This window comes from Ascaphus truei, chromosome 2, assembly GCF_040206685.1.
Source record: "Ascaphus truei isolate aAscTru1 chromosome 2, aAscTru1.hap1, whole genome shotgun sequence".
Classification (NCBI taxonomy): Eukaryota; Metazoa; Chordata; class Amphibia; order Anura; family Ascaphidae; genus Ascaphus; species Ascaphus truei.
This window is the reverse complement of record NC_134484.1, coordinates 478,941,664-479,013,752: the sequence shown is the minus strand read 5'-3', so window position 1 is coordinate 479,013,752 and position 72,089 is coordinate 478,941,664. Positions and strand designations below refer to the sequence as shown.

Genomic DNA, 72,089 nt, shown 5'->3' with positions numbered 1-72,089 from the left:
CAGTACATATACCGAGCATACAAAAGGGGGTGGGAGTACAGTAGTGTATATCAACCTCCGTATTGTGACACAGTTAGAGAGGGGACCCCAGCTGGGTCTGTGTATAGAGTGTAGGTAGATCACTCTCTGCAAGCTGAGACGGGGCTTTCAGTGGAAGCTGAGACTGAAAAATCCCGTTAGTCAAATGCCTGCTTGTTGTTTGCTTTCTCCCTTTTTTTGGGGTATATGCGGCATGTGTAGTGAGTGTCCACATAAATAGTATACTGCCGCATTCACATCCTCCTTTGTGATTTGACTGCTATAAAGATAGGTTGTGGCTAAATCAGCCTCCGTTAAGCTAGATAATCACAATTCCATAGGTCTATATGTCTCAATACAAGCCTGTCTTCAGTTACAGCTAGCCGCCGAGTATCGCCACCTCTGATGATGTCAGCACGTGACGTCAGTTCCCGACGGCTGTTTCGCGTAATCTTACGCTTCTTCAGGGGAGGAGAAGTCAACTTCTGGACCTCTCGGTGAGTATTTATAAATTGTTGATTATAATTGATATTGCCGCCCCTTTCCCTTATCAGGTAGTGGGACGTGCTCTCTACTCCTGTCAGATGGACATGATTGCAGACTAAGGGGTAGAGGATAGCTATACAGATATAGCTGATTCGTCATCCCTAAGTGTGGAATTGAACATGTACCGAGAGATCGAGAGGGGGAGAGTGGGACAAAAAACTCCTTCAAAAGGAATGTCGATGGATATACCAATTGAAAACACTCTCTCCCCTAGGCCTCAACGAGGGCTTTATCTACTCCTCCTACTTATAAAAGGTGTCTAGCAACAAGATACACATCCTTCAAGACCATACTAACATTTCAGCACAACCTTAACAATCACCATCAACAACGATACAACTGACCATTATAGATTCCATCTATACATTATTCCATCAACATATTTTACCTTCTATGTATATACGTCTTTATGCCACTACTCCCTAGATATAACTATCAGGAACATCCACCCCCACTATTATACATGGGATCCAGGTATACAGTTAATAAACCGATCTATATTGACCTTTTTTTGGGTAGATCAACTAGGAACAACTCACTCCTACACCTCCACACACCCAATTTCCTCATATATCCTACAACCAGTAGAATGTATCTATCTAGTACTATGTATAATTTTATCACCACAAATGGGATCTAGGTATATAGTTAAAGTACTGATCTATATTGACCACGTTTTGGGTAGATCAACTAGGAACAACTCACTTCTACACCACTGCAAACACTAAACTATTCTACATGTATAACACTTAATATAGGAAATATATATTTGATAATACTTTGATAATATTTTATAATATCACAATCTATCCCTGAGATCTGTATTGACCTTAGACGGGCAGATCCATATAGTTTTAGTTCACTCCTACACGGTCACACTGTTTATTTTTATTCATTGTCACACAGTATTACACTCAGGATTACTCACCCCCACAATTTAATATACTGTTTTGGTCACACTAGCACAATATACAATATCCTAAATCACTTCCACAACACTATCCAACCAGAGATATACACTGAGTCACCATACATTTAACCACCTTATTAACACCCCTCACTTACGTGGACTTGATATGTCATTATTTATAATAAGACCCACCACTTTTTGATATTCACATTACCACACTCACATTTATACAATACTTACCCATATATCTCGAATCACCAATAACGACATAAACAATAACTGCACACAACACATAACGTCTGTCTTTATTGTAAAATAAAACAAGGACTCAAATAAGTACTGTCCACACCAATCAGAAATTACATTCATTACACTTTTAATCATTTATTTAAATAGACTCACAACCCCAACAGATATGACAGCAGAGATCAGTCTGGAATAGACATATCTAGGGAAAGAAAGAGAAGTGGTTATTTCCCTTTAAATTTCCACAATCCACAGACAAGATATACCGCTAAAAAGACCAAACCACCACTAAAATAATTCAATATACAACCCCTAACCATGGGTCACCACATGGAATCTATATAGATGCAATGTATAGATATATATGCATCTTGATTTTTCCAAACGAGGAGACATATCCTACTGTAGCGGGAGTATATATATAGGGTCCACTAAATATCGCAAAAGAATCACTTACCTCTCTCTACCACTGCAGAACATCCATAAACGCTATATACTACATAGGGATGACGAATCAGCTATATCTGTATAGCTATCCTCTACCCCCTAGTCTGCAATCATGTGCATCTGACAGGAATAGAGAGCACGTCCCACTACCTGATAAGGGAAAGGGGCGGCAATATCAATTATAATCAACAATTTATAAATACTCACCGAGAGGTCCAGAAGTTGACTTCTCCTCCCCTGAAGAAGCGTAAGATTACGCGAAACAGCCGTCGGGAACTGACGTCACGTGCTGACATCATCAGAGGTGGCGATACTCGGCGGCTAGCTGTAACTGAAGACAGGCTTGTATTGAGACATATAGACCTATGGAATTGTGATTATCTAGCTTAACGGAGGCTGATTTAGCCACAACCTATCTTTATAGCAGTCAAATCACAAAGGAGGATGTGAATGCCGCAGTATACTATTTATGTGGACACTCACTACACATGCCGCATATACCCCAAAAAAAGGGAGAAAGCAAACAACAAGCAGGCATTTGACCAACAGGATTTTTCAGTCTCAGCTTCCACTGAAAGCCCCGTCTCAGCTTGCAGAGAGTGATCTACCTACACTCTATACACAGACCCAGCTGGGGTCCCCTCTCTAACTGTGTCACAATACGGAGGTTGATATACACTACTGTACTCCCACCCCCTTTTGTATGCTCGGTATATGTACTGGTGAATGTGCACAAAAACTACCTAAAGATCAAGAAAATAAGTTCGCAAGAGCATTGAATGCACAGAATATTTAGAGCAACATAAGGAAACATAGTAGATATATGATAGCAAAATTATTACCTCTATCCTTACTGTATGAAGCCTGACGCTAGCCACCGACAAAGCCTGTAATTTTGGTGAGAAGGTTGCGTGAAAGTTCCTATCCATGTTAGATAGTTGACAGAACTATCACCAACCCAACAAGCCACCTCTGATACGGGTTTTTTTTAAAGAAGTGTTTGAATGGTGTATTTATATGTGTTTTTTAAATCAGTAATTAACAATAAAACTTTTTTTCTTTTGGACTTCTCGGCATAAGGGCTATTAGTCCCCTATATATTTGTTTAAAATGGGTAATTATGCCTGCTAGACCACTGATGTCTGGAGCAACCAATTAATACATAGCATAGAGTGCCGGGAGCTACGGGGTTATCTTTTTGATCTCTTGATCAACACTGTCAATATACAGACATTCTCTACCCCTCTGAGCACCTGCTTATATGATAGAAATACAAGACACCACTTAATGGATGAGCGGTCTTTTTCTCTCTTTATTTAATCTAAATAATATGCAAGAAAATAAATAATTAAATATATACATAGGGTGACCAGATTTTGAAAATGAAAACCCGAAAAAATGAAAATACAATTATTTATTGTATTACACTTATACTTTACTGCCATTAGTCCTTGTTACATAGGTGTGTGTGTGGGGGGGGGGGGGGGAGAGGGCTGTATGCTGGATTATTAGTTCAAAGAAATATTTTCAACAGGTCATCATGATGTTTTGAACCCCACATCCCCAAATAAAAATCGCAGTATGCCACCCACCTCATAAAGTACAGTATAGTGTACATGACTAGTGTAGAATTAAAAAGCTAGTGATTGATTCTAGGAATAGCAAAAATTGTTATGCAACCCCACGTCGAGAAACAAAATAGAAAAAGGGTTTTTTTGTTGTTGTTTTTTTCAGACTCACATTGAATAAGAAGTCATGCACAGAATAAAATCCCCATCTGGGGACAGGATGCCAGGCACTGCTGAGTGGAAATATCAAGTAAAAGGCTGATGCTGCTGGGTCACTAAAAATGATTATTTATTGTTGCAAGACATAACAAAAAATAGCAAACACATCGTAGAGGCGCACTTTGACGTGTTTCGTACCTCTAGGGCACTTTGTCAAAGAGTAGTGTCCTCCATAGAGATGCCGGTATAAATGGCCGCCGTGGATTGATGTCCCTCCCCCATACGTCATACAGCCGTGTTCTCGCGATATTAGGTAGCGAGGCACTGCTAATGTTAGCATGGAATAGGGAATCAAGGCCCCCGGCTGTCCCAGATAATGCCGGAGTCAATAAAAATAACTATGCATACAAGAATACAGACAATATTCACATACATCATACAAATACACAGTGCAACTTCTAAACATAATTAATTAAACACACCACGACGAAACCACCATAGATGTTAAGAAATCATTGGTAGAAGTAAAACACTTAAAGACATACCAGATAAAGGGGGAATAGGAGACACATTGTCCAAGGGTCCACCAGGGGGCACAGTAACTTGTGATCTATTAAAGAATTTTTTCAAAACAAGTTTACGTACACATTTTTCAAGATCTATCATAGTATCAAACAGTTTAAATTCTTCTGAGGGGCCAAAATTGAGCCCTTAATAATGAGAAGTAGTTCATTCTCTGTCAATTCTACCCTTGAAAGGTTGATGACATTCAAATTGTCTATTGAAATTTCGGCCTTTTGTTCACTTGATTTTCTTTTCTTTTTTGACCGCCTAGTCTTTTTCCGTTTTTTGACTCATTTGGAAAAAGGGAGGGTGGTTGTGTACTCTTATCCTTATTGGAATTACGTCCTGTACATTCTCTTGAACCCCGTGGGGATGAACACTGAGTGGTAACTCAACCATTTTTTATCTGGTTGATGTGTTCACTATTATCTTTGTCTCAGTTAATATTATATTATATGCATTATATTTTTTCTTTTGTTCTTTCTTTTCTTTATTCTCCTTCATACAGCCCCTCCTATTTTCTTGTATGGAAAATATAGTCATATATAGATATACTGTATATAGTAATTACTATCATCCATTTCATAATGATTATTTGAAGATTATGATATACCTAAAATACTAAACTTGACATAGAATCTGAGCCTCAGAGTACAATATATTGTTATTTTATGATTACATTCATGTGACTGGAGAATAGAGTATTGTATTTTAATATATCATATTACAAATTAAAAATTAAATATATAACACATATTCATTCTTTAAAAATCTTAAAAAATAGACTGTCACATATGGATTTATTGAATATATATATCAGATATATATATTTATTAACACACAAAAAGACTAACAGAATCCCTGAGTAAAGCACTCAAAATAAGCCTTGAAAATAGAACAGATATATAGAACAAAAACCGGGGACAATGGAAAAAGATTTTAATTAAACACTGTAGATCACACTCACATTTAAAAACATACAAACACTGATGGCAGCTAATCTAAATAATATGCAAGAAAATAAATAATTAAATATATACATAGGGTGACCAGATTTTGAAAATGAAAAACCGAAAAAATGAAAATACAAATATATATTGTATTACACTTATACTTTACTGCCATTAGTCCTTGTTACATAGTTGTGTGTGTGCGTGTGTTTGTGTTTGTGTGTGTTTGTGTTTGTGTGTCTCGGACGACCTCACTAATCGAACAAAAAAAAAAAAGCCAGATGTGAATGATTCTGAACCCCTTAACCAGTGTCAGGATGCCCCCTCTTCACAATTTCTAAAGCAGCAATCCCGTCTGGGATCTTACCTGGTCCGCAGTTCCTCAAGGTACTATAATGGAGGGGAGGTGTTCCCTACCTGTCTTCCGATGTCTCCCGCATGAAGCTTGAGTCAGATGTGGAAGAAAGCAGTATAGGTTATTTCGGTGTAGGTATACATCAGTTAAGATAAGACAGAGAGAGTGGGTGACAGACTGAGTGAGTGAGACAGAGAGAGAGACACACACAGAGACACACACAGAGACACACACAGAGAGACACACAGAGAGAGAGAGAGAGAGAGTGACAGAGAGAGAGTGACAGAGAGAGACAGTGATAGAGAGAGACAGTGACAGAGAGAGAGAGAGACAGTGTCAGAGAGAGACTGCCTGACATGTGGGTGGGTGGGTGACTGATTGGCTGCCTGACACATGAGTAGGTGGGTGGGTGACTGACTGCCTGACATGTGGGTGGGTGACTGACTGCCTGACACGTGGGTGGGTGACTGACTGCCTGACACGTGGGTGGGTGACTGACTGCCTGACACGTGGGTGGGTGACTGACTGTCTGACACGTGGGTGGGTGACTGACTGTCTGACATGTGGGTGGGTGACTGACTGACACGTTGACTGACTGACACGTGGGTGGGTGACTGACACGCGGGTGAGTGGGTTGGTGTCTGTATACACACTGTCACTGATACACACAGACACAGAGAGAGACAGTGATAGAGAGAGACAGTGACAGAGAGAGAGAGAGACAGTGTCAGAGAGAGACTGCCTGACATGTGGGTGGGTGGGTGACTGATTGGCTGCCTGACACATGAGTAGGTGGGTGGGTGACTGACTGCCTGACATGTGGGTGGGTGACTGACTGCCTGACACGTGGGTGGGTGACTGACTGCCTGACACGTGGGTGGGTGACTGACTGCCTGACACGTGGGTGGGTGACTGACTGTCTGACACGTGGGTGGGTGACTGACTGTCTGACATGTGGGTGGGTGACTGACTGACACGTTGACTGACTGACACGTGGGTGGGTGACTGACACGCGGGTGAGTGGGTTGGTGTCTGTATACACACTGTCACTGATACACACAGACACTGGGAGGGGGCAGTCACGCACACTGGGGGGCAGTAACGCACACAGAATGGCAGGGGGCAGACACACACACAGACACAGAATGGGAGGGGGGCAGTCACACACACACACTGGGAGAGGGGCATCACACAGTGGGAGGGGGCAGACAGACACAGACTGGGAAGGGACGGTCACACACACAGACTGGCAGTGGGCAGTGACACATACACACAGACTAGTAGGGGGGCAGTCACACACACACTCGGAGGGGGGGAAGTCACACACACACTGGGAGGGGGGCAGCCACACACACACTGGGAGGCGGGCATCCACACACACACTGGGAGGCAGGTCAGTCACACACACACTCGGAGGGGGTGCAGTCACACACACACTGGGAGGGGGGGCAGCCACACACACACTGGGAGGGGGGTCAGTCACACACACACTGGGAGGGGGGGCAGTCACACACACTGGGAGGGACACACACAGGCGTCATGGGGCTTACCGGTGAGTATGTAGTGAGGCTTTTTTCCTGTCTGCCGGTAGTTTCAGTTGCCAGCTGTTTGCAGGAAGCCTTCCTTCTGGTACACACACACACACACACACACACACACTCCATCCGCCCCCGATACTAAGCCCCACCCCCGGCATACCCTGACCTCCAACCAATCCCCAACTTCTACCCTAAAGCCCCGCCCCCCGGCATCCTGCTATTCGGGGGGGAAAAAAATACTCGCGGCCGCCGCATCCTCCTCACGCTGCCCCCGCGCACTGCCGCCGACTCGCGCACGGGACCAGTCACCAGGGTCAAAACCCGGAACGGACTGTCACCCGGGACAGCCCAGAAAAAAACGGGACGAAATGGTCACCCTATATATACACATAACATGAATAAACACATGGCAGAAATACTCACCTGTTAAACCAAAATACTGAACCAACTCATTATCACCAAATAAACAAGAAGGTACAAAGTAAGGGTCCAAAAACAGAGAAAAACCCCAAGGTGCTACTAACTACTAAATGCTAGATAAAAAATAATCTATTCTCAACAGAAAAAATACTGTGACAAGCAAAAAGGAGAGAAAGTATAATTGAATAAACTTATATGTGCTAAAAATAAAGCACACACAAAAATAGATATAACCAAGGGAGACAAAAAAGGGGAGAAACGGAAGCAGACAAAATTCTCATACCCTATACAAAACAGTCACATGTAAAAAACAATAATGAAAAATGTATACAAAGGTGCCTGCAAACACCCATAAGTGAGGCACTGAGGGATGCAGAAAAAAGTAATCCTGCTCCCATATGAAGGCTAGACCAATGCTAGCAGATGCCTGGAAACACAGGGATGAACCAGTCCTGATGGTAAAAAAAAGCCCCTGTTCAAGGGCAAAAGAATACTCAGCTCAAGATAATGAGGGTGAATCCATATGGTGAAAAACAAAAAATGATACTGTGCGCTACTATCTAACTTATGAATAGAAAAATTGTTTATGGATACAGTGCAGTGACTAAACCATATAAATAGTGGAAAGATTAAACCACAATAACCACAGTGAAAATATGTGAATAAATAAATAATTGGTGTCACATAACCGTGTAATTGATAAGGGCGTCTGCTGCTATAAACACAGGGGGTGGCTCAGCACCCCACACACTCTAAGAAATGGAAACAAAAGAAACAGCGCACAACGCCAAATAGTGAAGCAAGTATTAAATTATATTATTAATTAAAGGGTAATAAATCTGCGTACATCATATTAGTGAAATAAATGCATTTAGTGTATACCACACGGGTTACCACTCAGCAGCTGTTGTCAGGAAGGTCTGGTGCTTGTATCTCTCAGCGGGAGCTGCTACGTTGGTTCTGGGGCTGGATTGTTTCTGAACTCCTCATCCGGCAGTACGTTGCTCCCAAGGGGGTTCCCTTTAAGCAGCCAAGCTCCGCTGCTGGTATTGGAGCTCAGTGAGACCGCTTCTCATCCGGCAGTACAGTATATCGCTTCCAGGGGGATTTCCCTTTAAACAACCTGTCTCCACTGCAGGTATTTGCTGCTCAGGGAGACCGCTCAAGTTTCCAAGCCGTTCAAGTGGCTCTACAGGCAAATCCACTGTGCGGACGGCTAACCGCAACTTGCAGGGGCACACTCAGCGTGCCACGATGCCGCTCCGTCACGTGGTGCTGCGTGATGACGTCACAGTCTCCGCAGCATTGATGGAATCGGCAGGGAGGAGGAATATAGTCTTACAATGTCTCTCAAGCCCAAAATAGCACCAAATAGCATAAATTGCATAAAAAAGTGATAGTAGCAGGGCGAAGCCAGTAAATAGACAATGGCAAATATAAGGCAATAGACAAATTTCATTCAACGCGTTTCGTAGAATTAACTACTTCTTCAGGAAATAATTTGGCCATTACCCAGAGGTCTCATATACCTCTCAAAGATGTCTCATTGGCCAACTAATTAGAGTTAGACCAATCATCTAAACTAAGTAATGGTCAATGTGATAGGGAAGATGTGATATTTACTTTTAAAACAACAACTTTATTAACAAATTCAGAAAAAACTACATAAAAAATAGAATAAAAAACTCACATATAAATTAAGCCTAGCATAAATAGTTAAAAACATGCTGGAATAAAAGAAACACAATATAAGTTACTTAAAATAGACACCATCATGTGATTCATATAAAAGGTGCAACTAGAAGTAAAAAATGTAGCAGAGCAAGGAAGACAGGGATACATAGATCAGTAACATACCCCTTGGGTCTAGAGGGAAAGTGGGCTAGAAATTTAGTATAGTGCCCAGATGTCAACATCCTCATTTAACCCCTTAGGGGACATGGTATCTAACTTATGTATTCAATAAGTCTCTTTAGAAGATAATACTTTAACTCTATCCCCACCTCTTCTATTTACAGGAATGAACTGAATCCCCTTGAAAGTGAGACTGGACAGATCTCTATTATGGTGTAATAAAAAGTGTCTAGAAACACTGTGTTTGTCAAAACCGTTTTTAATATTTCTAACATGTTCCTGGATATGGATTTTAAGGCTGCGTTTGGTTCTGCCTACATATTGATACCCACACGCACATTCCAATAAGTAAACAATGTGTGTAGATGTACATAAAATAAAGTCATCAATATTAAAAACTTCTCATGTACTTCTAGAATAAAACGTATGTTTGTCAGGATGTTGATATTTGCAAATACTGCACTTACCACAAATGTAATTGCCTTTTGGTTTAGGCCCAAGCCAGTTCTTATGTGATGTGGTATTATTACACACAAAAACATCACTCGGTGCTAGCATGTTCTTGATATTTTTGGCTCTCCTATAAATAAACCGTGGTTTAGTGTCTAAGTGAGATCCCAATATGGGATCATTGCACAGTATGCCCCAGTGTTTACTAAAAACCTTTTTCGATGTCCCTATATACAGAGTTGTAATTAGTAATGAATGCCACATCTAAAATGCCATTTTTCATTATTTGGCCTTCTTTATTTCTACTGCTGCGGCCGAGTTTATTCGAGCATTTGCCCGTTCTCGGCCGCAGCAGTAACCTGGCGCGCACCGGAGGGTGTCGGGCGCGCTCCGAAGCAGCGGAGGAGCGCCCTCCGATCGGGGCTTTCTTCCTCCTGCTGCCGGGTCCGCCGGGTCCGCCGGGTCCCCCGGAACCCCCTGCCGCCGTCCCCCACATCGCGGGACACCAGGGCTCCCTCGGGGACGCGCGTGCAGGGGGCGCAGGCACCCGATGACGCGTGACCGGTCATCGGTGACGCGCGGCACGCCGAGGGGATGCCACTAGCAAGCCGGGAAATCTCCCGTCTTGTGGAACCGGCCGCACTTCAATAAAACGTGTCGCCAGTGTAGTTTTGGATCTATTTTGAATTAGCATTTCCTTACAATCCATGTTGCGTACTCTTATGATGTCTATTTATAGAAGTTCCTTGGGATATCCCCGCTCTCTAAATCTCAAGAATAGTTTATTAGCCTGTTTGTTGAAAACCTCTAAACTTCTGCAGTTGCGTCTGAGTCTGACAAATTGCCCTCCTGGTATATTTTTTATCCATGTACTCTTGTGACTACTATTCGCCATCAGCAAATTGCTAGTATCCCACTCCTTAAAGAAGGTCTTAGTCTCCACAGTGCCATCCACTTGGGAAGTAAGTCTTAAATCAAAAAAATCTATCTGGGTGGCATCCACCTTATGTGTAAACTCGAGGTTGTAATCGTTCAAATTAGCTACATATGCACTGGCCGATGCGTAATCACCATCCCACACACACAGGATGTCGTCTATGTAGCGCCTCCACACAACGACATTCCTGTGGTATGGTTTCTCGGGCACAATGAACTGAGACTCCCACCTACCCACATACAGGTTTGCGAAATTGGGGGCAAACCTTGTGCCCATTGCAGTTCCGCAAACCTGCAGGTAGAAGGTGGAAAGAAACAGGAAATAATTATGTTTCAATATAAAACTAATAGACTCAAGGATAAATTCCCTATTTAATGGGTGCAGTGTGTGATCTTCTTCCAAAAAGGAGTTAACTGCTTCTAACCCTTTCTGGTGGGGTATATTTGTATATAGGGCTTTTATGTCACATGTAATCCATACATATGAACTCTTCCATTTGAAATCTTTAAATAAGTTTAAAACTGCAGTAGAGTCCTTCAGATAAGAGGTTAATTTCTCAACATATGGCTGGAGAAAAAAATCCACGTATTGACTAAGGTTGGCTGTCATCGATTGTATACCTGACACAATTGGGCGTCCAGGAGGATCAACCAAAGCCTTATGTATTTTTGGCAGGTGGTAGAATATGGGGATCCTCGGGAATTCAGAAAATAAGAAGGCAAACTCTGCTGTGGTGATGACGGAGAGGGCGACTGCATTGTCTAATAAAGCTTTTAGTTCCCTTAAAAATTCGGCTGTGGGATCCTTAAATAATTTAACATAAGACAATGTGTCGTTAAGGAGCCTTAAAGCTGAATCCATATGGAGCTGTGAGGATGCAGTAATCCTTTGCATATCTTAGTATCATGTATAATTCACAGGGGATGCACCATAAGAATCAATTCTTGTGGGGGTAAAAGCTGCCATCAGGAACACCGCGTTTCACCCTTGAGGTGGGCTTCATCCCGGAGTGGTAAAAGGTAAGTTGAGGCGCGCAAAAATATATACCAAAGCTAATTAGTGCTGGTGTTGCTACTCTGGGCTATCAACGAATAGCAGAGGCACACATGATCAGCAACATCATACCAACAGCTGATTAGAGTTGTAGAAGAATTGAGGATAAGTGATGTGTTTTCAGCATAATGACATCATCTGTGTCATGACTGTCTTGCTCCTTACTGCATATAGGAGTTGGCATTCTTAAGCATAATATCCGATCAGGAACACTATATGGAGGAGACTAGAGACGGAGCATAATCCCGTTAGTACCGACAAAATGATAAGATACAAAACACACAATGTCATAATATTATGTCACGTTTGTAATGAGCCTGTTTTTCTTTTGCAATTCCGGCCTAAATCATCCTTCTGCCTTTCAACCTGTCCTCAAATAGAGGGTTTTGCATCTCTTGTGACACAGGATATTCAATCATCTGTTCCTTAGCACAGGGATTCCCAACTCCAGTCCCCAAGGACCACTAACAGTGCAGGTTTTATGGATACCACTGCTAGATTTAGTGGTGGCTCCCTACAACATGGCGGAGACTCGGCCTCCTGAGAACCAACAGGTGAGCACCACAGCACCACCAACAGAAATAATACTGGTATGACTGAGATTTGATTTTCATCTATCAATTGAAAGAACTTTAATCAAATTAACATATTACTGGTATGAGCTAAATAGGCAGATCCCTCCCTTAATTGTTAGTCAACAATCTAGATTTAGTTGTTTAGTGGTTTAGTCAAAATGATTGGGCCACCTGTGCTAATGAGAGGATATCCTTAAACCCTGCACTGTTAGCGGTCCCTGAGGACTGAAGTTGGGGACCTCTGCCTTAGCAGGTCTAAAAATTAGGTAAAATTAAACCTCAGATGAACAACAACACATAACATATTACACCGTGTCATGATTTATTTAACAAAAATAAACCCAAAATGGAGAAGCTGTGTGTGAATAACTAAGTACACCCTTACTGCTTCCATAGGAATTAAGATGCTAAGTAGCAGACAGGTGCTGCTAATCAAATGTCCTTGATTAATTGATCATCAGCAAGTGTGACCACCTCTATAAAAGCCGACGTTTTAGCAGTTTGCTGGTCTGGAGCATTCCGGTGTGTGTTAACACAATGCCAAGGAGGAAAGACATCAGCAATGGTCTTATAGAAGCAATTGTTGCTGCCCATCAATCTGGGAAAGGTTATAAGGCCATTTGCAAACAATATAAAGTCCATCATTGTACAGTGAGAAATATTTCCACTTTTGAATAAACATTCAAGACAGTTGCCAATCTTCACAGGAGTGGACGTCCCAGCAAATTCACCCCATGGTCAGACCGTGCAATGCTCAGATAAATTGCAAACAACCCAAGAGTTACATCTCAGACTCTACAGGCCTCAGTTAGCATGTTAAATGTTAAAGTTCATGACAGTACAATTAGAAAAAAAGACTGAACAAGCATGGTTTGTTTGGAAGGGTTGCCTGGAGAAAGCCTCTTCTCTCTAAAAAGAACATGGCAGCATGGCATATTTTTAACCATATATTCCCATATATTTTACTATACTGTATATTCTACCATATATTTTATATCTTCCAGTACTGAGGTAACTATAATAAGGCTCTGGAGGATAATATACAGATAAAAAGTATCTTGTACTTACCCAACCGTTGACGCCTTTATCCCCGCTCTCTGACACCAAATGTAAATTTATTCTCTACTTCATATACGTAGGAATCGTCTCTCGTACTCGTATAGATTTATCACCCCCCGGGAGGCCTTTTTCCCACTGTTAGGGCGCGAGAAAAGACGCGAGCAGCTCGGAGGAGAAGTAATTGAGTCGGACACCAGTGAGCGTTATCAATAACCTCTCCTGTTTATTAAATGGTTACAGTCAGGTTTTATAGGCGAGCGAGCTAAAGTGTATACGTGCAAAGCTTATTTCCCTTATTCTATGCTTATCTTCAAAGTGACAGATAGAAAGTTACAGTTTGGGCAAAGGAATGGAAGCAGGCACACGGTCTTACTAAAGGTGCAGTTTATTGTGCCACCAAAGGTCCAACGTTTCGGCAAATAGATTGCCTTTATCAAGGAGAGGGCTGATAAAGGCAATCTATTTGCCGAAACGTTGGACCTTTGGTGGCACAATAAACTGCACCTTTAGTAAGACCGTGTGCCTGCTTCCATTCCTTTGTTCAAGTACCTCTGGGATGTCTGGACCTCCCTGGATACAGCGCACCGGCAGATAAGTACCCCCATCCAGCACCTACCAGCGGTGTGCATGTGCTTCTACATATGACAAGTTACAGTTTGGGAACTCATGGTTTGGCCAGTCTAAGGGCACGGGGGTGCATCATAATTCTTGCTTGAAATGCTGAGACCGTTCATAAATTTTAGCTATGCCTTCTTGGCTAAAACTTCCTGTTACTTGTTCCGGAACTATGTCTGAACATAGATAGTTCAGAAGTTCAGCCAACATTAAGTGGGTAAAAGGTTAGTTAACAGCAGACTAAACGAAATGGCAGTGTTAGTATCAAATGGTTATATAGCAGGCAAAATGGAGTCCCCCCGGATATACACATTATCAATGACATATTACACCGTGTCATGATTTATTTAACAAAAATAAACCCAAAATTGAGAAGCTGTGTGTGAATAACTAAGTACACCCTTACTGCTTCCATGGGAATTAAGATGCTAAGTAGCAGACAGGTGCTGCTAATCAAATGCCCTTGATTAATTGATCATCAGCAAGTGTGACCACCTCTATAAAAGCCAAAGTTTTAGCAGTTTGCTGGTCTGGAGCATTCTGGTGTGTGTTAACACAATGCCAAGGAGGGGAAAGACATCAGCAATGATCTTAGTGAAGCAATTGTTGCTGCCCATCAATCTGGGAAGGGTTATAAGGCCATTTGCAAACAATATAAAGTCCATCATTGTACAGTGAGAAAGATTTCCACTTTTAAATAAACATTCAAGACAGTTGCCAATCTTCCCAGGAGTGGACGTCCCAGCAAATTCACCCCATGGTCAGACCGTGCAATACTCAGATAAATTGCAAACAACCCAAGAGTTACATCTCAGACTCTACAGGCCTCAGTTAGCATGTTAAATGTTAAAGTTCATGACAGTTCAATTAGAAAAAAAGACTGAACAAGTATGGTTTGTTTGGAAGGGTTGCCAGGAGAAAGCCTCCTCTCTAAAAAGAACATGGCAGCACGGCTTAGGTTTGCAAAGTTGCATCTGAACAAACCACAAGATTTCTGGAACAAAGTCCTTTGGACAGACAAGACCAAAGTGGAGATGTTTGGCCATAATGCACAGCGCCACGTTTTCGAAAAAAAAACACAGCATATCAGCATAAACACCTCATACACACTGTCAAGCACGGTGGTGGAGGGGTGATGATTTGGGCTTGTTTTGCAGCCACAGGACCTTGGAATCTTGCAGTCATTGAGTCGACCATGAACTCTTCTGTATACCAAAGTATTCTAGAGTCAAATGTGAGGCCATCTGTCTGACAGCTAAAGCTTGGCCGAAATTGGGTCATGCAACAGGGCAATGATCCCAAGCACACCAGCAAATCTACAACAGAATGGCTGAAAATAAAAGAATTAAGGTGTTGCAATGGCCCAGTCAAAGTCCAGACCTCAACCCGATTGAAATGCTGTGGCTGGACCTTAAGAGAGCTGTGCATAAACAAATGCCCGCAAACCTCAATGAACTGAAGCAACGTTGTAAAGAAGAGTGGGCAAAACTTCCTCCACAACGATGTGAGAGACTGATAAAGTCCTACAGAAAATGATTACTTCAAGTTATTGCTGCTAAAGGTGGTTCCACAAGCTATTGAATCATAAGGTGTACTTACTTTGTCACACATGGCTTCTCCATTTTGGCTTTATTTTTTTTGTTAAATAAATCATGACACAGTATAATATGTCATGTGTTGTTGGTCATCTGAGGTTGTATTTACCTAATTTTTAGACCTGCTAAGGAACATATGATTGTTATTATGTCCTGATATGTAAAACCATGGAATTCAACTGTATAACAAATGCAGACAGACAATTAATGTTCCCCTTTACCTCATGGACTTTTTTATTAGAAAAAGAGCGAAAGCTGTCACTGGCAACCAGATGTTTACATGTGAGACAACACGTGCGCCCACATGTATGGTTGCCACAGCGTTGATCACATGAAGTAGACTGATCTACGGCGATATATCACAAACGGCTTGGAGATAAAATATTTTTCATGTTTTTCGCATGTTTGTAAGTGCAGGTATCGTAGGAGGCAGAATGGGTCCAAGAATAGGATCACTTTTCAAGATGTTCCAATGCTTACCCAGGATGGAGGAGCTGCACCATCGCTAAAGACTATCCTGTGCCCCTCTCCCTACCATAGGGGTGAGCAAACTTTTTATGCCGAGCCCCCCCCCCCCCGCCTGATGTAATAAAAATCACATGAAAAAAAAAACCTTTATTAAACGGTATACAATTGTAGCGTTCATGTAAAATGCCTACAGTCATCTCTCCTGTTGGCAGTAAGGCCTGGTAAGTGTGGGCATGCCAGCAGTAATTATGGAGGTTTGCCCTCACACCCTGGTGGGGTGCCCTGTGTATGGATGGGACTGGTCACATGCTCTGACTCCATGGTTAGTGATGTCAGAGGTGTGTCAGCCTCAGAAGTTACATAAGGCACAGCACTGTGTCTAAAAGTTAGTTCTAATGCTAGTACAGTTGAGGAAGGAGTTCAAGTTCTGCCAGAGTGTTAGTTATGTTATAGTGACTCCAGAGGAGACTGTGTCCAGGGACCTGGCACAGGGTAGTGATCCCTGCGGGGATAGGGAATCCCTATTAAGGAGAGAATCACCTTTGAAGGGAAGCAGAGTGAATAATCATGAGAGGCTAGATCTCAACTGCGAGGGGCAGCTAGCCCACATCACTCAATAAAGATGTGTTCATTCAGAAACCCTCTTGTGTACATGTGTGGAGTGAATGTACAGAGAGGAGCACCACGGAGGAGTTCCTCAACAGGATCATCCCCTTGCGGACGCAGGGACCCTGATGAGGTGGAGGCGCTGCACTGGAACTAGGTGAGACTCAGCACACTACCTCAGCTGCCTGTCTGGACGGGTCCTCCCCACACACCATCATGCGGGAGACTCAGGAGTCCTGTTGCCAACAGGTGCACCACCAGACACTATCACACTGTAATGGGGACCGGTTAGACCACAGGGGCCAATGTGAGATTGGGTGGGTCAGGCCGGGCCAGAAATACCGTTACACAATGTAAATACAAATATGTTTAAATACTTACATATTTCAACAGCTCGCGCTTGCAAAATTAGGCCTCGGGCATGGTGCCTCGGGCCGCACTGAGCCGCGCTCCTGCTCTGCCTCGCCTGCTCAAGATGGTGCTTTTTTGCGTCCTGGCAGGCGAGGCAGTGAGCGCGGAGGCGGGGAGAAGGCGTGGTGGAGGCGGGGCGGAGGCGTGGCTAGTCCCTCGTTCCCATTGGATGTTTGCGGTCACATGACCGTTCAACCGCTCCCCTCAGCGCGGAAATTTTAAACCTGGCTGTTTCTTGCAATTTTCTGAGCCTCTGCACGCATGCGGAAGCGGCTCCTAAAGCCGCGCTGATTACAGATGCAGGGGGTAAGTGCATCTGCTCAGCGTGGTCTGCTGTACCATGTTCCAGGCCTTAGGCTGCATCCATAGAGATGGGAGCAGTGCTGAACGGGCGGGGCAGTGACGTCGCTTGGCAAATCGCCCGCGACGCACTGGCGTCAACGTCACGGCGCCGTGACGTTGACGCTGCTTTGCGCTGATTGGATGTTTTCAGCCGACAGTGCGCTGAAAAACAGCTTGGCTGTCGGCTGAAAAATCCAACTCGTCAGCACGCCTGCAGACGCTCGCGTAAGCCCCCTCTAAAGACATCCTCATTGAGGATGCCGGGGCTCAGCGCGGAGCGTCCGCACGGCTCAGCGCGGCTTCCCCTGCTATGGACGTGGCCTTAGGCTGCATCCACGCTACTGCTGAGAGCAGTGACATCACCAACTCTCCAAGCATGAGCCTTCCCCTGCATGCTTTTTGTCTTGCTATCCCCAGTGTCATCCAAACTCCTTCCTACAGTATTATTTATTTGTTTCCATTTTCAATGTTGTGTTTTCACACTTTTTGAATTACTATTTCTGTACATTCATAATATGATTGATATAGGTGCAGCCTACCCTTTCTCTCGCAGAGGATCACAGCGAAGCAGGTTGCCAGCAGAGGAGAGCAGGTACACAGCGCTATTGCAGGGCAGACACCGGAAGGAGGGCCGTTTGACTTCACCGCGCTCGGGCGTGCTCCCCCCCGTACCTCCGAAGCCCGCGCGCACACAACATCACGTGGCTGCCACCTGCACTATCCTGTTCAGCCACCCGCACGTCTTCTTGTTCGCCCGCGCACAGCTTTTTCGCCCTCCCACGCACAGCGTCTGCCGGCCCGGGCACCCAGTTTTTGCCGCACGCCGCCTGCGCCCCCCTAAATAATCTTGCGCCTCCTTGCCCCCCTCCAGTTTGCGCACCACTGCATTCAATCACAACACACATAATCAATCACAACACTCTCTCTCTTAATCACCACACACCACGTACACAATCACCACACACACACACACACACACTCACTCAATCACCACACACACACACACAATCATAAGTCACACAATTTCACCTGGGGAATGGGGGCGACATGCTCCGATCCCCCAATCCCCTATGCTGCTGAAAACTGGTGCGGGAAGCAGACAGGAAGAGAAGGAGGGCGTGTCTGTGTGCAGAGAGAAGCCCCCGCTGCAAGACAGAGCAGAGAAGCAGCCTCAGCACGGAGCTGCTTGTCCACCCGTGCACAGCTCTGCCCGCCCCCAGGTTTCCCCGCACGCAGCCCGCGCCCCCCCCTCCTAAATAATCTTGCGCCCCACTGCCCTACAACATCGCAGAAACTCGGCCTCCTGAGAAACAACAAGTGAGCACCACAGCACCAACAGAAATAATACTGGTATGACTGAGATCTGATTTTCATCTATCAATTGAAAGAACTTTAATCAAATTAACATCTTACTGGTATGAGCTGAATAGGCAGACCCCTCCCTTAATTGTTAGTCAAGTGAATGTGTTTAACTACAGTATATAAGGCAGTCTCTCCTGGCTGTGAAAAATTTAAAGTGTAACATTGAAAGTGTCTGGAGTTAATTGTGGAGATGAAATTGGAGGCGAAGATTAGAGGAAGATCTGGACTCTACACAACAATAACAACTCTGCAGCTGTGAAAACGTGACTTTCTAAATGCCGTGATTCTTTCTACTCTTGCTATCCTCCAATGCCTGGACTGTCTCCTCCTGCATCTCACTATGCCCACCCTATTGCTTTTTCTGTTTACTGTTTCCTCACTACTTTGTGAACGTCTCTGTTCTCTCCAACTTCCCCATTGCACCATTATTTATACACCTCTCTCCCAAAAACTTCTTTACCCCTCAATAAAAAGCACCAACACAAATCCTCTATTCACACCCTTTATCTACTCCTTCCTGCTGCTGGGGATCTCCCCTAAGCCTGGACCAAGATATACACTCCTGATCTCACCACGCCTCCCTGCCATCTCATCCCCTGAAAATGGTGTTAACCTTCTGATTTAATATTGACTAATCTTAAAACTCACCCCACAAGTTAAGCATCGCAACAGCCTGACCTCATGTTTACTGTCCCACACTCAGCCACTCCAATCACCCATTGTGGCCAAGCAATGCCATATTCAGCACTTATTCCCTCACCTGCTGTCTCTGTAAGGCCGTGCCTATAGTGCCGTTGATGGCGACACGGCGGGTGACGTCACCCGTCGCCACCGGCGAAAGTTATGTTTCCGCGGGGCGGCGGGGTTGCGGGATTCCGGCAATTTGATTAGTTCACGGGCCGTCACGTGACAGCCCTTGAAAAATTAAATTTTGCCGGCTTCCAGTTTTCGCTCCGTCGCTCCGTCGCTTTGTCGCCGTCGCACGCACTATAAGTGCACGCGGCGGTGGCAATGTATTTGTTTTCGGGCGACGTCGCCGGCACTAAGCGCGACCTAAGTCTCTCATCATACGTCTTAGATTGTAAGCTCTTCGGGGCAGGGATTTCCTTTCCTATTGTCTGATTTTGCTGCGCTTAATGTATTATTTTAATTCCCTGTACTGTATTCTTTGTGAAGCGCTGAGTACACTTTTGGCGCTCTATAAATAAAGACATACAATACAATAGGAGGAGGGGGATTACAGATGTTTCTGTGCCACACTCTATCTTTGTATTCAATGTCTTTATTTATATAGCGACATTAATGTACATAGCGCTTATCTTTCATTAATGTTTGCTTGTCCCCTAAATAATCTATATGTGTGTAACTACTTGATAGGAAGCAGCAGCATCAGCATGGAGGGGGGGGGGGATAACTTATTGTATCACACAGACCCACAAAGTGTTAAACACATGATATGTGTGAGGATACAGCGCTCTATACGTGCTGCCCCCTGGCTGTGATCCTCTCTGCTGTGTGCTGCTGCTGGGGAAGGAGCTAATGACAGAGCAGCAGCAGATGGACTACAACTCCCAGAAGCCCCTGCTGCTGACACAGGAAGACATGACAGGACAGCCAATGAGGGGACAGGAGAGCAAAGCTTGAGGTGAGTGAGACAGGGAGGGGAAGAGAGAGAGGAGCATGAGGAGAGAGCAGCCCTGTGTGTGAGAGCTGCTGCTGCTGCTGCTCCCTGATCCCCAGGCCCTGCTGCTGAGGGGTATAACTCAGGGGGTGTGACTGGGTAACAGGCTCCCCCCCGAGTGGCAGCACTGGGAGCGGAGCAGCAGTCTGCCAGACTAAAGGAGATGTGAGTAACCAGAGAGGGATCTTCATTACAGGCCCGGGGGGGACCCAAGTGTGTGTGCCACAGATACAGGCTGCTGCAGTATAACGCTGAGTATAAGGGCTGCAGCGTGTGTGCCACAGAGACAGGCTGCTGCAGTATAACGCTGAGTATAAGAGCTGCAGCGTGTGTGCCACAGAGACAGGCTGCTGCAGTATAACGCTGAGTATAAGGGCTGCAGCGTGTGTGCCACAGAGACAGGCTGCTGCAGTATAACGCTGAGTATAAGGGCTGCAGCGTGTGTGCCACAGAGACAGGCTGCTGCAGTATAACGCTGAGTATAAGGGCTGCAGCGTGTGTGCCACAGAGACGGGCTGCTGCAGTATAACGCTGAGTATAAGGGCTGCAGCGTGTGTGCCACAGAGACAGGCTGCTGCAGTATAACGCTGAGTATAAGAGCTGCAGCGTGTGTGCCACAGAGACAGGCTGCTGCAGTATAACGCTGAGTATAAGGGCTGCAGCGTGTGCCACAGAGACAGGCTGCTGCAGTATAACGCTGAGTATAAGGACTGCAGCGTGTGTGCCACAGAGACAGGCTGCTGCAGTATAACGCTGAGTATAAGAACTGCAGCGTGTGTGCCACAGAGACAGGCTGCTGCAGTATAACGCTGAGTATAAGGGCTGCAGCGTGTGTGCCACAGAGACAGGCTGCTGCAGTATAACGCTGAGTATAAGAGCTGCAGCGTGTGCCACAGAGACAGGCTGCTGCAGTATAACGCTGAGTATAAGAGCTGCAGCGTGTGTGCCACAGAGACAGGCTGCTGCAGTATAACGCTGAGTATAAGGGCTGCAGCGTGTGTGCCACAGAGACAGGCTGCTGCAGTATAACGCTGAGTATAAGGGCTGCAGCGTGTGTGCCACAGAGACAGGCTGCTGCAGTATAACGCTGAGTATAAGGGCTGCAGCGTGTGTGCCACAGAGACAGGCTGCTGCAGTATAACGCTGAGTATAAGAGCTGCAGCGTGTGCCACAGAGACAGGCTGCTGCAGTATAACGCTGAGTATAAGAGCTGCAGCGTGTGTGCCACAGAGACAGGCTGCTGCAGTATAACGCTGAGTATAAGGGCTGCAGCGTGTGTGCCACAGAGACAGGCTGCTGCAGTATAACGCTGAGTATAAGGGCTGCAGCGTGTGTGCCACAGAGACAGGCTGCTGCAGTATAACGCTGAGTATAAGGGCTGCAGCGTGTGTGCCACAGAGACAGGCTGCTGCAGTATAACGCTGATTATAAGAGCTGCAGCGTGTGTGCCACAGAGACAGGCTGCTGCAGTATAACGCCGAGTATAAGGGCTGCAGCGTGTGTGCCACAGAGACAGGCTGCTGCAGTATAACGCTGAGTATAAGGGCTGCAGCGTGTGTGCCACAGAGACAGGCTGCTGCAGAATAACGCTGAGTATAAGAGCTGCAGCGTGTGCCACAGAGACAGGCTGCTGCAGTATAACGCTGAGTATAAGAGCTGCAGCGTGTGTGCCACAGAGACAGGCTGCTGCAGTATAACGCTGAGTATAAGGGCTGCAGCGTGTGTGCCACAGAGACAGGCTGCTGCAGTATAACGCTGAGTATAAGGGCTGCAGCGTGTGTGCCACAGAGACAGGCTGCTGCAGTATAACGCTGAGTATAAGGGCTGCAGCGTGTGTGCCACAGAGACGGGCTGCTGCAGTATAACGCCGAGTATAAGGGCTGCAGCGTGTGTGCCACAGAGACGGGCTGCTGCAGTATAACGCCGAGTATAAGGGCTGCAGCGTGTGTGCCACAGAGACGGGCTGCTGCAGTATAACGCTGAGTATAAGGGCTGCAGCGTGTGTGCCACAGAGACGGGCTGCTGCAGTATAACGCTGAGTATAAGGGCTGCAGCGTGTGTGCCACAGAGACAGGCTGCTGCAGTATAACGCTGAGTATAAGAGCTGCAGCGTGTGCCACATAGACAGGCTGCTGCAGTATAACGCTGAGTATAAGGGCTGCACCGTGTGTGCCACAGAGACAGGCTGCTGCAGTATAACGCTGAGTATAAGGGCTGCAGCGTGTGCCACAGAGACAGGCTGCTGCAGTATAATGCTGAGTATAAGAGCTGCAGCGTGTGTGCCACAGAGACAGGCTGCTGCAGTATAACGCTGAGTATAAGAGCTGCAGCGTGTGCCACATAGACAGGCTGCTGCAGTATAACGCTGAGTATAAGAGCTGCAGCGTGTGTGCCACAGAGACAGGCTGCTGCAGTATAACGCTGAGTATAAGGGCTGCAGCGTGTGTGCCACAGAGACAGGCTGCTGCAGTATAACGCTGAGTATAAGGGCTGTAGCATGTGCCACAGAGACAGGCTGCTGCAGTATAACGCTGAGTATAAGAGCTGCAGCGTGTGTGCCACAGAGACAGGCTGCTGCAGTATAACGCTGAGTATAAGGGCTGCAGCGTGTGTGCCACAGAGACAGGCTGCTGCAGTATAACGCTGAGTATAAGAGCTGCAGCGTGTGTGCCACAGAGACAGGCTGCTGCAGTATAACGCTGAGTATAAGGGCTGCAGCGTGTGTGCCACAGAGACAGGCTGCTGCAGTATAACGCTGAGTATAAGAGCTGCAGCGTGTGTGCCACAGGGACAGGCTGCTGCAGTATAACGCTGAGTATAAGAGCTGCAGCGTGTGTGCCACAGAGACAGGCTGCTGCAGTATAACGCTGAGTATAAGGGCTGTAGCGTGTGTGCCACAGAGACAGGCTGCTGCAGTATAACGCTGAGTATAAGAGCTGCAGCGTGTGTGCCACAGGGACAGGCTGCTGCAGTATAACGCTGAGTATAAGGGCTGCAGCGCGTGTGCCACAGAGACAGGCTGCTGCAGTATAACACTGAGTATAAGGGCTGCAGCGTGTGTGCCACAGAGACAGGCTGCTGCAGTATAACGCTGAGTATAAGGGCTGCAGCGTGTGCCACAGAGACGAGCTGCTGCAGTATAACGCTGAGTATAAGAGCTGCAGCGTGTGTGCCACAGAGACAGGCTGCTGCAGTATAACGCCGAGTATAAGAGCTGCAGCGTGTGTGCCACAGAGACAGGCTGCTGCAGTATAACGCTGAGTATAAGGGCTGCAGTGTGTGTGCCACAGAGACAGGCTGCTGCAGTATAACGCTGAGTATAAGAGCTGCAGCGTGTGTGCCACAGACACAGGCTGCTGCTGTATAACGCTGAGTATAAGGGCTGCAGCATGTGTGCCACAGAGACAGGCTGCTGCAGTATAACGCCGAGTATAAGGGCTGCAGCGTGTGTGCCACAGAGACAGGCTGCTGCAGTATAACGCTGAGTATAAGGGCTGCAGCGTGTGTGCCACAGAGACAGGCTGCTGCAGTATAACGCTGAGTATAAGGGCTGCAGCGTGTGTGCCACAGAGACAGGCTGCTGCAGTATAACGCTGAGTATAAGGGCTGAAGCGTGTGTGCCACAGAGACAGGCTGCTGCAGTATAACGCTGAGTATAAGGGCTGCAGCGTGTGTGCCACAGAGACAGGCTGCTGCAGTATAACGCTGAGTATAAGAGCTGCAGCGTGTGTGCCACAGAGACAGGCTGCTGCAGTATAATGCTGAGTATAAGGCTAAGGTCCCGTTGCACGCGTCCGCACGGCTGGCTGGCTTGCTTGCCGGCGGCGCGTGCAACTCGCTGTACCGCGATCTGCGGTCTACAGGAAACTTCAGTAGTAGCGGGGGGCGTGGCCAAACGTGTCGGGGGGGGGGGGGGCGTGCGGCCATGACGTGAGGGGCCGGAGCGGGAGGTGGGCGGGAGTGGGAGGATTGACAGGGAGGGGGGGGCGTGGCTTGAGCGGAGGGACCCGCTACTCTTCCCCCCCCTCCCTCCACGGGCTGCAGGTAAGTAAAAAAAACACACACACGCAGGCACTCATACATACATACATACACACACACACACACACAGACAGGCACTCACGCACTCATACACACACACAGACAGAGACAGGCACGCACGCACTCAGGCACACACACACACAGACAGGCACGCACGCACTCAGACACACACACACACAGACACACACACAGACAGGCACTCACGCTGCTTTCACTCCACACTCCTCCCCGCTCCCCGAAGCCTCTCCTCCTCCCGCAGCCTCCCCTCCACATTGGCTCACAGCCACACCACGTGACGCGTCGAAGCTAGGAAACACCATTCTCTTGTGTCTCCTAGCGGCTGACGCGCCACAGCGTGTAGTCAGCTGTGCCGCCAGGGGGGACCGGGACCGGCTCGCGAGGATTCACCTGCTGGTGGGGAACTCGCTACATTGCCGCCCGTGCCAACGAGCGCAGCGTGTCCCAGGCCTAAGAGCTGCAGCGTGTGTGCCACAGAGACAGGCTGCTGCAGTATAACGCTGAGTATAAGAGCTGCAGCGTGTGCCACAGAGACAGGCTGCTGCAGTATAACGCTGAGTATAAGGGCTGCAGCGTGTGTGCCACAGAGACAGGCTGCTGCAGTATAACGCTGAGTATAAGGGCTGCAGCGTGTGTGCCACAGAGACGGGCTGCTGCAGTATAACGCGGAGTATAAGAGCTGCAGCGTGTGTGCCACAGAGACAGGCTGCTGCAGTATAACGCTGAGTATAAGAGCTGCAGCGTGTGTGCCACAGAGACAGGCTGCTGCAGTATAACGCTGAGTATAAGGGCTGCAGCGTGTGTGCCACAGAGACAGGCTGCTGCAGTATAACGCTGAGTATAAGGGCTGCAGCGTGTGTGCCACAGAGACAGGCTGCTGCAGTATAACGCTGAGTATAAGGGCTGAAGCGTGTGTGCCACAGAGACAGGCTGCTGCAGTATAACGCTGAGTATAAGGGCTGCAGCGTGTGTGCCACAGAGACGGGCTGCTGCAGTATAACGCTGAGTATAAGGGCTGCAGCGTGTGTGCCACAGAGACGGGCTGCTGCAGTATAACGCTGAGTATAAGGGCTGCAGCGTGTGTGCCACAGAGACAGGCTGCTGCAGTATAACGCTGAGTATAAGAGCTGCAGCGTGTGCCACATAGACAGGCTGCTGCAGTATAACGCTGAGTATAAGGGCTGCACCGTGTGTGCCACAGAGACAGGCTGCTGCAGTATAACGCTGAGTATAAGGGCTGCAGCGTGTGCCACAGAGACAGGCTGCTGCAGTATAACGCTGAGTATAAGAGCTGCAGCGTGTGTGCCACAGAGACAGGCTGCTGCAGTATAACGCTGAGTATAAGAGCTGCAGCGTGTGCCACATAGACAGGCTGCTGCAGTATAACGCTGAGTATAAGAGCTGCAGCGTGTGTGCCACAGAGACAGGCTGCTGCAGTATAACGCTGAGTATAAGGGCTGCAGCGTGTGTGCCACAGAGACAGGCTGCTGCAGTATAACGCTGAGTATAAGGGCTGTAGCATGTGCCACAGAGACAGGCTGCTGCAGTATAACGCTGAGTATAAGAGCTGCAGCGTGTGTGCCACAGAGACAGGCTGCTGCAGTATAACGCTGAGTATAAGGGCTGCAGCGTGTGTGCCACAGAGACAGGCTGCTGCAGTATAACGCTGAGTATAAGAGCTGCAGCGTGTGTGCCACAGAGACAGGCTGCTGCAGTATAACGCTGAGTATAAGGGCTGCAGCGTGTGTGCCACAGAGACAGGCTGCTGCAGTATAACGCTGAGTATAAGAGCTGCAGCGTGTGTGCCACAGGGACAGGCTGCTGCAGTATAACGCTGAGTATAAGAGCTGCAGCGTGTGTGCCACAGAGACAGGCTGCTGCAGTATAACGCTGAGTATAAGGGCTGTAGCGTGTGTGCCACAGAGACAGGCTGCTGCAGTATAACGCTGAGTATAAGAGCTGCAGCGTGTGTGCCACAGGGACAGGCTGCTGCAGTATAACGCTGAGTATAAGGGCTGCAGCGCGTGTGCCACAGAGACAGGCTGCTGCAGTATAACACTGAGTATAAGGGCTGCAGCGTGTGTGCCACAGAGACAGGCTGCTGCAGTATAACGCTGAGTATAAGGGCTGCAGCGTGTGCCACAGAGACGAGCTGCTGCAGTATAACGCTGAGTATAAGAGCTGCAGCGTGTGTGCCACAGAGACAGGCTGCTGCAGTATAACGCCGAGTATAAGGGCTGCAGTGTGTGTGCCACAGAGACAGGCTGCTGCAGTATAACGCCGAGTATAAGAGCTGCAGCGTGTGTGCCACAGAGACAGGCTGCTGCAGTATAACGCTGAGTATAAGGGCTGCAGTGTGTGTGCCACAGAGACAGGCTGCTGCAGTATAACGCTGAGTATAAGAGCTGCAGCGTGTGTGCCACAGAGACAGGCTGCTGCTGTATAACGCTGAGTATAAGGGCTGCAGCATGTGTGCCACAGAGACAGGCTGCTGCAGTATAACGCCGAGTATAAGGGCTGCAGCGTGTGTGCCACAGAGACAGGCTGCTGCAGTATAACGCTGAGTATAAGGGCTGCAGCGTGTGTGCCACAGAGACAGGCTGCTGCAGTATAACGCTGAGTATAAGGGCTGCAGCGTGTGTGCCACAGAGACAGGCTGCTGCAGTATAACGCTGAGTATAAGGGCTGAAGCGTGTGTGCCACAGAGACAGGCTGCTGCAGTATAACGCTGAGTATAAGGGCTGCAGCGTGTGTGCCACAGAGACAGGCTGCTGCAGTATAACGCTGAGTATAAGAGCTGCAGCGTGTGTGCCACAGAGACAGGCTGCTGCAGTATAACGCTGAGTATAAGGCTAAGGTCCCGTTGCACGCGTCCGCACGGCTGGCTGGCTTGCTTGCCGGCGGCGCGTGCAACTCGCTGTACCGCGATCTGCGGTCTACAGGAAACTTCAGTAGTAGCGGGGGGCGTGGCCAAACGTGTCGGGGGGGGGGGGGGCGTGCGGCCATGACGTGAGGGGCCGGAGCGGGAGGTGGGCGGGAGTGGGAGGATTGACAGGGAGGGGGGGGCGTGGCTTGAGCGGAGGGACCCGCTACTCTTCCCCCCCCTCCCTCCACGGGCTGCAGGTAAGTAAAAAAAACACACACACGCAGGCACTCATACATACATACATACACACACACACACACACAGACAGACACACACAGACAGGCACTCACGCACTCATACACACACACAGACAGAGACAGGCACGCACGCACTCAGGCACACACACACACAGACAGGCACGCACGCACTCAGACACACACACACACAGACAGGCACTCACGCTGCTTTCACTCCACACTCCTCCCCGCTCCCCGAAGCCTCTCCTCCTCCCGCAGCCTCCCCTCCACATTGGCTCACAGCCACACCACGTGACGAGTCGAAGCTAGGAAACACCATTCTCTTGTGTCTCCTAGCGGCTGACGCGCCACAGCGTGTAGTCAGCTGTGCCGCCAGGGGGGACCGGGACCGGCTCGCGAGGATTCACCTGCTGGTGGGGAACTCGCTACATTGCCGCCCGTGCCAACGAGCGCAGCGTGTCCCAGGCCTAAGAGCTGCAGCGTGTGTGCCACAGAGACAGGCTGCTGCAGTATAACGCTGAGTATAAGAGCTGCAGCGTGTGCCACAGAGACAGGCTGCTGCAGTATAACGCTGAGTATAAGGGCTGCAGCGTGTGTGCCACAGAGACAGGCTGCTGCAGTATAACGCTGAGTATAAGGGCTGCAGCGTGTGTGCCACAGAGACGGGCTGCTGCAGTATAACGCTGAGTATAAGAGCTGCAGCGTGTGTGCCACAGAGACAGGCTGCTGCAGTATAACGCTGAGTATAAGAGCTGCAGCGTGTGTGCCACAGAGACAGGCTGCTGCAGTATAACGCTGAGTATAAGGGCTGCAGCGTGTGTGCCACAGAGACAGGCTGCTGCAGTATAACGCTGAGTATAAGGGCTGCAGCGTGTGTGCCACAGAGACAGGCTGCTGCAGTATAACGCTGAGTATAAGGGCTGAAGCGTGTGTGCCACAGAGACAGGCTGCTGCAGTATAACGCTGAGTATAAGGGCTGCAGCGTGTGTGCCACAGAGACAGGCTGCTGCAGTATAACGCTGAGTATAAGAGCTGCAGCGTGTGTGCCACAGAGACAGGCTGCTGCAGTATAACGCTGAGTATAAGGCTAAGGTCCCGTTGCACGCGTCCGCACGGCTGGCTGGCTTGCTTGCCGGCGGCGCGTGCAACTCGCTGTACCGCGATCTGCGGTCTACAGGAAACTTCAGTAGTAGCGGGGGGCGTGGCCAAACGTGTCGGGGGGGGGGGGGGGGCGTGCGGCCATGACGTGAGGGGCCGGAGCGGGAGGTGGGCGGGAGTGGGAGGATTGACAGGGAGGGGGGGGCGTGGCTTGAGCGGAGGGACCCGCTACTCTTCCCCCCCCTCCCTCCACGGGCTGCAGGTAAGTAAAAAAAACACACACACGCAGGCACTCATACATACATACATACACACACACACACACACAGACAGGCACTCACGCACTCATACACACACACAGACAGAGACAGGCACGCACGCACTCAGGCACACACACACAGACACACACACAGACAGGCACTCACGCTGCTTTCACTCCACACTCCTCCCCGCTCCCCGAAGCCTCTCCTCCTCCCGCAGCCTCCCCTCCACATTGGCTCACAGCCACACCACGTGACGCGTCGAAGCTAGGAAACACCATTCTCTTGTGTCTCCTAGCGGCTGACGCGCCACAGCGTGTAGTCAGCTGTGCCGCCAGGGGGGACCGGGACCGGCTCGCGAGGATTCACCTGCTGGTGGGGAACTCGCTACATTGCCGCCCGTGCCAACGAGCGCAGCGTGTCCCAGGCCTAAGAGCTGCAGCGTGTGTGCCACAGAGACAGGCTGCTGCAGTATAACGCTGAGTATAAGAGCTGCAGCGTGTGCCACAGAGACAGGCTGCTGCAGTATAACGCTGAGTATAAGGGCTGCAGCGTGTGTGCCACAGAGACAGGCTGCTGCAGTATAACGCTGAGTATAAGGGCTGCAGCGTGTGTGCCACAGAGACGGGCTGCTGCAGTATAACGCTGAGTATAAGAGCTGCAGCGTGTGTGCCACAGAGACAGGCTGCTGCAGTATAACGCTGAGTATAAGAGCTGCAGCGTGTGTGCCACAGAGACAGGCTGCTGCAGTATAACGCTGAGTATAAGGGCTGCAGCGTGTGTGCCACAGAGACAGGCTGCTGCAGTATAACGCTGAGTATAAGAGCTGCAGCGTATGTGCCACAGAGACAGGCTGCTGCAGTATAACGCTGAGTATAAGAGCTGCAGCGTGTGTGCCACAGAGACAGGCTGCTGCAGTATAATGCTGATTATAAGAGCTGCAGCGTGTGTGCCACAGAGACAGGCTGCTGCAGTATAACGCTGAGTATAAGCGCTGCAGCGTGTGTGCCACAGAGACAGGCTGCTGCAGTATAACGCTGAGTATAAGAGCTGCAGCGTGTGTGCCACAGAGACAGACTGCTGCAGTATAACGCTGATTATTAGAGTTGCAGCGTGTGTGCCACAGAGACAGGCTGCTGCAGTATAACGCTGATTATAAGGGCTGCAGCGTGTGTGCCACAGAGACAGGCTGCTGCAGTATAACGCTGAGTATAAGAGCTGCAGCGCGTGTGCCACAGAGACTGCCTGCTGCAGTATAACGCTGAGTATAAGGGCTGCAGCGTGTGTGCGGGCCCCTCCTGTACACACGGGCCCCTTATAACACGGGGGGGACTATGCGACATATTGGCACACAGCTGTGCAGCGCATTACCAGTATTGTGACTGTATGTACTGTATATGGGCCTCGCACAGAGGGGCACAGGGTGTATATATAGCTGGAGGTATAGGGGTTATTACCAGTATTGTGACTGTATGTATATGAGCCTCGCACAGAGGGGCACAGGGTGTATATATAGCTGGGGATATAGGGGTTATTACCAGTATTGTGACTGTATGTATATGGGCCTCGCACAGAGTGGCACCGGGTGTATATATAGCTGGGGGTATAGGGGTTATTACCAGGATTGTATGTATATGGGCCTCGCACAGAGGGGCACAGGGTGTATATATAGCTGGGGGTATAGGGGTTATTACCAGTATTGTGACTGTATGTATATGGGCCTCACACAGAGGGGCACAGGGTGTATATATAGCTGGGGGTATAGGGGTTATTACCAGTATTGTGACTGTATGTATATAGGCCTTGCACAGAGGCACACAGCGTGTATATCCATAAATATGTTCGAATAGGCGGGGACAAAAATTATCCCCAATGCTGTGCCCTTAAAATGTAATTAAAAAAAACCAAAAAGCTTCAAGAATGAATGTGGTGTTGAATATTGGACTGAACCTTCTCTGAAATGGCGGACAGCTGCCATCCCCAGATCATGTCTGATGATTGAATAAAGAGAGAAGTCACATCCAGGGTGACCCAGATGTAGTGTTTGTCCCATTTTAATTTCCTTCAATTGTGTTAATCCCCAGAATCCAATATAAAGAAGGGAAGTTCTCGCACGTAAGGTTGTAAATAACCGCTAAAATAACGAGAGTCAATCTCCCAAGGATCCTATGCTGGAGATATTGGCTGACCAGGCGGATCGACCAATGTCTTATGGATCTTTGTGAGATTGTGGTAAATTGGAATCACAGGATTGTGGTTAAAAATAAATCCCACCTCTTTGGAGAGGACTTTGGTTCTGATAACAAGATCTAATAACACTTTAATAAAATCATTACTGGGGTTTCCTGGTAATCCAGAGTAGGCGGACGCATCCCCAACTTGGCGAAAGGCTTCCCTGAAGTAGTCAGTCCTACTCTGGACTACACCCCCCCCTCCTTATCAGCATTTTTAATAACAAGTGTGGAAATGTCCTGAAGTGATTTGATCGCCATCCTCTCATCCTTACTTAAATTATCATGATTGAAATTAGAAAATGAAAAACCTTGTGCCAGAAGACGCAAGTTCTCGAACATGGTGAGAAAATGGCCCTTCGCATACAGTATGTGGGATAGAAAACAGATTTTCCGTTTAACTAGATTTCCAATCGCTGAATGTGTGAACTGGGGGATTATCAATAGACTCTCCCTATTCATCCCAAAGATCATCGAAGTCCCTCAAGGCACAAAAATCCCTGAAGGTACAGAGACTTTCCGGGAAGGAACGGAGGTCTAGTGGAGCAGATGATGAATTAGCAGGCCCCATGTCATGCACTGGTGCGGTGTTAACTTCAAATGTTGTCTCAATATGATGAAAAAATCATTAACTTTTTTTATGTTAATTTACGTCCAAATTTATGGACGTCGATTGCCGTGCCAAACAAATCGAAGACCATTGTAGGTGCATATTTTAAACCCTTATTGAGAAGTGAGATCTGAGGCCGACAAATCCACTCCAGAAATATTGATTACATTATTCACAGAATCTAAAAGTTCTTTTTTCTTTTGTTGGCCGTTCGATTCCCGTTGGCTCCTCTTCCCTCTCCTGGTTCCTCTGCGTTTTTCTGGAAAAGCGGGAAGTTTTTTTTGCTTGCTGTTGCAGGTACTGGTGCTGGGTGGACTTTGTTTCCCAAGCATTGAATCAGATCTTGCTTGATGTCCCCATGTTATACGTGTGGCCATGAAGGTGTCAATCAGGCCATTAATAAAGGGATTATATTCCGGTTGATTAACCATAATTCGCATTGGGACTGGAGTGGTTAGCTGTATGTGCACCTTACTGATCTGTTTTCCCCTGCACCATCTTTATTGGCCCCATGTTGCAGCTCAGTCCATAGCTGCAGTAATAGCAATGTATGCAAATTGGGCCAATTGTATTTCAGACACAATGAGCAAGTTGGCACTCTAATTTTCAGAGTGCAGCTAGCTAAGGATGACTGTATTTTAGTTATGTTTTAAAAGGTACCGGCAGGAAGCTTTTCCTGTCAGCCCAGCAATGAATGTATTAACATGCATATATGTTAAGAGTAAATGAGCTGAGGGTCTTTCATCTCCGCACTTCAAAGGGCCCCCTGCGAAGTGAATGCCTCAATGTCTGAGAAATCCGAAGTTGAAAAGCCTCAGGGACCCTAGGTGTTAAGACAGCCAGGAAATTGTAAAGTACCAGGAACCGGTCCAAGATGCTGGCTGTTCACATCTTCTGGCCAGATCCCAGACTTGCTGTCGCCAGGTAAGGGGGTGGAACTGGTATGCTAAGGAGCTCAGGTGTGAGGTTAGCACATGCTCTGTGCAAACCCGGAAGCCACATCTGCCCATGCTATGAACTACGGGCAAGTCTGGGATAGGGGGGAAAAAGTGTTTCCACGGAAGGGATTGGGTGTGGATGTTAGGTATAGGACACTTAACACTATAAAGATGCCTGCAGCCCAGTCCCAGAGAGATTCACCTAAGATCAACCAAGAGACGTCCAAGTAACAGCAGCGGCGGTTCCGGAGTGTGAGGGGTTAATTTCACCGTAACAAAGGATCATCCCCCTCTTCCAGAATTCTTTTGTGCTAAGGATTCCCAAACGAATCCTGTGAGGACTCTACAAAATCTTTCCCTTCGGCGAAGATATAGGGGTGGCAAGTTGCACCCCTAGCCAAGGACTGTCGCAGAACGCAAACAGCGCACACACTTGCAGGGGTGCCCAGAGACTTTGATTCGTTCTGTGGACATTTGATTTCATTTCCCAATCCAAATAAGTGTTTTATCAAGTGTATATTGTGAAGATTTGTGTTTGTCTTAAAACGAAATAAATTACAATTTATTTTACACTTCTTGTGTGCTCAGTCAAAAATCCCGGTATTAATGTGTAGATGAGACCTGGTCTACCATGACAATCCGCCCATCACCTTTCTTCTGCTTAGGTGGACCACGTGATTTGCATCCGAATTGGTCATCAGGGTCTTTAAAGGAGACTGAATGAGATGGGTTCTCTACATCAGAGACATCGGAGTCCCCACTCTGGTAGTCGGTCCTTTTGCAGTAACTTTTGTTGGTGTGCTCAGCCCCCCCATTGCTTACTACGCTGTTTGAGGAGGGACCATATCCTTTTTTTTGTTTTGTTTTGTTTTTTTTGTGCCCCTCCGACTCCTTTGGGGATAATAATCTTATGTTTCAAAGTTACACTGAGAGGACATTGCTGGTCTTTTAGCTGTTGTTCTCTGACTCTCTTTATACGGTTTGTTCTCCTAGATGGTTATGTTGTGACACAATCCTGACCCATTGATGTATTTTGCAGTGTTTGAGAATGAAGTTCCTGTTTGAGGATGAAGGTGCTTAGCACCGAAACGTTGGATGCGTTTGACTATCTAAGTCAATAAATGATTCTTTTGCAGTAACTTTTTTTGTATCTTTTGTTGGTGTGCTCGCCCTCCCCTCCCCCCACCTCCCCCCCATTGCTTACTACGCTATTTGAGGATGGATCATATGTTTTGTTTGTTTTTGGTGCCCCTGTTTTCTACGACTCTTTTAGGGTTAATAATCTTGGGTTGGAAAGTGCATACTAAATGTTGTATATTTGTCCAATAAAACAGATCATTCCAATTCTGTTTTCTCTTTTATACAGACACATTCTGTCATCCAACAAATATAGATCAAGGAACCTCCGGTCAGCACCTCCAGAGCAGCACTGCCCACTGCCAGCACCTCCAGAGCAGCACTGCCAGCACCTCCAGAGCAGCACTGCCCACTGCCAGCACCTCCAGAGCAGCATTGCCCCCTGCCAGCACCTCCAGAGCAGCACTGCCCCCTGCCAGCACCTCCAGAGCAGCACTGCCCCCTGCCAGCACCTCCAGAGCAGCACTGCCAGCACCTCCAGAGCAGCACTGCCTGCTGCCAGCACCTCCAGAGCAGCACTGCCAGCACCTCCAGAGCAGCACTGCCCACTGCCAGCACCTCCAGAGCAGCATTGCCCCCTGCCAGCACCTCCAGAGCAGCACTGCCCCCTGCCAGCACCTCCAGAGCAGCACTGCCCACTACCAGCACCTCCAGAGCAGCACTGCCCACTGCCAGCACCTCCAGAGCAGCACTGCCCACTGCCAGCACCTCCAGAGCAGCACTGCCCACTGCCAGCACCTCCAGAACAGCACTGCCCACTACCAGCACCTCCAGAGCAGCACTGCCCACTGCCAGCACCTCCAGAACAGCACTGCTCACTACCAGCACCTCAAGAGCAGCACTGCCCACTACCAGCATGGATCCACACTTGTTAAGTGAGTAGAGGAGATATTTTGGTGTCTTTGAAATCTGCAAGGGGGGGAATATCTGATTATTTTGCAGTTATGTGAGTCAAACACCCAAACTAATCTTGTTTACTTATAGAACCATCAGCAGGTAGGAAGATAATATATCTTCAACTCCAATTAATTTTCTGCCAGTAGGGCTAGTAATACATTTCTTTACTAGAGATATTATATTATACCAATATCAGAGGAAGTGAAATCAAACGAAGAGCCCCCACACCCAGCTTTACATGATGGATTTCCCTTTTCTTATTGCCAGGTTTCCCTGTGGATGTCCCGGAGAGATTAGAGATTAAGTCAAAGAAAGAAGAAGCGGACGCTGAGGAACATCTGACCCTAATAAAGGAAGAAATAGATGCATTTCCTGTTTGTGGTATGTACCCTTACATCCTCACTTGTATTTATTCAGTATTTTTTTTAAATGGGCTGAAATTTATGCAATATTTTGTTAAAAATCTTTTTATTATATTAAAATGTATGAATGAGAACATACATCAAGACCATTAAATGAGAATTTGTTTTGAGGTTTACAATTCATATGTAAGCTACAGTAAAAGAGATGAATTCCAGTGAAGGTTTAATGCATAACAGATGCTGGAGGCTGGTTTAGGTATAGGGTTTCAAGGCCTAGTCTGAAGTCGGACATGGCTAAAGTTCTTTGTGCGTTAGGAACCCACGAGGAGAAAGGGGGCGGAGTTAGTGATCAATAAATACAGTTGTACTCTAATCACTCCCTCTCTCTCTCCAAGATCTCTCTTCACAATACCACTCTGCATGTAACTTCAGCAGCATGTGAGAGACAAGGGTTTCTTTATTCTATCATCACTATCTGAGAAATCACATGTTATTATTGATTGAATTTCCATCTGTAAGTAACACTGTAAGAATAAAACTATAATGCTGTCTGTTGAACAACAATCTTCTGAAGTATTGGAATCTTTCTGAACAAGGAATAAAGTGACATTACTCTAACAGAAAATAATATTAAAGCATGCATAAAATTATAAGGTACCTGTTCTAATTAAAAAAATGATTTGTCTAAGGTTATATGGAGAATATTATTTTAATTTGAACATTGGTAGCTTCAAAAAAATTTCAACACTCGGGGGTAAAAGCTCCCTCAGCACTCAAAGAGTTAATAACAAAGTAAAATCAATCGCTTCACTCCTCACCTTAGGAATCATTATAGAGTATTTCTTTATACTGATATCACAAGAAGCGCCCCCACTCCCAGCTTTACATGGTGGATTTCCCTTTTCTTGTTGCCAGGTTTCCCAGTGGATGTCCCGGAGAGGTTAGAGATTAAGTCAGAGAAAGAAGAGGCGAACACTGAGGAACATCAGACCCCAATAAAGGAAGAAATAGATGCATTTCCTGTTTGTGGTAAGTACCCTTACATACTCACTTGTCTTTATTCAGTATGTTTAAAAAAATAGGCTGAAATGTCTGCAATATTTTGGGAAATAATATTAACGCGTGTATAGAATTTATAAGTTCTTACCCCATTCATGTTTCTTCCATGATCACACAATTCATTTCTCCCCCTTCCCCTTCCCCTTCTAGGTCAGAAGTAGGTTATATGTAATTAAATGTATGTTGCCCCTGTAAACAGCACAGGCTATACCTATCTCCTTCTACTGTGATAAGTCCTGTTAAGATCAGGCGCCAGTAATCATCATGGGTTTTCCCCCTTCATAGCCCTATCCTGAGTGGTAGACGCAGGCCTGGACTCTGCTGCAGGCGTGAGCAAGAGGGGAGGTTCTGCTGACACCACGAGGGGCGGGGCTAGCTCTATATTTAGCTGCCAACTCCTGAGAGTTAGAGTTAGAGTGGATAGTGATATCGAGAGTCTGGAGTTGCCGGTTAGTTATGCCGGGAGTATGCAGTTCCGTTAGTATGCCGTGAGTCAAAGAATCCTGCGGATCGGTCCGAGGAGCATCAGGAGGCTGCGGTCTCACCGGCGCAGAGTGCCGGAGCAGAGAGAGAGAGAGGAGCGGAAAGAATCAGCGTCTATAGGTAGAGCTGATAGAATTATAGACTTGGTGGACCAATGCCCTCACCCCGCTGCCAGGGGTGATGGGGAGAATTCAAGACCCACCTCGAGGCTAACCTCGGGGGTGGGCCACGGGGTATTGAAGCCCTAGCCCAGACCATCCTGCGGAGGAGAGACTTGGAGGGAAGGAGAGGAGGAATTATTGGAGTGGAAGGCGAGTGGCGTAATAACCCGTCTTGACTATTGTTGTTGCGACTGTTGGAAGCCACTATCGTTGGGAGATTGCTGCTCTGTCAAATAAAAGAGACCATTCGTTATCAAAGACTGTGTGTGACTTGGAGAGTATTACCCTGGGACCCAAGGGGTTCTTCTATACCGGTCCTGTCCCATATTCCTGGGAGTATAGAAGATGGAGGTGCTGCACCAATAAGAGATCATGGAGGCTACCACCCCAGAAGCCTGGTCCTGGCTCCCCCACAACATCGCGGGAAGCTCAGGCCCTCCTGTTCCACACAGGTACGCACCACCCCGCATGTAATCTGCCCTCATGCACCCTAGACACCACCGTAGAGTCTGGGGGAAGGTGGGAAGCAGGGTTACATTTGGAGGCGCTGCTGAGATATGTCAGAGCAGGACCGGCTTATAGAAAAGCGGAACGGGCAGAGTGAGATGCACTATCCGAGCAAGTGTTGGAGAAGGTGGCGTAGGAGGGGTGAATAATTAGAGCTGACCGAGTCCTTTGAGGCAGGTAGCGTGAGGCAACTGGGGGGGTCAGCCTGATAACCAGTCCAGGGACCATGGCCCAGGGCCCGCACTATGAGTGGCCAAAAGCAGGAGACGCCCCGTACCTAGAAGAGAGGTACCATAGCTATCACCCACACACACGCACCACAGAACACTTGCATGGTAGACATCGATTACAGTGCATGGAGGAGAGGAGTTCCGATGAGCCTGGGGTATAAGCCACCTCAATTTAGTGAGAAACAGAATGCAGAGCACACAGTTAGGGGTACAATACTAAGTGTATATGAGCGCTAGTGTAATACTTATACAATACACACAGAGGGAAAAAAACCTGAGATACAGTCCTTGGATGAAGATAGTCCTTGAGCTGCCTTGGGGGGTTGATCTGGGATCTTCCACCCAGATTGGGAAGATGTGTGTTGAAAAACCTCCTATGGCGCTGAGGATGAATGGATGGAACAGAGTCTTGTGCAGTAATGTTCCTATGAGGATTGCCTCGGAGAGGGAAACAAGAGAAATGCAAAAAAACACCACAATAGTGTATTACCCTTTAGACAATGTCAGACATATTAATTGAAAGAGCATTTATTAATTAAAACAATTGTGTCTACAATTGGAGTAAAATATGAACTGTAATAATAAACAGTAGATGATCTTCTGTTAATAAAACAAGATGAATGGCTTCCCAGCGCTTGTGCTGAAAAAAGCCTTGTTGCTCCGCCAAGAGTAAAAACTGGAATCCTACTCACCGTCCTTGAGTAGGACATGTGCAGTGGTACGGGGTCTTTTGCCAGGGGTTGCCGTCTGCTGCAAAGTGCCTGACGTCTGCTCAATGCGTGCGGGGAGATTTCCTGGTATACTCGTGGTCTCCAACACGCCGAGTGAATTGCAAGCGTCTCCTCCGCTGACGTCACAGCCGGATTGGTGCAGCTACGGTGTCCCTGGATGCCCACAAACCTTCCTACGCATTTCGAAACACCTCGTCACGTGTCTCTTCGAAGAGACACGTGACGAGGTGTTTCGAAACGCGTAGGAAGGTTTGTGGGCATCCAGGGACACCGTAGCTGCACCAATCCGGCTGTGACGTCAGCGGAGGAGACGCTTGCAATTCACTCGGCGTGTTGGAGACCACGAGTATACCAGGAAATCTCCCCGCACGCATTGAGCAGACGTCAGGCACTTTGCAGCAGACGGCAACCCCTGGCAAAAGACCCCGTACCACTGCACATGTCCTACTCAAGGACGGTGAGTAGGATTCCAGTTTTTACTCTTGGCGGAGCAACAAGGCTTTTTTCAGCACAAGCGCTGGGAAGCCATTCATCTTGTTTTATTAACAGAAGATCATCTACTGTTTATTATTACAGTTCATATTTTACTCCAATTGTAGACACAATTGTTTTAATTAATAAATGCTCTTTCAATTAATATGTCTGACATTGTCTAAAGGGTAATACACTATTGTGGTGTTTTTTTGCATTTCTCTTGTTTCCCTCTCTGAGGCAATCCTCATAGGAACATTACTGCACAAGACTGTTCCATCCATTCATCCTCAGCGCCATAGGAGGTTTTTCAACACACAGAGCACACAGTTAGCAGTCAGTCAGTGTTTAGGTACGAGATACCCGTCAGACATTGAGGATAAATCACATGGGCGTTTGGAGGACTCATTGAAGATGGCGTCCATCCCTACATGTGCTCCGCGGAGCAAGAACAGTGACCTAAAATGGCGGTTCCCGCCAAATCTGGAGCAAGCACGTGCGTTGTGCACAGAGACTATTAGGAGAATGTGGCGGGACATGTGCAGTAATCTGGCGCCAAACCCGGATTCTTTGCAAGGTGAGCGGAGCGGCGCGAAAGCCGAAAGCCCTCCCACCTGTGCCATGAGTGGTCAGAAAGCCAGGCCACGTCACGCTGAAGAAGAAAAGATCCCGCCTCTGGATTCCACCAGAGGGAGGGGGCGCAAGGAGAGCCAATCAGGAGGGTCCTCCCCAGCGAAGGGAGGGACCGGAGACCCAAACGAGGAGCTTCACTTTTGTCTGGCATTCAAGGAGCAAGGAGCTGGAGCACTGATCTGTCCCCACCCTGAGCGAACCATGTCCGAGATGAGTACTGCCATATACCAAGTACCAGGAGGCCTACTGGTAGTGGAGGTAGCTGAGCACGAATACTTTCGGTGTTTGTGCGTCCACTGCGGAATACCGGGCGCGGTACCAAGCACCAGGGCCCGATGCCCTCAATGTGGCGCATTTTATCTTTGGCCGAACGAGCCGTGGCCTTTGTTCGGAACCCCGCGGGGTGCCTCTCCGGGAATCTTGACGGTGGTAGCGGGAGGTAAAGAGATGACTGCCCTGGGTCCCCGTTATACCATATCGGGAGGAACCAAGGCTTCGCTCGCTATTAAACTGAGCGAACGAACAACAGAGAAGAGCGCGACCGCAGTGAAGGTACGAGAGCGAGAACACTTTGTACCTATACCCACTGGTTGTATCGCCGAAGAACCGGGTGACTCCCCAGCGGAGGAGCCGATTGTGATTTCTTCAGAGGACGAGATTGGCGTGACATCAGTGGCGATGCGCCTACCGGCGAACCACTCCAAAGGCATCAAGAGAGAGCAGACGATTCCAGAAACCATCCGACAGCGAGCGCTGGTGCGGCCGGAGGCCCGTAAGAGTACCACCATAGTGGTGACTCCCAGTGCGACGGAGACCGAGACGATCCTAGAGGAGCCCGATGTCATCAAAAAGCAGTGGAGCAGTAAGGAGATTCCACCACCCCCTTACTCCCGCCAGGCGCAGACCGCAATCCCGGCAAACGAGAAAGAGAGGCTTGAGGCCTACTTGTTCGACCGTGTACCGGATGCTCCACCACCGCCCCCGAAGGTCCTCGACGCACTTCCGGTGCGTGACCCCGGAGCGGATGGAGATTTTGCAGGCGATCCTGATGACGATGTTGTGTCCGGTTCCACCGGAAAGAGAAGTCCTGGAGGAGTGTTCTCCTCTCGGAGCATAGACTCAGCCAATGCCATGGACGTTCCCCCAGCCCCGGCCCATAGCCCCACTGCCCCAGCCACTGCCCCTGCCCCGTCACGAGTGGTGCCACCGGGACCTACCAGGGATAAGTTATGTAAATACTCCAAATACTCCAAGGACTTGCGGGACTGGGAGTTGAGTGAAGAAGGGTCCGATGGGGAGATACCGTATTCAAGTGTTATACCTGTACCTAACCCTGTGCCGTTTTCTCCTGCAGCTAGAGGGAGGGCCCGTGGGTCTCACACTCCAGTAAAGGCGGGGTCTACCAACAAAGTGGTGCACAAGATGAACCCCACTAGGTATTATAATGCCAAGGGAAGGAGAGATTGCTCGCGATCTACTGATGCGGGTACGTCCGGTGTATCATCACAGGTAGAGTCTGATGTAGAACGCACTAGTCAGGCCGCAGAGTACGAACACCACGACAAATGGTGGGCGCCTTTGTTCATTGGATACCACGAGGGGATGGACCGTACGCGGTTCTTGTTAATTAAGAACGATGTAGTAGATCATTGGTGGGCGGCTGGTTCTTTCACTCCGCAGGAGATGGAGGATGAGTTAGATCACCGGTTTAGGGAGATAGAACAGAAACGTATTGTACCTCGAGGCCCCAGTATATTGTACGATGAGGTAGCTCCAGAGGAGCCTGTATATTGGGTACTGCCGAGCAGGGCAGGGCACCGCACACTCACCAAGCTAAGTCGAGCTGACCGGGCCATAGTCGCTAGATTCCGGCAGTCACATGGGTATGAGTATCCCTACGTGCCTGAGCCCATCATGAGAGAAATTGAAGAGAACCGAGACAGTTGGCTTAGGGAGGCAGTCCAGGAATACCTTCGGACCAAGTTCGATCAGGGAGGGTATCACAATGAGGATAAGATTAGTGAGCTAGTACGCATATGGAGCATCGGTAGGTGTATTTACATGCACGGTGTTACATACAGGCCTGAGCATGGGCCGGTTCAGTCGTTCGCTGTGACCGTCACTGATCATAATGGACGGCGGGTAAGAGAGCCTGATCCAAGGCACTATCTGTAGGGTTCTCCATGTTGGGAGTACCCAGGTGTACTTGCATTTACTACCTCATTATGCCATGTATTATGACAATGTTATGTGTACTGTTTCCCAGGTGGTTCGCCGCAGGATGGTTCTGCTAAAGATAGGTCCAAGTGGGGACCATTGGATTCCACCATAGGGAGAGTGTAGCCCCCTGTAAACAGCACAGGCTATACCTATCTTCCTTCTACTGTGATAAGTCCTGTTAAGATCAGGCGCCAGTAATCATCATGGGTTTTCCCCCTTCATAGCCCTATCCTGAGTGGTAGACGCAGGCCTGGACTCTGCTGCAGGCGTGAGCAAGAGGGGAGGTTCTGCTGACACCACGAGGGGCGGGGCTAGCTCTATATTTAGCAGCCAACTCCTGAGAGTTAGAGTGGATAGTGATATCGAGAGTCTGGAGTTGCCGGTTAGTTATGCCGGGAGTATGCAGTTCCCTTAGTATGCCGTGAGTCAAAGAATCCTGCGGATCGGTCCGAGGAGTATCAGGAGGCTGCGGTCTCACAGGCGCAGAGTGCCGGAGCAGAGAGAGAGGAGCGGAAAGAATCAGTGTCTATAGGTAGAGCTGATAGAATTATAGACTTGGTGGACCAATGCCCTCACCCCGCTGCCAGGGGTGATGGGGAGAATTCAAGACCCACCTCGAGGCTAACCTCGGGGGTGGGCCACGGGGTATTGAAGCCCTAGCCCAGACCATCCTTCCGGAGGAGAGACTTGGAGGGAAGGAGAGGAGGAATTATCGGGGTGGAAGGCGAGTGGCGTAATAACCCGTCTTGACTATTGTTGTGGCGGCTGTTGGAAGCCACTATCGTTGGGAGATTGCTGCTCTGTCAAATAAAAGAGACCATTCGTTATTATCAAAGACTGTGTGTGACTTGGAGAGTATTACCCTGGGACCCAAGGGGTTCTTCAATACCGGTCCTGTCCCATATTCCTGGGAGTATAGAAGATGAAGGCACTGCACCACTAAGAGATCATGGAGGCTACCACCCCAGAAGCCCGGTCCTGGCTCCCCCACAACATCGCGGGAAGCTCAGGCCCTCCTGTTCCTCACAGGTACGCACCACACCGCATGTAATCTGCCCTCATGCACCCTAGACACCACCGTAGAGTCTGGGGGAAGGGGGGAAGCAGGGTTACATGTAATATTTCTGGATCGTCAATTAATCCCTGGTTTGGTTTTTGTTAACCTGGGTTATATAATTACTGAATAGTAACATCAAAAGGGTAGAGAATGTTTAAAGAATGTTCAGAGAATATGCAGTAGAATTGTATGACCTATAATAATTAACTAGCTGGTCCTTTGCAATAGGGGGGTATTGCTTACACTATATATTAAGACATTAACAATAAAGAAATATTTGATATTAAAGTGAAGTAGCTAGATACCATATAAACTCTTATAATACCATTTAGAGATATATAAAGCTTTAAAATAGTCTTTTTAATGTTTTTTTGTCTTCTTTTAAAATCTTCTCATCCCTAGTATTTATTTAATAAAGGACTAGCTGAGAGACCCGGCGTTGCCCGGGATGTGAACCGTGAATAAGGGGGAGTGTGGGGTGGGCTACGTGGGGGGTGTGTGGGGGGGGGGGTGGGTGTGGGCTACGTGGAGAGGGTGGTGGGCTAGTTGTGTGGGCGGGGGGGTGGGGTACATGGGGGGGGGGTGGGCTACGTGGTGGGGTGGTTGGGCTAGTTGGGGGGGGGGTTTGGGGCAAGGTATGTTTTTTTTGGGGGGGGGTGTTGTGGGCCACGGGAGGGTTTTGTTGGGGGTTTTGTGGCACGGGAGTGTTTTGTGAGTGGCTGGCGGGCTACAGGAGGGCTGTGTTTGTCCGGTGAAGCAGTGTGTGTAATGAGGCTGAAGGTGAGGTGTGTTGTCTCCGGAGGGTTTTTGACTCGTCCTAGTGGGAAGCAGCGTGTGTAATGAGGCTGAAGGTGAGGTGTGTTGGCTCCGGAGGGTTTTTGACTCATCCTAGTGGAGGTTTTTTTTTTTTTTAGCGGTGCACGTGCGTTTTTGTGGAGATGCGAGTTGGGTTGTGATCACGGGAGGTGCGGGTGAGTTTGTGTTGCACGGGAGTGTTTGTTGTTTGTGGTCTGGGCCAGGGGAGGGTGTTTGCGGGCTACGGGAGTGTTGTGTGGGTGGCGTCAGGAGCTACATGAGGGCTTTGGTGGTCCGGTGAAGCACAGATGTGTGAGGAGGCTGCAGGTGAGGTGTGTTGGGGCCGGAGGGTGTATTTTGGGTTGGACGGGAGGTGTTGGTGATTGTGTGGGCCACGTGCGTGTTTTTGTGAGGTGCGGGTCGGGTTGTGGCCCACGGGAGTGTTGTGTGGTCACGGGAGTGTTTTGTGGTAACGGGAGTATTTTGTGGGTGTCGTCCGGAGCTACAGGAGGGCTTTGGTGTTCCGGTTAAGCACTGATGTGTGTGGAGGCTGCATGTGAGGTGTGTTGGTGCCGGAGAGGGGTTATTTTGTCCTCCGGGAGGTGTTGTTGATTTTGCGGCCTACGTGCGTCTTTGGGGGAGGTGCGGGTCAGGTTGTGTGGCACGGTAGTGTTTTGTGGAGGGTGTTTGCGGCCTAAGGGAGTGTTTTGTGGTAGTGGTGTGGCACAGGGGAGGGTGTTTGCGGCCTAAGGGAGTGTTTTGTGGTAGTGGTGTGGCACAGGGGAGGGTGTTTGCGGCCTAAGGGAGTGTTTTGTGGTTGCTGTTTGGCACAGGGGAGTGTGTTTGTGGGCTACACTCCACGGTAGTGGTTGTGGTGTGCGGCAGGTGGACGGGTGGGGGGGAGTGTGTTGAGTCATAGTGTAGGAGATGCGTGCGTTGTCCAGTGTGTGCAGGTGATCGTGCGGTCTAGGTGAAAAAAATATATATAGAGAAGAGTCTGTACCTGATTCCTTATTGTGGTGCTAACAGCCGGTGAGGGTTTAGTGCATTGAGAGGTGAGAGCTGTGAAGCGTCGTCTCCCAGAGCAGTGAGAGTTAGGTGCTGTGAAGCGTTCCCAAAGCTCAGTGAAGGCTGGGAGAGTGAGGCAGTGGTGAGGTGTGCGGGGCGGGCCAAGGGGGCCTGAAGCAGTGGTGTGAGTGTGTGAGGCCAATGAGAGGTGTGCGGGGGCGGGCCAAGGGGGCCTGAAGCTGTGGTGTGAATGTGTGAGGCCAATGAGAGGTGTGCGGGGGCGGGCGGGCGGGCCAAGGGACCAATGCGATTGCCGCTAGGGACAGGGAACACAGTACAGACAGACACATACAATGCTTTCAGAAATATACAGTAAGATTAACCATTAGTACTTCTAGGTTAGATGAGTATTTTAACAGTTGTTTGTGTAAATGGTGTATATCTTTCGATATTCTTCTGTATTGTGCATATGTTTGTATATTTTTTTCACAATTTGTTCATATACTTTTCTTGTTTCCTTTTTTTGTTTTTCTTCATTTGTTGCCATTAGAGGGACCCCTTTAAGAGCCAAGATACCATTATTTACTCTAGATAGAGATCTTTTGATCGTATCTAGAGTAACATTAGCTTCCTACTGTGTAGCAGGGTGTTTATCATCCAAGTGGCCATTCTGCAGGCTTAGCTTGTCAGAGTAGTATGCTTATTGTTTACAAAGGGACTTCATCTATTGGACACCTGATGATGTCACCAAGGGGTGTTACGGGATTGGTTAGACTGAGGGGCGTGGAAGGGAACATGCACGTGCGGTGTTTATCACTATGTGCGTGCTACCTAGGATGGCCACACGGAGCTTCTCCTCTCCTCGGCTTATTGGTGGTGAACTCGTGTGTCGGGAATAGGTTTAGCTGGGGGTGGTTCCTGATCTTCCTCTGATTAGAGCACCCCGTTATGATGTGTGCGCGCTGGCGAGAGGGATTATTGGCACCACAGCACAGACACACCAACGGACACACGGTGTCCCGAAATGATGTCACACGCACTCATGTTGAAAAAGTGAGTAATCATGTTCTAATGGATGGCACTATATCAGGGGTCCCTCTCGACACCACACCATACTCCTTGATAAAGCACTATTGTGTGAAATGCGTAGGAGGGTCCTTACCCCTTGCTTGTCGTCATGATTGGACATTAAATCCTCTATTTTTATCCACCTATATTCCTCATCATTGGCCGTGCGCTGCTGTGTGCTATTTGCACATTTTTTCGAGAATTATAAGATACCGGTTCCAATAAAAAAATGATTTGTCTAAGGTTATATTGAGAATATTATTGTTATTGAGGTTTGAACATTGGTAGCTCTGAAAGATTTTCAGCACTTAAGGGTACAAACTTCCACAGGACTTAAAGGGTTCATAACAAAGTAACATCAATCACTTCACCCCTCCCCCATAGGAATCAGTATAGAGTATTTCTGTATTCTGATATCACAAGAAGCGCCCACACTCCCAGCTTTACATGATGGATTTTCCTTTTCTTATTACCAGGTTTCCCCGTGGTTGTGCTGGAGAGGTTAAAGATTAAGTCGAAGAAAGAAGAGGCGAACGCTGAGGAACATCTGACCACAATAAAGAGAGAAACTGTTCCATTTCCTGTCTCTGGTGAGTCCCTTTTTAACCTTTGTCTGCAGAAAGGGATATTATCTTGTCACCTCCAGAGCAGCGCTGCCCACTGCCAGCACGTCCAGAGCAGCACTGCCCACTGCCAGCACCTCCAGAGCATCACTGCCAGCCCCTCCAGAGCAGCACTGCCCACTGCCAGCACCCCCAGAGCAGCACTGCCCACTCCCAGCACCTCCAGTGCTACGCTGCCAGCATGGATCCATACTTTTTAAGTGAGTAGAGGAGATATTGTGGTTTCTTTGAAATCTGCAAGGAGGGAATTTAAAACAACGGATTTCAGAGCATGTCCGTTTAATCAAAAATAACAATAAAAACATCCTGTTAGAAGACACTCCTTGCAATGTCTTCAAGGAGGATAGAAGAATTTTCATTTCATGGCATTGGAATATGTCAAATTGTCCATACGTGGAGGCGATAGATTAAATCTACTGAACAAAAGAGAAATGTTTTGGACGTTCTCTCTGGATACACTTCGTCCCTCTGGGATTAATGTGGACTGGGAACTTCAACATTTTTTTTTATGCTAATAAATTGATCATTTACATTAACAAAAAAATATTTTCATATGTTCTTTATATACATATTTTTATACAATTCTTTTTCATTTGTTCATTTCTGTATTATTTAATAATCATTATCTTTCATTTATCACTGTTTCTATTATTGTTTCATTGGTTTCAGGGCTCGACTTCTTTTTTTATTAATGTTTTAATTATTCTTTTTTTTTTTATTAACTTTTTCTTCCTTCTTTAATTTTGTCCTTTTTTCATTTTGTTTCCTCTTTTTTTTTTTTTTTTCTCCTCTGTTATTCCATTAGTATACATATGTTATATGCTTTTTATGATTTAACAAGTATGTCTTTCATTGGGCTTTCATGAATTCATCATTGGAATCGTAGTGGTTATGTCTACGTAAGTATCAATATCTTTCAGATGGTTTAGGAGCGCCATATCCTGTCCAAGAGCAGGATCCTCTCAGTAATACAAGTGAAAGTAACATACTGTAGTCTCATTCATTGTTACCACATATAGTGCTAGGTTTCTCTACGATCATAGCAATAAGAGAACACAAAGTCCTTGGCACAGATAAGGAATATATCTACCACTTCCGAACCGATATGATTCAACAGTCCAGGTACGATAAAAATCTTTGTAGTGGTTGATCTTCTCCGGATGTTCACAGCACTGGAAATAGAGAAAGAGAGACGACCATTGCGCAGTAACCTCTAACACTCAAAGCGCTTCAAAGATCCTAAAAAATGCCTACTTACAGCAATGAAGAAAATAAAGTGCTTCAATTGGTATCTTTGTAATCTTGATCGAATGATGTCCCCACATCTGAGTCTTGGATAACTCCTCCGGCCCGATCAGTGCACATGCAATAAACAAATGCACATTGCGCAACGCCAAAAGATAACAATGATTTATTAAAGTACACAAGATATATATCGCTCACATTGTGGCATGCCTTGGCCCGTGATACTAGAATGCCGTCCGCAGCTTGAGAGTCCGAGATTCTGTGCAGACTGCCTAGCTAAGTTGTAACACTCTCTCCCTCTGCGGCTGCAACAAGTGTGAACTACAACAGCGATGACGTCGGCACTGCTTAGGAAATCCCCCCCCTCACTACCTCACGGACGGATGTCTGCTAGGCGCCACCCTACGCGTTTCGTAACCGCAAATGTCACTTCGTCAGGGGTGTGGAGTTATCTATATAACTTAGCTATTTAAAGCATTTGAAATTAACCCTTTCCTATCCTAAACATATTTGCGGAAAGGGTACAACAGTGCACAATGTGTGTGCATTAATTTGAACATGATACCATCATAAGGCACCTAGAACAATACATCTAGCTAAAAACGAGGAATACTCCATTAGCAATTATTGACAAATCACGCAAAAATCTACTCTCCACCTAGTCCCGCCCTAGCCCCGCCCGCTTTAAAAAAACAAATAAAATTAATTTAATAAATTCCTAGTTTTTGACATAAGTTTATTTATTGTATTACATTATACTACAATTAGTCCTTGTTACGTTTGTGTGTGTTCTTACCTGATCCGCAGTCCCTCAATGTCCAGGTACTGTACCCTCATTCCCGCAATGTTATATGTTGGAGGGGAGGTGTTCCCTACCTGTCTTCTGGGTTAGGGGGATTCCGATGTCTCCCATGTGAAGCTCGAGAGTCATATCTGGAAGAAAGCAGTATAGGTTATTTCGGTGTAGGTATAGGGCAGTTAGGATATATAGGGTAAATAAGATATCCAGAGTGTGTGTGAGAGAGAAAGTGTGTGTCAGACAGAGAGAGAGAGGGGGTGAGAGTGTGTGTGTGTGCGTGAAAGAGGCAGACAGAAAGAGAGGGGGTGACTGTGTGTGCGTGAAAGAGAGGCAGAGAGAGAGGGTGTGAGGGTGTGGGTGTGAGAGAGACCAGGAGGGGGCCAAGGGAGACATGGGGGGGGCGTCATCAGACACAAGGGGGTAGGTGAACTCTTTAGACTCCTTTCCCACCCATGCCCGTTCAACTTAATAGCCCTCAATACCATCATTTTGTTGGTGGACGCTCTAGAGATTTTCTCCTCTCCTGGTCGTGCTCCCATGGGACAGGTGACGCTCAGCTCGGCTCCCCCGCCCCCTTCTGGCACATGGCATCGCACACATCCCCAGAATCTCATACACACACAGCACCTTGCATACATAAACACACCTTCCCTCCTCCCCAGCATGTCACACACATATCCCCCTCCTCCCCCCCAGCATGTCACACACACCCAGCATCCGTCTGACAAGGGGCAGGCTTTGTGGATGTAATGCATGAGACAAGGGAGAAGGCATGGGAGGGTACTAACGTTCTCTGCAAACGGCATTAGGAGTGGCAGACCACTAGAGCCTGCGCGCCAAAAAAAAGAAAACAAGTTTTGGCAGCGCGCCAACTTGGGACTGGCCAATCAGGTAGGGGGATTTTTTTTTTCTCGGCACGAGCAGGGGAGTTGGAAAAGAACCGCGTGCGCTGCTTGGGCGGCCATGAGGAGGTTGCCACGGGGTCAAATCCAGTCGCCCAGGGCCTGTGGGCGACGATCTGTCAAACACTGTCCATTAGTAAAAATAATAAAAATGACTGCATAAACTAATGCAAAAACTTGACTACTCTATGATCTGGAGATTACTTGTATATAGATATGGACATGATTAATCACATCTGGAGATTATGAAAAGGTCAGACATTTGAATCAAAATATTAGAGATTACCTGCGTAATATTAGCCATTTTTTAGAAATTACGCCAGATCGAACTCAATATTGAGTCCCTCTGGGGTCATTGTTTTTAACGTGTATATCCAATAACTCTCAGGTTTGAGATGAAATTTATCCTGTCCCCCTCCAATTGGGTTTAGGGCAATCAATTCCCTTACAAACTAATCCTTACATTTCAAACTGTATTTACGTGCTTTGCAGTTAGAACATGTGAAATATCCTTTGAGATTACCAAAACAAAGAAATGGTAGCGCTAATCCAGAAAGGTGAAACCCGCAGCCTGTGATATAACTCCGACCCCCCAGGTCGGACAAGAGACTAGAAACCGATGTTATATCTATGGCGCTGGGTATACAACATAAAATAAATAAAAGTTTTATACAACCAGTGGGGTGATGGGCTTCGCTGAAACTCTTCCAATGATGACAGTGGGTCATGCAAAAAGAATAAAAACAGACATAGTGTGATACAGTTACTCACAATACATAATACACCACTAGACTAACACAAAACACTAAAAGACAAACATGTGCTGAGACACAAGACTAAAGTAAAAAATCACATTTAATAAAATAGCATTAAAAGTAAAGGTATCGTCTGCACAGCAGCCTCAGGTGTACAATGCCCGCTTACCAGACATGCATAGGGTACAAGCAGTGGATAAATCGGAGAGTATCCCCTCTCATTTGAGTTGCACCACGTGTGCTGGCGTCTGGTTGGGGCTCCGTGAGAATCCCCTGCCGTCTGTACCACCACGGACCTCCACTGCCCGCGTACACCGGCTGGTGTATGCTTGGAAAAGCCGCCGTGTGGTTTGCCTGGATGCGCGTCAGTACTCTCTGCCGGATGCTCAGATGTTTCACCGGATCAGTGTGCCATCCACCGCAACCGGAGACTGCAGCAGCAGGGTAGGCTGGGGATGAGTCCGGGTGATGCAGCAGGTAACGAGGCAGGTAACGGAGCAACAGCTGTGCAGATGAAACCACCCTACGTGTTTCGGAAGACTGCGCTTCCTTCCTCAGGGGTAGTAAAGTAGTTTACTATGTCTGTTTTTATTCTTTTTGCATGACCCACTGTCATCATTGGAAGAGTTCCAGCGGAGCCCATCACCCCACTGGTTGTATAAAACTTTTATTTATTTTATGTTGTTTACCCAGCGCCATAGATATAACATCGGCTTTGAGATTACCAAGCCACATGGTTTCATTTTCTTTGACCTTACTAAAAGGGCAACTTGGGGCTAATGTTAGTTTGAGATTTTTAGCTTTTTTTTTTTTTAAACAATCTGGGGGATCATTGGTAATACATTGCCTAATTCTATGTCTCGTTGTAATATTCCCCAATGTTTTTTCATGATATTGCTAATTTTAGGGGCCATGGTATTGTATTGAGTAATGAATGGTATGAATAACACACCATCCATTTTACTCTTCTTTTTATCCATTGTGATAAGATCATCCCTATTGATTTTTTCAACTGTAGCAAGAGCTCTAGATAATGTTTCCTTATTATAGTCCCTTTCTATAAACTTCTTTTTAAGGTCAATAGCATGTCTATCAAACACATGTGCCTGTGAACAATTCCTTTTTTGTTCTGAGGAACTGGCTTTGTGGAATATTATTGATCCATCTGGGGTTATGATGGCTGGAAGCTAGTAAGTATGTATTAGCATCCACTTCTTTTATAGAAAGTTTTTGTCTCAATTGCTCTTTTTTCGACATATAGAGTTAGATCTAGGAAATCAATCATGGTGTTATTACATTTGAATGTAAAGTTAAGGTTCCAATCATTGGTGTTTATAAAATGTTTGAAATGATTGAGTTGTTCCTCAGTCCCCCTCCCCCCCCCCCCCCAGATACACAGCACGTCATCTATGTAATGTCTCCAGAGCACCAGGCCTGCACCAAATGGGCCGGAGGGCCAAATATGGTGATCCTCCCACATGCCCATGAATATGTTGGCATAACTTGGTGCAAACCTATTGCCCATCGCCGTGCCGCATATCTGGAGGAAGTATTGATCATCATAGCAAAAATAGTTGTCAATATAAACTGAATCCCCTCAAGGATAAACTTTCTGCAACACTTAAGTTGTGATCTTTGAATTTGAATGCATTAGTGGCTTGCTCCATATCTTTCATCACCAATTCGGAAAAGGTATCTATAAAGTTCCCACGTATGGCCTTTGGATTAAAATAATGAAGGATTCTTAAATGGAGTAAGAGGCGTAGATCTTACATTATCCACAGAATTGTTAGGGGCAGTTATAGTTCTACTAACTGCATGTTACGCCGGTACTGCACGCAGACCAGACCCGTCCCTTCTACTGAGGTGAGGAACGTATATGGGCACGCACCCGCAGTAAAAGGAGCGTGTCCGGAGTGTGGTGTTTTAGGCGTTGCCAGGCCAGGTGGTGTTAGCTAGCAATACTTGCCGGTACCGCTGAAGAAGTGCCATCGTCGTTGCCGTTTAGCCAAGGTCAGGGATTGGAGAATTCTGGAAGGTCGTTGTCCAAGCAGGGGTCGAGAGCCAGAGATAGACGTCCGCCAAGCCAAGTCGTAACCTGAGAGAATAAGAGAGAGAATGCCAGAGTAGTAATCCTAGTGGAAACTATGCCGAGCAATGAGTGAGTGGGACGATAGGCAATATAAAGTGCGGCTGACCAATCAGAAGTGGAGGCAGGCCTGGAGGAGTGCGTGGAGCTATCCTGGATAGGTCCACTTGATTGGCAGGCAGGTGAGGGCTCTTATTTTGGCAGGAGGTCCTGTTCGTCTGCTGGGGGCGTGGTTTCACTGCTAGAGCAGTGAATAAATTATCTTCACCCGGTGCCCGCTGTTCACGCGTGCGGCCCGGACACACGGCAGCCGCATGGGAGAGGGAAGAGCTAGCAGGAGCGAGAGACCGCTGGGGACGACGGGGAACCCCCAGAGCAGCAGGGGGTAAGTGGCGCCAGCGAGGAGCACGTACCTCAGCAGCGGGAGGTAAGGAAGATGAGGAGGGGCCGGGCCGCGGGCGCCGCGATCCCTGACTCCTCACACTGCATCTTTAACGAAGTACTTTTTAAGTGTCAACCTTCTTGTGAATTTTTGTACGTCAATATATAAATTGAACATATTGGGACTCTGTGATGGAGCAAAATTCTGACCCTTCGATAAGACCCTATTTTCAACTTCTGTTTGGTATTAACTGATGTAAAAAATATTATTACTTTTTACCTTTTTTCTCCCCAATTCTTGTTTTTTTCGATTTCTGTTTTCCTCCTCTTTTCCCTCTGAATCCACGGTTCTTTTCCTTCTGATTGGCCGTGGTGTACCCTGTCTCCATGTGGGATTGTTTATCCCATCTATTCTTTCTATTAAGGGATCTTGATCCCCGTGTTGATCTAAAAATAGAAAAGGATATTCTCGATGATGATCATTTGGCCCTAACCTTGGGCCCCGTGGTCTATCATCAAATATATTATCCGAGTCCCTTCTAGAATGGTCATAGTGCCTGTCTCTGCCATATTGACCATACCTTCTATATAAATCATTAGATCTCTCGTTCGGATGATATTTAGAATTAGGAATATTTCTAGAACGGTCTTGTATTTGAAAAACAGGGACATCTTTATCTCGACTTTTATAATCCTTTTTATATGAACCCTTTCTTTTTTGGGGGATCACGTTTATTGGTGTTTTATTTATTTTTGGAGTACAGCCTTCTATATTTTCAACTAATCTTTCCCCAGTGGATAAAACTAGTTTCTCTGTTTTCCAGTTCCTCTGTATGTTGTCCTCATAATCCTCCTTTTTTTTTTTTTTTTTTAAATCTCTATTAAACTGTTTTTTATCTTGGTATGTATCACTTCTTTGTCTACTTTCTCTATTCTCTGTAGTGTTTTCTCTTCTAATGCCTTATATTCTTCTAATTCAAGAAAAGGCTCCAACTGTTCATTAAGTTTTTTTACAATCTCCTCATCAATTTTCTCCATCGAATTCAACCCGTCGAATTAACAATTGCACCAGTCCAAAAGAACAAGTGTCTAAAAGAATGTTCCAATCTTTGATAAATGTCTCATCTTCCAGATCTAGTGTAGGTGACTTCAAAATCCTAAGCCCTCTAGGGATTCTCTTCCTTTCAAAATAAGTTTTCAGTGATATAGTTTCCCAGCGCTGTTTCAACTCACAAATGAGAAGCTTCTCTAATTTACTGTATTAAAATGAGTCTCCAGATTTTCTGTATCTATCTCTATGCTTTCTGGCTCTGCATCTTCTCTAAATAGTTCTTCTAAATTCATGCCTCTTAAGGCTCTGCACCAAGGACTTTGTGTTCTCTTATTGTTATAATATTCTGACAAGTCTTTTTGGATAAGACTTGCTGTTTAGTTCTTTGGCTGCCAATCCCGTTCATTTGTATGCGATCTGTGGGATTTTAGCAACATATGTTATAATCATTTGTATGTTTGCGGTTTTGTTATTGTGGTATAATTTGTACACAATCACGTTGGGTATTCATATATGGTTGTAGTTAGTGCCTCGCCCACTATCACATAATTTATTTATTATTGTGGTTCTAATAGAATGTTTAGTTAATATATGCGCTAGTTTTTGGTAAATTTAGGTGTATGCTGCACAGGGCGTCAGCCCACGAGGTTCAATCACTTGTGAATATTGTTACCAATCACTTAGCACTAGTTGGATTTTGTAGTCAATCTTTTCTTCCAAGAAAAGAGATATTAGAGCTAGTTAGCTCCTACTGTGTTGGTAATTTATTAATTCCAACATTTATAATAGGTAAGAGCGCTTTTTTGGTATAATTTTCACTTATATTGTCACGATTTTATCCATTTATACTTAAGCAGCCTACCATTAGATTATTATCGCATTATGCTCTAAGAGCGGGGGTGCGCGCACGCGCTGCTGCCAAGACCGAGGGCTGTGTAGCAGCAGGTAAGGAGGGAACACGTTGCAAAGGACGTGTTCCCCGATTCCTTACACTAACATCTAGAATGTACAGAGGAGTGATCGGTTCAGGTAAAGACTATGAACAGAAGCCAAGTTTCATGACTCAATGGGAGTCAAATCTGGACAAGACCCTAGAAGACGAGGACTGGACAGAGATTTTTAATGCAGTGGCCAAAAGTTGCATATGTACGACAATGAAGGAGAACGCATATAAGGTATTAATGAGGTAGTACCTCACTCCAGTAAAACTGTCTAAATTTGTCCCGTGTTACTGCCCCTTGTTCCCTAGGCAATGTGGAGAGCCTGACGACTTGTTGCACATGCTGTGGCCCTGTCCCCGAATAGCCCCTTTTTGGGAACAAATTAGAAATTGTCTACGGAGGATCTTGGCCCTCTAAATTTAGACTGAATCCCTGGCTGTACTTGTTAAACAAACCAGCGCAAGAGCTATCCAGAGCGGAGAATAAATGAATTGCTCATTTTGCGACATCTGTGAGGTGCGAGATCGCAGCATTGTGGAACCAAAACACAATTCCATCCATTGAAAAGATTCGGAACAGAATTTGGTTTGTATGCCAGATGGAAAACTTGACAAGTTTAGTTAACGACACAAGACCACATTTCCAAAAGGTCTGGCTACCTTGGTTGACTCAGACAGATATCCAAGTGGTGAGCAGTGCCACCGTGTGGCTATGACAGGATTAAGTGCGTTCTCCTTCAGTCGTAAGTAACGGGTAATGGAATGGGACGGAATGGTCTAGTTTAAGCTCCACACAGAGACAGACATGGGGTCATCATCACACAAGGATAGGCCTGGTTATTAGAGTGGGACATGCGTCAGAGAACCCCCTGGACAGAAGACAAAGCGCAGTGCCCGCCAAGAGATGAGACACGAAGAAGCTGGCAGCTCTGCTTCCCCCCTCCGCCCTTTCTTCCCTACCCATGGTGATGTTTTATGTGTTTGTGTGCCAGGAGGCAGGGATGGGGCGTTTATATAAGAGAGCGCAGGTAACAAAATGTACAAATGCTGGTTATGCTTTTTGGAAAAAAGAACAATAAATTTGGAAGTTGAGAAAAAGAAAAAAAAACCTAAGTCTTTCTGATATGGGAAATTTAGTTACAAAATAAGCGGAGGGGAAAGAGGAGGGGACAGGTAGGGAAATCCACTGCGGCAACAGTCACTGAGAAAACTGGGTGCTGGGGCTAATGTTCGATATGTACTAAACCTTGTAAGAGAACAAAGGAAAAAGAGGCGCCCCTATTGTAGCACTCCTAGTATTGGAATGGTGATATGTTTAAAATCAAACTTTAATAAGTATCAATAATATAAAATAATGTTGGACAAACCAACAATAACACACAGAGCGAATAAAATTCAAATACTGGTACGGTCAACTCCTCCTGTGCTGATATATGGAGAAGTGGATACCCCGCCTGGTGGCGATGTATGATGCAAATAAGAGCTAATCTAAGAAAAGTGAGCAGTAACAGGGTTAGAAACACATCTTGCTAACCCTAAGGGGTTTTAACCCTGATACTAAGGGATTCCCTTGGGGTTACAAGACGTGTGTCTAACTTTTCTGTTTGTCATATTGCTGACTTAATGTATAGTTTTGGGGATTTCCCTTGGAGCTAGCAAGATGTGTCTCTAGCATTGTCTTAGATTGTTCTGCTTCATTGATACTAGATTGATTCTCTACAATAGTGTGATTTATTTGAGACTGTTCTTAACATTACTGTTTATAACTTTACCAAGGCTTTCCGGTTAATACTTGATAGGTATTGATTGGTTGACTTGCAGTTATCATATTTTCTAATAGTGTTCCTCCTTTTAGATTCATACAGTACAGTATGCGTGTCATTGGGAATTACAGTTACTACTGTACAGTAAATTATATTTACCTTCATTATAAACCTTGTCAATCGGGTGGAGATGACCCAATGTCAGGGGTATACTGTGCGTAGCTGCTCGTGTCAACCATGTAGTCGGGATGCAGGCTGATAGTTTGGTCCCTGCTGATGATATTGCGACAGGTAGCCAGACGGAGCCATACAGGTATAATCAGATTTATGTTGGTACTCCGGTAAGGGGTTTTCAATGCCGGTTGGTCCGTAATGGTGGTAGTATTAGTATGGCAGGTACTCTGGCTGGTAAAACTGTGGTTGCACATTATAGGCTCGGGAAGTACGATTATTCAATCTATGGGTCCCAATCTTTCTCCCTTTTGAAGTTGCCATTATCAAATATACCCACAAAAGATGGGTGTAGTGACAAACAACCTCAACACTAAGAATAAACGGTTTATAGGCCCCTTCAAAGACATTATTTGGAGGGTTCTGGAAGACTCAGGGGGCGTGGCTAAGGTTTTCAACAAAAGAATATATTGAATGTAAGATATCATTGGCCTAACAACTATTTTGCAAGAATAACAAATACAGACCATACATACATAGATATAAACAACCACAGTGTATCATATGTCAGGGGGGTAAGACATTTTCTGGGGGAGGCGTGGTGCTTACAGAGGCCCCGCGCTCTTCCCCAAAGCATTTAAATTAAATGCCGGAGGAGCGCATGTGAGGCCTTTGAAAGTCCCTTACCGGGTCTATGTCAGCTTCTGGCGATGCGTAGACATGGCAACGCAGCATCAAATGATGCCGCAGGGTCACATGGCGCGACTTCACATGACATTGTGACGTCAGAAAACACCGGAAAATGGGGAAGGGGGCGAGAGCAGATGGGGAGAGCAGGTAGGGGGGCGCAGACGGAAAAGTTTGAGTATGTCTGATTACAACTTACCCGCACTCATACAAGAAAATTATGAAAAAATGTTATCTATAGTTATATTTTTTAGAAATAGAAAAATGCATACGAAGTAAAAAAAAACCTAATAAATAATTTGAAAAATGACAGACATAGACAAACAATTATCTCCAGAACTGTGCCTTTCCTAGCATAGAAGAAACGCTAACATGTACGAGGATGAGAAGGGCAACACCACAAAAAAAAATGCCAAAAAACAAATGACCAAATCATAGGGTACACATCACAAAGCATCTATTAATGTGCAAAAAGTGCAAAAATGTCAGTCAAGAAGGGGGGCAACGTTTCGGGATCTGACATCCTTTCTTCCGGCCCATTCCCACGTATAAAACCGCAGAACTTCCCTTATGATGTGTCCCATCTCAGTAGTTTGAAACTCGAAATTGACAGTCACACTCGGCTCATCTGGACCTCTCATTCCCATGTGTAGAGTAATGTGAGCCGCCGCAAAGAACTAATATTGCTGCAGGGCATCTGTCATCATCCACATCCACCCACTGATCTACATCTCACGATAATCAGGACAATTCAACGAGAGCCCACCAAGGTAGGATAGCGGCCTGGTTACTGTAAGTTGTTATGACTACTCAAACCAGGAAGTAAACAACCTAATTATTCATCCAGCGGGAACTCCGATCACAGGTAGGATACATCGAGTAATATAAATGGAAAGATATTAGTCCAATGTGATATCAATATACAATAACGATACATGGATTAACTCATACAGCTATCTAATCTTCGAGAAGCTGTATCTTATTAATACAGATGTAAAAAAGAGCAGGGATAGCACTCAAATTGAGTCAGAATGATAATATGCAAGATGCACAGGGGAACAATGAGGACCCTATTTCCTCCAAAAGTCTAAAAGGAAAAAGAGGGGGGAGTTCCCAGCACTCGCTGACTAATAGAAATAAAAAAGATTGGATAGAGGATATGCCAAAGAAAATGTAATAAATGGATATATCGAATGAAGCAAAAAGTGTACAACTTGGATCATTCAACACACAAAAGTACCAAATCATAAAGGCAAAAAAGAAACTCATAGTGAATGGGGAAAAGGAGATAACACAGGGAAAGGGAGGGGGGACAATGGAAACCACAAAGGGGAGGAGGGGAAAGGATGGGATGGGACAGGGAAAAATAGGGGGGCATCATTTCAGGGCAATGGCCCCTTCATCAGGCCCATTCCCAGAGGTCCAAATGACCAGAGGTACTACCCTATACCCTGTGTAAATAACAAACGCAAAACCCAAATGAGAGTAACAGTCAACAGAAGTTCGTAATGAGCAGACTATCAGAGCAAACAAAGTCTCATAATAATATGCCAAAAGCAATTATCCAAAGCATTCAGCAATGTGAGAGGAGAGAGAGGATATATTATATACTGCACTTGGTTCAGCCGTTCTGATGATCCAGAAGTTCCTCTCTGCATTCCCTCCTGTTATGCCTGCATCCCTATAATATAGGGAAGTACCTCTAGTCATTTGAACCTCTGGGAAGGGGCCATTGCCCTGACACTATGCCCCCTCCTATTTTTTCCTGTCCCACTCATCCTAAACTATTGTACATGTTGTACCAAATTAATTTTCTCCAAAAAACGGACTCTTCAATCACGTGAGGAATCAGATAAATGCCCATGTGGGAGAATAGAGGTGGGTGAATGACCGACGGTGTGTATGAGAGGAATCCCAAACAAGGTCTCAAGGCAAAGTTTGTGCAATTCAATGCACATCAGTGCCAGCTGAGTACAGAGTCCAAGAGCGGAGGGTAGAAGCGCATCAAGGAGACCTATGTAGGAGAGGGACACACACAAAGAATGCAAATTAGACCCAATATACCAGGGATACCAAAGGACAATCCGATGGTACAAGGTATCCAAACTGGAACAACGAGATCAAACTCAACCCACAAAAGGTACATGTCCTCGTCCATCCCACATCAGGTTGCCATGGCGATGCATCGCACGAAGTCACGGTAAGTGAGGCATGTGCTCCTCGGCATTTAAGGCCCCTGTATTTTTTTATTTTTGACCCTTGTCTTTGTCGATAACAATAATGATGGATGCAAAAAAATGTTTAGAAATTCATATTCTTATTCTTGGCCTCAAACGCACACATCTTGGATTAATCCCTGTTTTTAGATTTGACCCCAAACTATCCCTGTAATTTGCTCCCTCATACTAGAAGAGATTGTGTAATACTGTATATACTAAACAATCTTGTACCATAAGAAACCTTCCCGTGCTAGAAGTCACCTTCATATCAATGGGCTGTATGGTGTCTTCCAGCTCCGCAAGGTAGGTGTATGAATGTTGCTGCTGCTGAGCTCGGGAGCCGCCGGGTCACTGCTATGTGGGGGTGCTGCCGGGTCTGGGACAGCATGTGAGAGCTGTCCCAGCTCTCCCTCTGGTGGCCGCGATACCCCTGAGGGGTGCTCGCGGAACCCCGGTTGAAAACCACTGTACTAACCAGTCTTCTACCGTAAGAATCCTTCCAGTGATAGACTCCTTAATGTCCATGTGCTGTATGGTGTCTTCCAGTTCCGTAAGGTGTGTGTGTGTGTGTGTGTGTGTGTGTGTGTGTGTGTGTGTGTGTGTGTGTGTGTGTGTGTGTGTGTACTGTATGTATGTACAGTTAGGTCCGGAAATAATTGGACACTGACACAATTTTCATAATTTTGGCTCTGTACGCTACCATAATGGATTTGAAATGAAACAACCGAGATGCAATAGAAGTGCAGACTTTCAGCTTTTATTCAAGGGATTGAACAAAAATATTGTATGAACCGTTTAGGAATTGCAACCATTTTCATACACGGTCCCCTTATTTCAGGGGCTCAAATGTAATTGGACAAATTAACACAATCGAGAATCCTTTGTAGGCAATGACTGCTTGAAGTCTGGAAGGCATGGACATCGCCAAACGCTGGGTTTCCTCCTTTGTGATGCTTTGCCAGGCCTTTACTGCAGCTGTCTTCAGTTGTTGTTTGTTCGTGGGTCTTTCTGCCTTAAGTTTTGACTTCAGCAAGTAAAATGCATGCTCGATCGGTTTGAGATCAGGTGATTGACTCGGCCATTACAGAATATTCTACTTCTTTAACTTAAAAAAACTCCTGGGTTGCTTTCGCAGTATGTTTTGGGTTATTGTCCATCTGTAAAGTGAAGCACCGTCCAATCAACTTCGCTGAATCTGAGCAGACAATATATCCCTATACACTTCAGAATTCATCCGGCTGCTTCTGTCTTCTGTCACATCATCAATAAACACTAGTGACCCAGTGCCATTGGAAGCCATGCATGCCCATGCCATCACACTGCCTCCACTGTGTTTTACAGATGACATGGTATGCTTTGGATCATGAGCCATTCCAAGCCTTCTCCATACTTTCTCTTCCCATCATTCTGGTACATACAGGTTGATCTTAGTTTCATCTGTCCAAAGAATGCTGTTCCAGAACTGGGCTGGCTTTTTTAAATATTGTTTGACAAAGTCTAATCTGGCCTTTCTATTCTTGAGGCTTATGAATGGTTTGCACCTTGTGGTGAACCCTCTGTATTTGCTCTCGTGAAGTCTTTTCTTTATGGTAGACTTGGATAATGATATGCCTACATCCTGGAGCGTGTTCTTCACTTGGCTGGATGTTGTGAAGGGGTTTATCTTTACCATGGATAGGATCCTACAATCATCCACCACTGTTGTCTTCTGTGGACCTCCAGGCCTTTTTGTGTTGCAGAGCTCACCAGTGCGTTCTTTTTTTTCTCAGAATGTACCAAACTGTTGATTTGGCCACTCCTAATGTTCCCGCTATCTCTCTGATGGATTTTCTTTTTTTTTGCAGCCTAAGGCTAAGGTCCCAGCCGATTCCCCGGTCTGCAGTGAGCTGCAAGAAGAGAGACCAAGGGGGGGGGGGGTGGCGTGGGAGTGATGAGGGCGTGGCCATGCTGTCACCCGGTAGGTTCACCCTCCTTGGCTGAACCGCCAGGGGGCGTGGCCTAGCGCTCCGTCACGAGTCCTGCTCTCAATTCTATTGAGAGCAGGAGAAACTCTCGCCACAGCGCTGCGGCCCCCACTCGCAGCGGGCTCGGCGCCATTGAAGGGAGGTCTCTCGTCCCTGCAGCGTCCGCCACAGCAGGCGCTGCAGTAGCATGCGGGGACAAAGCCTAAGGATGCCCTGTTTCACTTGCATTGAGAGCTCCTTTGACCGCATGTTGTGGATTCACAGCAAAAGCTTCCAAATGCAAATGCCACACCTGGAATCAACTCCGGACCTTTTACCTGCTTAATTGATAATGAAATAACAAAGGAAAAGCCCACACCTGTCCATGAAACAGCTTTTGAGTAAATTGTCCTACTACTTTTGGTCCCTTGAAAAAGAGGTGGCTACATATTAAAGATCTGTAATTCCTAAACCCTTCCTCCAATTTGGATGTGAATACCCTCAAATTAAAGCAGATAGACTGCACTTTAAGCCCATATTTATTATTTAACTGTAACTTTAATTTATTTTGGTAAACAGCCGAAATAACAAAAACTTGTATCAGTGTCCAATTATTTCCGGACTTAACTGTATATCTTTTTGTATGGCCTCACCAATGTATCCAGTACCTTACAGAATTAGCAAGACAATACAGGGAATTAATATACAAAGTTTAACATGTGCATTAAACTGGAAGTTAAACAATGAGGACTAAAGAATCCCTGAGCCAAAGAGCTTACAATCTAAATGGAATAAAGGGAGATTTACAGAATGCAATAAGAGCAAGTGCAATATAAAACATTTTCAGGAAAGGCGAAAGTGCATCAGAAGTACAAGGACTAGCCAGAGGCCCAAACTAAGCAAATAATTCATTGAAGAGATGAGATTTCAGACATTACTTGAAGATTGGTAGGGGTTTGGATTGGTGAAGGCTGAGGGTGAGGGAGTTGCACAGCAAGGAGACAGGTTTAAGGCTGAGTTCCCGGTGCTGATGGCATGCGCACCACACCCTGGCCCTCTATGGGGCAGGCCCTTGTGGCTGTGTTTGTGGGCGCGCAAAGCGCTGTGCCACGTTTGCTTGCCGGGAAGACACAAATGCGGTCACGTTGCGCCATGCAGCCAATGGCAGGGCAGATATGCCCTGTCACGGCTGCGCCCCTGTCATGGTCCCACTTCCTGCTCTCCCCTACAGTCCGTCGATCGTGACTGTAGTGTATGCACGCCCAGCCATGCTGCCAGGCGTGTGTGCAGCAGGAAGGACTGGGGCCATAGCCTTAGATGTGAGAGTTCTGAAGAAACAAATTGAGCAGAGAGGAGACGGCCCTCAGCAGAGCTAGAAGGGGAATAGGAGATAAGAGCTGAGTTGTAAGAGGGGATAGAAGAATATAGAGAGAACCAGAATCTTCTAACTAATGCAGTGTGTGATGGGGAGAAACTGAGAGGATCTCATGAGAAGAGGAGGGATAGAGACAGAACAAAAAGGGAGAGAGAGAATTCTAGTAACAGCATTTTGAATAGTTGTAGAGTGGCGTTGGGAGAAGGGAAGGCCAGAGAGGAGAAAGTCTCCATAGGGGGAAGATGGGGGTATGCAGGAGAGTGTTAGGAGAGGGCAGACTGTGGAAAATCTGACAGATTTTTGAACAGCCTGAATGTGAGAGGAGAAGGAAAGAGAGGGGACAAATATTACACCAAGGCCGCGTGCTTGGGAATTATATGAATAGTATTTTTGACTGACAATATATGGCACAAAATTGAGCAGTTGAGTTTAGTTTGTGGGTCTTATGGCAGAAGATTACATGGGCAGTGTAGTCACTGCATCACTTAGATTGTAAGCTCTCCAGGGCAGGGATTTCCGTTCCTATTGTCTGATTGTGTTCGTTGCACTTATTGTATTATAATTCCCTGTACTGTATTGTTTCTGCTATAAAGCGCTGAGTACACTGTCGGCATTATATAAAGACATACATGGGCATCTACAGTATCTTTACACTATACTGTAGGTTGCTGTCTGGTTTAGTTGATATTATAAACACACTAATATGATAGACCAGGAGTTCCTTAACTTTACTTCTCATGGACATTTTCAATGTTAATTATTTGGAGGATGTACATGTATCCTTAAATAACGCATACAGTACTAAATACAAGTTACAGTATATACTGTATGTATCAATGCTTTTACTGTGAGAGCTGCTACATATACATTTCAGAGTTTCGGGACCACCACCAAAGTCATTAGGGGCCACTGGATGTCCATGGGCCACAATTTTAAAACCCTGGGTGAAGAGAACATTTAGTTAATTAGTGTTGTTGGATTTGTAATTTGCGTTCAGTAATTTGATTTATAGATTGAAAATATTTGTTCTGTAATTTTTTTTGTTTACTTCTGTTAGAGATCGGCCTGAATGAGGAACAGAACTTGAGCTCTGATACATCCAGAAGCTGTCTTACTCCTCGCAGCCCAGAAGTGCCAAAAAACAATGATTCCTGCCACATTTTGGACACGTACAAGGAACCAGTGCCACATGATGGTGACTTTACAGACCTTGTACAGCACACAGCAGAGACGGACTCTAAATATGGGTCCAGCAAAAGGTATATGAGAGATCTAAGAAGAAGCTGCGGTGCTCAGCCTTTTCTCTGTTGTCAGTGTGGCAAAAGCTTCTCACTGGACAGGGACCTGCTCACACACCTTTGTGTCCCCGCTAGGGAGCAAACCTTTACATGTACAGATGATGGGAGCGGTTTCTCACTGAAAGGGAAACTTCCTCAACACCTGATGATTCAGACAGCAGTGACTCCTTTTACTTGTACAGTGTGTGGGAAACAGTTAAGTACCAAGATGACCCTCCTCAATCACCAGATGACTCATACTGGGGAGAAACCATTCACATGTTCAGAGTGCAGTAAAAGCTTTTCTAGAAAGCCGGCGCTCCGCAAACATGAGCGGATTCATACAGGGGTGAAACCATTTACATGTACGGAGTGTGGGAAACAATTCAGTACTAAGAGCATCCTTTTCGAGCACCAGACCATTCATACAGGAGATAAATCATTCATATGTACAGAGTGTGGGAAACAATTTAAAACTAAGCGTAGTCTCATCAGACACCAGATGACTCATACAGGAGAGAAGCAATTCATATGTACAGAGTGTGGGAAACCATTCAGTACTAAGAACAACCTTTTCAGACACCAGATGATTCATACAGGGGAGAAACCATTCACATGTTCAGCGTGTAGTAAAAGCTTTTCTACAAATGTGGAGCTCCTCAAACATGAGCGGATTCATACAGGAGAGAAGCCATTCACATGTTCAGCGTGTGGTAAAAGCTTTTCTGCAAAGGCAGATTGCCTCAAACATGAGCGGATTCATACAGGGGAGAAACCATTCAAATGTTCAGAGTGTGGGAAACAATTCAGAGTTAAGTATAGTCTCCTCCTACACCAGAGTATTCATACAGGAGTGAAATGATTCACATGTACAGTGTGTGGGAAACAATTCCATATTAAGCGAAACCTTCTCACACACCAGATGTTTCATACAGTGGAGAAACTATTCACATGTACATAGTGTGGGAAAAGCTCTTCTCAAATGAGCCTACTCCTCACCCACCACAGGATTCATACACGGCAGAAACCATTTCCATGGGGAAAGCTTTTCACAGATAATCGACCTCCTTACACACGAGGATTCATACATGAGATAAAACATTTGATTGTTCAGAGTTGAATTGGTCAATATACTGGTAGCATAGTAATACTAAAAAACACAAAACACTTCGCTCACCATACAGTATAACAACACAAAAGTACCTTGTGCAAGGGAAAAGGCAAAACAAAACACAGATAAGTGACCACAAGGGGTCACTATTGGCTGCACTCTTGATACTAGATATATTACATATACATAAAGTAGCAGTAAAATGTACTGCTACCACAAAACCTTAATGGGAACTGACCAATAAGGGTCCCTTGAGACCACTAAACACAAAACAGAAAATAATAAACTTTTAATCACTTTAAAACCAGACGAAAGACGTGTCATGATATATACAGTGTTATTAAAAATCCCCTATGACGGGACGGGTGATAGTGAAAAGGGGCACTAGTGATAGTTACAAAATGATAATGCTACACAAGTATATTGACCCCAATGACCAAAACCTCTAATAATGAAGGCTAAAGGCCAAAGCTAGGATACGTATCCACACTATTGAACGCAACGCAACAGGAGTCAAAACGTTAGAAAATGCACACTCAGAATGCTATATATAAATGATGACATGAGACATGTCAAATGTAAACATGAAGATGGTAAGTAGAACCTATGTGCCAGCGTGCGAACGCCCCGACCCGTCCAGCGTGACTGTCAGAAGACTAACGTCACTACACCCGACGACCGTTTTGCGCGTCTGGCGTGCTTCTTCAAAGGGGGAGGAGTCGTGTGTGTGGTCAGAGGGACCCTTTATACTGATTATGGCAGAATATGGTCAGCTCGCAGCCAGTAGTGGCGCGAGTGTTAACGAGGGGGGAGGAGAGTAACTCCCTTGCTCCTCATAGAGAAAAAGACTAGCCAACAGCCAAATGCTAAAGTGTAGCAAAACAAAGTACATGTGCATAAATGAACGATATGGGAAGTACTGACAAAAATGTATCCATGAAGGAATATAAAATAAACATGTAACAGACAAACTGACAACAGAGACAAAAAAGGAACGACAGGATGTACAGTAGGTGGTAAAGCTGTACACATGGCATACAGAACCAGTGTAGTAATGATGTAGGAATGTACTACGCTGGCGGAACCGCCTTAAAGTAAAAACGGCTCCTACTGGAAATTAAATATATGAGCTGTATACCTAGATCCCTCTAAACCCCACAAAGATGTAACGGGAGACAATAGAGAGATAAAGTAACAGCATCACATACATATACCATGAACACACCTCTCAGAATGAACTACAAAAAAGAGGAATACATAAATCCCATATTAAGACCATGAGGTGATTGTTTAGTGTATATATCCACTTGCATTCACACTGTAATAACTTACGATCCCAGTTGCCCTTGCGCAGGCCCCAGCGAATGTGGGCAATGCCCATAAAGCGCAAAGTGGTGGAATCTCCGTGATGCATATTGTTAACATGTCTGACAACTGGTGTATCATGTTGGTTTCTGATAGAATCTACTGTAGGTGCTCCAAGATGCGTATCTTGAACGCCCTATGGGTCTGCCCAACATACTGTTTACCGCAGACGCACATAATCTGGTATACCACCCCTGTTGTTAAACAGTTGATAAAGGTATTAACCTGGTAAGTTGCCCGAGTCTCTGAATCTGAAAATTCTTTGCTTACCCTAATAAAAGGGCAAGCCTTGCAGCGGCCACATGTATAGGTACCCTGCGGCTTAGGACCTAACCAGGTCCTTTCCATCTTGATCTAGAAATGACTATTGACTAGTCTGTCCCTAAGGCTCTTTGCACGGCGACATACCATAGTTGGAGTAGTTCTAAGAACAGATCAGAGTCCTCAAGTAATATATACCAATGTTTGGCCAAAATATGACGTAGTGCCCCATACTGACTACTATAGGTACCAATGTATCGGATGGTGTCAGACTCAGTCTTATTAGTCTGTGGGTGATCAGTGAGGAGTGAAGATCTAGGGGTATGTAGGGCTCGATGGTAGGCCTGTTTTATTTTTATTTTTCTGATATCCCCTTTCGATGAAGTGATTGGTTATATCGTTGGCCTGTGTCTCAAACTCATTAATCTCAGAACAGTTTCGCCTCAGGCGCAAAAATTGTCCAGTGGCGATACTGTTGATCATGTAAGCAGGATGATGGCTGTCTGACACTAGCAGACTATTTGTAGATGTCGGTTTATAATAGTTAGATCTAAGAAATTAATGTGCTCACGTTGAACCTCAAGAGTAAGTTTAAGATTAAACGTATTGTTGTTATGGGTAAGAATTCAAGTTCTTAATAACTCTCCCGTACCAGAGCAGCAGCACATCGTCTGTATCTAATCAAAAGATCGATATGATCAGTAAACATGACGTTGCCTTCCACGAACACCACAGCCTCCTCACACCAGCCTAGATATAAATTGGCGTAGGTGGGAGCGCACGTGTCAAAAAGGAAGAAGTGGAGTGGGAGCGAGTCTGGAAGGTCCACGACTTTCACATGCTGCAGCTATAAGGAAGCCTCCAGCTGGTAATATCACCCCTCCATATTAACCACTTCCCCTCTGCCATGCCTCTTACCCCTTCCCTTCCACCATGACTCAACCCCTTTCTCTCAGCTCTCACCCGTGCCCATTAACCCACACCTCCCAATGGCCTGTTAATGTGTACAGGAGAAAGGGGGGAGGGGGTGTAAATGTAAATGGTGAAGAAAAGGGGTTTTAGTGTGGGTGTAGTTTGTTTATTATAAATTAAATTCTTAAAATTAAAATATTCTGAAATGTATTTGCTTTTTTACATTTTATTAAGAATGAAATGCATTTGTATAAGAAATATGTTTCACAATAAATGACCTGGAACATTTTGGTGACTTTTGCTTTTTTGTTTTCTATTGGGTGCTAATATATTGCTGAATATTATCACGATAAATTACTGAATCCTGTCATGGTGGGAAGTATTTTTGTTATTGCCTAACCCAGGGGTGCGCAAACTATTGGAGTTGTGCGTCCCCCCTGCTTGGTCTCTCCCCTGTGCTCACGCCCCCCTTACCTTGTTTTGCGACGTCAAATGACGGCTGAGTGACACTACACCCTTCCAAGAACGTTCTTTTCGCATCATCCCTCGGGATGTGGATGATGTAAGGGACGTCTTACAAGAGATGGAGACAGCGGGGATTGTGACTGTATCTCGCAGTCCCTACGCCTCACCCATCGTGGTGGTAAGGAAGAAGAATGGGCCGGTACTACTGTGTGTCGCCTATAGGACGCTGAACAACTGCACCGTAACCGACCAGTACACACTTCCAAGAATAGGGGAGATACTCAACACGCTGAATGGGAGTCAGTGGTTCAGTGTTCTCAACTTGCGATCAGGGTACTTCCAGGTACCGATGAGTGCAAAAGACCAGGAGAAGACCGCCTTCGTCTATCCCCTGGGCTTCTATCAATTTACGCACATGCCCCAAGGCATCTGTGGAGCTCCTGCCAACTTTCAGTGCCGAATGGAGAAAACCATCGGCGACATGAACCCACAGGAATGCTTGGTCTACCTGGATGATATTATCGTCTTTGGTAAGACCTTGGAAGAGCATGAGGAACGGCTGCTAAAGGTGCTTGACCGTCTGGGTCGAGAAGGCCTGATTCTGTCCTTAGACAAGTGCCGGTTCTGCCATACTTCAGTGACCTACGTGGGACAAATTGTGTCAGCCAATAGGATCACCACAGATCCGTTCAAAATGGAAGCCGTGGTGAAGTGGCCGCGACCTGAGAACGTCATGGAGCTGCTCTTTTCTCAGCTTCTGTGGCTATTATCACCACTTTCTGGAGGGGTACTCGAGTCTCAATGGTCTAGGTGCAGTCCTGCACCAAAAGTATCCTGCTGGACTCCGACTAGTGGCCTACATCAACCACAGCCTGACTCAAAGCGAGCAGAATTATCCGGTACGTAAATTGGAATTTCTTGCTCTGAAATGGGCAATCATGGATAAACTCCATGATCCCTTTCGAAGTGAGGGCGGGTAATAATCCGCTAACATATATATTGACATCCGCCAAGTTGGACGCTACCGGCCACTGATGGCTGGCGGCTCTATCGAACTATAAGTTCACATTGAAATATAAACCTGGGCCCGTGAATATCAAAGCGAATGCCCTATCCCCAACACCAGGACTGGCACCACTCCAGAAGATGACCTCTGGGAGGAGATTCCGGGACCAGGGATGAGAGCCATGTGCAACACAGCTGCTGTCATAGAAGATAGAGTGGCCTTTTCAGAGTTGAAGGTCGCGGATTCTTTAGGATGCCAATCCAAAGCCATCCCTGCCGCTTACTGTGGTCCAGCAGGGATGAACATCACCCATAATAAGATAATAGCATGGAAAGATATGGTCCAATATCAGATCCAGCACCCTGTGGCTGGCATTATCCATCAGACTGTACAGAGGAACAAGCCTGCAATTATGAAGCGTGCCCCCAGCGACAAGGCCGCCATCCTCATGTGAGAAGCGGACAAGTTCAAAATTGATAATGGTCTCCTCTATCAGGTGGTACAATATCACAACCACCCGGATAGACGGCAACTGGTTCTGCCCCGGAACCTACAACATATGGTACTGAGGTCGTTGCACGATGAACATGGACATCTCGGTGTGGAGAAGACCTTTTGACTGGTCAGAGACCGTTTCTTCTGGCCACGGATGTGCAAGTTGGGGGAACGACACTGTTGGCGGTGCTCAAGGTATATCCAGCACAAGACGCTTCCTACCAGAGTGGAACCAATGGCTCACCTGAAGAGCTCGGGCCCCATGAACTTGGTGTGCATGGATTTCCTGTGCATCGAGCCGGACGTATGAGGTATCTGTAATGTGTTGGTCATCACGGACCATTACACGCGATATGCACAAGCCTTCCCCACAAAAGACCATCATGGGGCAATCACGGTGGCCAAGATCCTGTGGGAAAGGTACTTAGTGCATTATGGCCTGCCCCACCGCCTTCATTCCGACCAAGGCTGGGATTTTGAGAGCAAATTGATCTGGGAAATGCTCAAGATTCTTAATATCACAAAGTCCCGGACAACTCCGTACCATCCAGAGGGTGACGCTCTGCCGGAGTGATTCAACAGGATGCTACTGGACCACTTGGCACGTTGAAAGGCGCTCAGAAGACAGAGTGGAACCGACACGTGGAAGCCTTGGTAAATGTGTACAACTGTACCTGCCACGAATCCACAGGGTACAAGCCACACTTCCTCATGTTTAGGCGAGAAGCTCAGCTTCCAGTAGATGTGCGTCTGAGGGTATCAACCGATGGGGTACCCAATTTGACACACCCGCTATGTTCAAAGGCTTCAAGAGAACCTGTAGCAAGCCTGTCAACTAGCGGAGAGCTGCCGCTCACTTAAACGCCAATAACAAGAGGCGATACGACCACAGTGTCAGACACCGGGACATTCAGTCTGGAGACGCAGTGCTTCTCCGCAACCTTGGAATCCCCGGGAAGCACAAATGGGCCGACTGTTGGCATGACAGTGTGTTTGAGATCGGGTCACAGATGCCGGGCCTCCCGGTCTAACACATAAAAGACGCGGAGGGCCTGGTAAATGTCTGGCACCTCAACCACCTTCTCCTCATTCCGCAGATGGGAGACAACGAGCCAGAGATACCGGCTACACCACTGGACGGTGAGCCGGAACAGTCCTAAGACAATGAGAATATCGCAACTGAAACCACCCAAGGACTCTACGGAAACGGACGAAACCGTGAATGAAACTGTGGAGGATCTTTTGGAGGGACCCTCTCAAAGGAGAACCCAAATTCACGGAATACCTCCTGGAGGAGCTACGGGTAAAGGGTCCCGACAAACAATGCCCACTTGGGTGGCTCCAATGAGCCAACCTCTGGATCCTAGAAGCCCGTTCTTCATACCGCAAAGAGACAATTCAGACACATTTATATCCTCAATGGGAGAGGCTGAGCCTCAGGACTATGCTTATTTCTTCCCAGAGGGAGTAGCTGAAGAGCCGCTCAGATAGAGCCAAAGAGTTAGGCATCCTCCCAATCGGATGACCTATGACTATATTGGGGCTAGGGATTATCTCTGGGCACAGAGTGCTGGGTCCTGCCTTGCCTCTAGGGCAGCGCGTATAGTGCCCGCAATGGGTGACGTCACCTGTCGCCACTCGCAAAAGTTATATTTTGCTTTGCAGCGGCGGTGCGGGCTTACTGGCATTTGATTGGTCACATGAGGCAACAGCCCTTGAAAAATCAAATATTGCCAGCTTCCAAAATCCGCAACACGTCTCTCCGACACATTGTCGCTGTCGCGCTTACTATAAGCGCACACGGCGGCAATGCATTTGTTTTTGGGGCGACGTCGCTGTCGCCCGTCGCGGGCATTATACGCACGGCCTAAGGGGGTGAGGAAAGCTCAGACTAGCCTAAGGGCCTCAAGCTCCTGGGGTGACTAGTCATGTCCTGCCCAGGGAAGGGACGGTACCCCTGGGCTGGGGTACTGGAAGAAGAGGGAGTTCTGTCCGGCTCATGTTCTGTTCAGTTGCAATACATCTGTTGCATGGACCTTTGGCACTCCAGTTATTTCTCTACACCATGGAAGTTCCTGTGGGGATAAAACCCTGTCTGTGGCAGGAGCCCTGCAGGATGGAAGAGCTGCACCATCACTAAAGACTATCCTGTGCCCCACTCCCTACAACATCGCGGAGACTCGGCCTCCTGAGAACCAACAGGTGAGCACCACAGCACCACAGCACCACAGCACCACAGCACCACAGCACCACCATAATACCAGCAAATCTCCCTTAGGCTGCATCCATAGAGGGGGAAGCAGTGCTGAACTGCACTGACGCTGAGGCTCGCCTGCTGAAGCCTGTGCGATTTCATGCACATGCAGGCGATCGGGAGGCGGGGGGAG

General features: G+C 46.8%; 1 protein-coding gene across 1 annotated transcript; it reads left to right on the top strand.

The window, feature by feature from the left end:
- Positions 1-12,536: 12,536 nt before the first annotated feature.
- LOC142488308 (uncharacterized) lies at positions 12,537-68,011 on the top strand. Its single transcript, XM_075588677.1, has 8 exons — positions 12,537-12,569; positions 18,978-19,003; positions 20,816-20,894; positions 34,442-35,060; positions 35,350-35,463; positions 36,360-36,473; positions 46,344-46,457; positions 63,868-68,011. Exons 1-8 carry the CDS (start codon positions 12,537-12,539, stop codon positions 64,947-64,949), a joined length of 2,181 nt encoding a protein of 726 aa, XP_075444792.1. The 3' UTR covers positions 64,950-68,011.
- Positions 68,012-72,089: the final 4,078 nt, after the last annotated feature.

Excerpts from the sequence above, each read along its gene's own strand:
- LOC142488308 (XM_075588677.1), top strand. The coding sequence starts at position 12,537 with ATGGCGGAGACTCGGCCTCCTGAGAACCAACAG. Across the intron at positions 19,004-20,815 it reads GGCCTCCTGAGAAACAACAA|GGGGTGTGACTGGGTAACAG; the intron begins GTGAGCACCACA and ends GGTATAACTCAG. Across the intron at positions 35,464-36,359 it reads AGATGCATTTCCTGTTTGTG|GTTTCCCAGTGGATGTCCCG; the intron begins GTATGTACCCTT and ends TCTTGTTGCCAG.